The sequence below is a fragment of the Tasmannia lanceolata genome, unplaced genomic scaffold (genome assembly GCF_043159265.1).
Source record: "Tasmannia lanceolata isolate RefF3 unplaced genomic scaffold, GAP_Taslan_0.1 ptg000016l, whole genome shotgun sequence".
NCBI classification, from domain to species: Eukaryota; Viridiplantae; Streptophyta; class Magnoliopsida; order Canellales; family Winteraceae; genus Tasmannia; species Tasmannia lanceolata.
The window spans coordinates 5,222,138-5,291,122 of NW_027518693.1; the positions used below are offsets into that span (position 1 = coordinate 5,222,138).

General features: G+C 40.2%; 3 protein-coding genes and 1 pseudogene across 3 annotated transcripts; 1 reads left to right on the top strand and 3 right to left on the bottom strand.

The window, feature by feature from the left end:
- Positions 1–14,136: 14,136 nt before the first annotated feature.
- Positions 14,137–31,079, bottom strand: LOC143848833 (2-hydroxy-palmitic acid dioxygenase MPO1-like). Its single transcript, XM_077357895.1, has 4 exons — positions 30,626–31,079; positions 14,708–14,770; positions 14,529–14,600; positions 14,137–14,455 (listed from the first exon to the last, which is right to left on the bottom strand). The coding sequence occupies exons 1-4, from the start codon at positions 30,977–30,979 to the stop codon at positions 14,339–14,341; spliced, it is 606 nt and encodes a 201-aa protein (XP_077214010.1). The 5' UTR covers positions 30,980–31,079; the 3' UTR covers positions 14,137–14,338.
- A 3,589-nt stretch (positions 31,080–34,668) lies between these two features.
- On the top strand, positions 34,669–37,231 carry PNSL2 (PsbQ-like 2). Its single transcript, XM_077357968.1, has 2 exons — positions 34,669–35,218; positions 36,918–37,231. Exons 1-2 carry the CDS (start codon positions 34,742–34,744, stop codon positions 37,014–37,016), a joined length of 576 nt encoding a protein of 191 aa, XP_077214083.1. The 5' UTR covers positions 34,669–34,741; the 3' UTR covers positions 37,017–37,231.
- Positions 37,232–38,423: 1,192 nt separating this feature from the next.
- LOC143848922 (casparian strip membrane protein 3-like) lies at positions 38,424–40,197 on the bottom strand. The gene is made up of 3 exons (XM_077357969.1): positions 39,869–40,197; positions 39,013–39,136; positions 38,424–38,909 (listed from the first exon to the last, which is right to left on the bottom strand). Exons 1-3 carry the CDS (start codon positions 40,093–40,095, stop codon positions 38,694–38,696), a joined length of 567 nt encoding a protein of 188 aa, XP_077214084.1. The 5' UTR covers positions 40,096–40,197; the 3' UTR covers positions 38,424–38,693.
- Positions 40,198–58,359: 18,162 nt separating this feature from the next.
- LOC143848909 (casparian strip membrane protein 3 pseudogene) lies at positions 58,360–59,869 on the bottom strand (annotated as a pseudogene).
- Between the last annotated feature and the right edge of the window lie 9,116 nt (positions 59,870–68,985).

Below are 68,985 nucleotides of genomic sequence, written 5' to 3' on the forward strand. Positions count from 1 at the left end.
GGCCAGAAGAGCATTCGTTGCCGCGGAGGGATCCAGGTTGGGTACCTGAAGGGCCTCCCTGTTGAACCGGCCAACGAACGCTTTTAAGGCCTCACCGTCTTCCTGCCTCAGGGCCATTAGTGAAGCCGTCGTCTTTCGAGGCCTTCTGCTGCTCATGAAATGCCGGGCCAAGTCGTCCCCGAAGTCGTCGAAATTGTCAACGGACTTGGGCTTCAGCCGTGAGTACCAATCTCTCGCGGCTCCGGTTAATGTGGTGGGGAGTGCCCTGCAAAGGAACCCGTCCGACGCCCCGTGGAGAAGCATCGTGGTCCTGAAGGTCTGCAGATGATCCACGGGGTCGGTGGTCCCATCATACTGCGGGATCTGCGGCATCTTGAAGCCCAAGGGGACTGCCGCACCGAGTACCCGATCTGTGAAAGGGGGATTGCTACTAAAGATCCTTGAAGCAGGGCGGCCATGATCTCTAGCCAGCTCCTCGATTCTGTTATCGATCTTCTGGATTCTTAGCAACATCGGATCATCCCTCTGTTCGGCCAGACGGGCAGGTCTACTTCTTACGGCTGATGGGCTCCTTGCGGATCCGGACTGGCTGAGGGGACTCCTTCGCCGGTGCCGCGATCCCTCTCCGTGCATAGGGTCTCTCTTGCTGCCCCGCTTCTGCACGGAGGGAGATCGTGACCGGTGATGCTGTCGACGAGGCTCAGGACGCACGCTCCTGTCCCGCGAGTGGTTGTTTCTTCGAGTGGAGTGACGAGTTTGGTCGCGGGGTGGAGACGCGCGTTCTCTGCGGGAGCTTTCTCCCCTCTGAACAGGTCGAGAAACCTCGACGGGGTGTTGCTGGAGTGCGGGAGCCGCATTCCTGAACTGCGCAACTACAGCGGTCATTTCCTGAAAAAGGGCCCTCATCTCCCTCGGGGTCGGGGTGGGGTCTGAACGGTCCGAGTGGGGCGAAGTCCGCTCCACGGCCGCCCCGACCTCCACCTGTGAGGCCAGACGCTCACTTCGTCCTTCACGGGGGGCCGTAGCCCGGGTAGCCCGAGAAGTCGGAGGTGCTCGCTTGCCGGTCTGTCCTACCATTTTTATCTGGGTGAGATTTCGAACAGCTTTTTGTTGCGTGGTCCCACGGATGGCGCCAAATCTGTTAGGCCTAAAATCGGTAACAGGTTATGGTAGGACTGGGTGGTCCGGGCTAACGAGCCACGGCTGAATGGCTGGTTGAGTCCTGCGCTGCACAGAGTACAGACAAGAAAGAAAAGGGTCAGAGGACCAACCCGGAGTGATACTCCGGACGGGTGCTTCGACACTCAAGTCAGTATGAGCAGGAGTGTAGAGCAATGTCAGAGTAAAAAGCTTAGAGTTTTGGTTCTCAGATTTTCAGGACCCTCACCTTAGAACAAGTGAAGGCTATTTATAGTGATTCTGAGCCACCTGTCTAAGACAGGTGGTAGTGGTGAGACAGGTGGTGGCCTCTGTATGGACCAGGTCTCATGCCTAAGGAGGGCAGGTGGAGGTCCCTGATTGGTCCAGGTGCCACACCTAGGGGAGACAGGTGTTGGCCTTCCAACGGTCCTTGTGAGGGCCACGTGCCAGAAGCTAATTGGATGCTGAGTTCGGATCCCTCAGTGCTGAGTCCGGATTGCTGAGTCCGGATTGCTGAGTCCGGATTCCCTCAGTGCTGAGTCCGGACCCTATCACATGTATGCTTTAATATTCATTAAGTTGATCCAAATGGAGGTCGTTGGGCAAAATTTGTCAAGAACAGCTTGATCTCTTGAACCTTGTCTTTTTAGCATTTTTTTGTTTCCTTTTATTAGAAAAGGCTAAAAGGTCAGCAGTTGGTAGGCTCTTTCATAAAAGGGCATTGGTAAATTTGCCCCCATACTCTCTGCATTCGCCCCTCTTGTTTACCGGCATCTCTTCACAACCCCGTAAAAAGTCTCTCTCTCTCTCTCTCTCTCTGACACGGGGGGTTTGCTTTTTTCTTGTTGTTGGCTGGATCAGTTCACTTACTGTGAAATTACTATTTTACCTCTGCAAAGGGAATGCTACTCTCTTTATTTTGATTTGAATGTGTGCAAAAGGTACTCTGATCAGAGAGGGAAGATCTTACTACTGTGCATCCTGGTCCATCTATGGTGGGCCCCATAAAAATATAATGCCCCCTCCCCGAGGCTGGGTGATCAGGAACATCCTTTTAGGTGGGTCTCCTATTAGATCTCAAATGACCCAAAAATCAACGATCAGGACGTGTTGTTTAAAGCAGGACGTTCACTTTTAATGATAAAATGGATGTTAGGATTGTCTAATTTGCTTGATCTTTGGAAATCTATCATGGAGCCTCTCAGATGTTACTGCTTTTTATTCTAAATCAACCAAATGTGGGGCCTACTATGTAATAGCAAGATGCGCCTCATTGCCATCAGAACATGGATAAGCCCATTTTTCCACCCTTAGGGATTTCATTTCCGACAAAAAACACACGGATTTCGTTTCCCTGGAAAACTAGTGCAAAAAGAAGGGCAAGTAGTTTCCCTAGAAACATTTTCCAACGCAAGTGAACAGTCTAGGGAAACTTTTTCTTGCAAAGATTCCCTAGATTTCTTTTCCTAATGCCACGTCAGATTCCTGGAAACCATTTTCTTTTCCTTTCCCAGGAAAACAAGTGAACAGTAAAGGTGCGAAATGATTTTATATCTTGGCCCAAATGTAATAGGATGAAATGTCAATGCACAAAAATACCCTTTTTATTTTCCTTCATATGTATCTATTCATATTCAGTAGGGGTATTTTCATAACAATAAAAAACCCTATTCCAAACAAACACATTTCATTTCTCTGCTCGTCGTTTTAACAGCAATTCTTCTTTTTTTTCTTCCCTCTTCCCTCCCCTAATCTTAGTTTATGTGTACAACAAAGTAGGAATTACGTTAGTCCGTTGATAATCATATTTGAAATGGATTGTGACTCAGAGTCAGAAAAGTACGAGCCGAAAAGAACTTTGAAGAAGATAGCATAAATAAGGGATCCGAATCCGTTGATAATCATATTTGAAATGGATTGTGACTCAGAGTCAGAAAAGTACGAGCCGAAAAGAACTTTGAAGAAGATAGCATAAATAAGGGATCCGAACAGATCATGACAAATGTATAGATGGATCAATCCAAAATCAATCAAACAACACCACTGTTTCTTTTTCTTTTTTTCCTTTTTTGAGTGGCAAAGACTCCATTATTTCTACCCACTATATAACAATAAGGCCTCATTTGTTTTGAAGTTTGAGAACTGATTGAGAGTCCAAAACTGATTATTGGATTCAAAATTAAATTTTGACATCAATAATCAGTTTTGGAGTCACAATCGGTTCTCAAAATAAAAAAAACAAACAGTTTTGAGTCCAATAATCAGTTTTGGACTCGCAATCTGTTCTCAAAATTCAAAACAAATAGTGCTAAAATTTTAAGTCCAACATCTATTATTGGACTCAAAATTACATTTAATTTTGAGTCGTTTAGAACAGGGCATGGTTCTCAAATTCCAAAACAAACAGGGCCTACGTGTTGAGATTTTGGATAACTCCTGAGAAATGAAGTGTAATTTTGCCTTCATAATAGGTGTAAAGTGGTCACTAGCCAGCAATTTTCTGAACCGTCTTTTTATGTGTTTGTACACATTCATATGGGAGTGTCCCTGCCATAAGACTCATTTGAGACGCACGTGATCCTTGTTGGGTATAGAGAATAACCCTAATTATGTTCTAATATAAGCCCAATAAGATAATGGACCGGTGTAGTGGGCCTACATGGGCTATAGTCCATTAACCAGTCAATAACCCTAGTGTATCTCTATATATAGGGGCTGGAGGCAACAAACTTGGTATTCCAAACTAGATACCTAGGGTGTAATGCTTCAAGCAACCTTGCTCGACTCTAACAATCCCTTGACTAGTCTCCGTCCTTAACTGTCCTGTAGGATGCATTTCTATGTCAAGGGCCGGTGATACTAGTCGCCGACTAGATCAACCAACTTGATGACCTGCCTATGACACTTGCGCCTATGATCATGAAAATAAGTTTAACTGGAATTTAAGCTTGTACCAATGTGTTAACTTTCTTCCTTGTCTCTGGCATTTGAGGTTTTTTTCTCATATAAAATAACTACCTCTAACAAACCTGAAAGAAATTTTCTCAAAAAGAGAATTCAAAACCATATTTGCACTACCTTAATTATTTATTTTAATAGTAGCATTCGTTTCTTGATTTTTGAATGTAGATAGAAAGAATCAATTTTAATATGATTTTCCTACTAAACGATGAAACTAAAGTAATACCACTCACTGGCCAACAAATAACTTAATTAAAACTAATCACCCCATTCAATTAATTAAAACATCAAAAAATAAAACATAAAACAGTAACTTAACTAGAACTAGTAACCCCATTCATGATAAGTAAAACATAAAACCGGAAATTTCATCCAACCATTGAGAACAACTATTTCTCCTCGCAAGGAAGCTCCACAGGACTACACTCTACGACTTTTGATCGGGTGAAGGAACAGCTAAGTTTGGTGATCCGACCCACGAACACCCTCGTCCGCAGTTCAAACCAGTCAATCTCGAAAGGAAGCTGAATATTTAGAGGACCCGAAGAACGCTTAATGGAGCGTGCAGCTACCGCTTTTGATGGGTTGACAGAAGAATGTTTCATCCGAGCCAACAGGCTCCTCATTGACCTTCCGACATAGGCTGCCATCAGATTTTGCCTCCTCTCATGTATCCTGATCAACTTTACATGCTTCAAAACACCACCTTCTGACCGCTCAATCTCCCAAGAAGTCTCTAACGTCAACTCCTCCCAAAAAGGCGACTCCCCAAAATAATAATGAATGGATCCATTCCCATCGTCTACAATTTTTGTTGGGCTACGTTTCATCAGACCAGCTAACATCTTCATCCACCCCGTGTCTTTTGCATCCCGCAGATTCGATAGAAGAGGTGCTTTTTTTCGACAAGTATAAGCCATAAAAGAAAAACAAAGGAAATTGAGCTTCTATTTAGATGCAGAACGAGTATGAAGGTATAGAAGAAATTAAATAGACAATAGAACCTCTGGCCGTGGATCACAAAGGGAAAGCTTGTATTTTTATAGAGGTTGGGGGCAAGATGAAAGACTTCTCCTCCTTTCCATTTTCGTTTACATTCTTTCTCTATTATTAGAAGACCATTTTTTATATGGGACTGTTTCCATAATAGGAGGATTCGCCTTTTTTAAAAAAAGGCAAGTTATAAGGGCTTATACTATATAAAATCTTTTAAATACGCATCCCTTTTAAACAGGTTAGCTTTTAATAGTAATTTAATGTACCAATTAAATCCTATCATCATATCAAAACGCGTGCCTTTTCTTCAGATATTACAAAACAGAAACTTTATGTGCATTAAAAATAGCCTAGTGTTTTGAAAAATACCCTAGCCCTTTCATAAACGCATAGTTATCGGTTTGGTGTGTATTTTGATTGAGGGCTATTTTGATATTGGCACGCAGGCAACGTTTACAAATGGTGCTACCCTATTTCATAAGGGAAATGATTTCAGCGCCACAATGTTTTGATAAACATGCGCTCCACTTGTTTGTCGTGTAGCATTACGGTTTGAATGCTACACGACAAACAAGTGGAGCTCATGTTTATCAAAACATTGTGGCGCTGAAATCATTTCCCTTTCATAAAAGACACACTTTTGTGATTATTGAAAATACTTTTTAGCCATTTGTTAAAGGTATTGGTATCAAAAACTCAAAGGGCATATTATGTAATAATTACTCAATAGATCTCCATATATTTCATAGAACACGGAGTATTTGGATCCGATCTAGGACGTGGGCTGCAAAGCAAGGAATTTTGGAAACTTCCAAATTTCCCACAATATCACACGTTTTCCAATTTATGAAATGTTGATTTCCCCAAATCTCTTAATATGTCCATATCTTCACAAATATGTACTAAACGTTTACAAGTCAAAAGGTATTTTAGTCAATGTAGGATTTGATAATTGAGTCTTAGAAATTAATTTAAAGTAGGAAGTAGAGTTTTAATTGGGAAGGGATTGAAGGTAATAAAAGTACCTACGTGCAAGGGTTGTTGCACAGTTTTACACTTTTAATAAAATTTGAGAAACTTCTTCTTTCTTAGCCGGAGAAAGGTGGTTTATCTAGTTCTTTGTGGATTCAAAGAACGGCTCTTCGTTGATTCGACGAGCACCCTTCGTGGATTCGAAGGTTTATTTGATCGGAGGTCGACGGCAATCAACCCCCGACTTGTTCTTTGCGCTTTCGGCTACGCCAGGTGGTATCAGAGCCCTGCTACGTTCCATACATGGCTTCCCACGGAGAACGAGAAAATATCAAGAAACTGTGACGGTAGAGATGTTCAATTCTCTACAAGCTACCGTTAATCAAATAGCTGAGCAATTGTCACAGTTAAATCCTGTTGAGCGCGAGCAACCCCCATCAACGACGATGATTGGCGACGGCAAGCTCAAGCTGTACTACGAGTTAAAAAAAAAACTTTAACAAATTAAAGAAGTCTAAGTCATATCAACATAAATACTTAGACAATATCTCTGATGATTTCTGCAAGTGAGAATAGAAGATCTTAGCCTATGAACTCCTCAACCAACTTATGAAGCTAATCAATGAGTATGTTTTTTTTTCCATCTTTCACTAGACAAGGTTAAAAAATGAATTTAAACAGGAATCAACAAATTAATACCAGAGAAAGAAAAGAAAACACAAAACATGAAAAATGAAGGCAAGTAGTGATATTTAAGTTAAACAGAAAAAGATCAAAATATGGACATGAAAATGAAAAATATAGAAAAGAAGAAATAAAAATGGGAGCAAATTTGAAAAAAAAGAGAGAAGAAAAAACGTATTAAACATACAGTTCTAGTTAAATTGCATTGCTGAGATCGACTGGATCCAAAATAAGATATTGGAAAAACACTTATCTAAGATCTGAGATAAATAAGAAGAAGAAAGAAAAATAAATCTTACATACACGAAAGGTAAAATATGTTCTTGAAAACTCTGCTCCGAAAGGATTAACTCTGTTCCCTTAAATTCGCTCTTTTTTTCTTTGATGGGTAAGATGGGGTTAGGCAGGACCCCTACCAGATATCATTAAAAAAGAATGGATACAAGAGATGGAGCAAATAGGGAACAAACTCCCTTTCAAACAAAACACAAAGAACTAGGGCCTGCCAGAGGCATACAAGAAAAAGATGGAAATTTGAATCCAATACAGATCTATAAGGGGGACATCCTCAGAGTCGAGTATAGATAGTTCCAGAGAAGTCTTTTTGGGCCATCTTGAACAGCTCCTGTGGAATGGTCGCTACTGTGATGTCTTGCCCCTTTATGGGGCAGTCATGTTTAGAAAGGAAGTCTGCACACTTGTTAGCCTCCCTCCATGAGTGAGTGATACACCAGTTGGAAAAAAGAGCAAGATTTCTTTCAATCTGATATAGAGTATGAATTTTTCCCCAAGGACAGTTTGCGAGACCTTTGATGATGTTGACTGCTAGGAGAGAATCAGTTTCAATCCATAGATTGGTGATGTTTTTGTGATTTGCTAGCTTTATTCCAGCTGCTATGGCATTGATCTCTAACTCTTGGATGCTAGCTGGGGGACAATTTGCAGAGAAGGCTGCATTTATGCTCCCATTGGAGTCTCTGAGAAGACCTCCAATGGCTGCATTTTGACCGCTGAGGGATGCATCAGAATTGAGCTTTTGCCATCCTGTGTCTGGGGGCTTCCAGCAAAAAAATTTATGAATTCTGTCAATGACAAGAAGAGGAGGGTGAAGATTATTGCTTAGCGAGAGACCTGTGGGGGAGGGAAGATTATTCAGCCCCAAATTGAGGCATCTTAACCTTATGGTTTGCAAGATTTCAAAGAGAATGCTCTGTTTATGTCCTAATTTGGACTCATGGACCCTTTTATTTCGCTCGCGCCAGATGAAGTAGATGCTGGCATTGAATGCTGTACAGAGGGCAGTTGCAGATTGGTTGTCCCCCGCTGTTCTTTCCCTGATCCATTCTTCTTCAGATTTCATAGAATTCAGAGGTTTTCTTCTGTTGTTGAATCTCCATAACACCGATCGCCATATCCATGCTGAGTAGGCGCACTTGCAAAACAAATGATCTGCTTCTTCTCGTTCAATCATGCAAAGGAGGCACCTGGTTTCTCTTGTTGGCCTTTGTAGCTTAGATTGTCTCTTGTGCTGAGCTTATTTATGATGCTTGCCAAGTAACGGAGCTATGCTTTGGAGTGTGACCCTTGAACCATATGCTCTTGTACCATGGAACCTGGTTGTGTTTTTTGCGACTGATTTCCCATGCACTTTTAATAGTGAGGTGGCCATCGGAATTGGGTTTCCAAATACCACGGTTCCCTCCAGAGGGTATGAATAGCCATATCCAGGATGGACTTAATTCTGGGGAGTCTATTAGTTGTACTAGTGTCCCACTTACCATCGGAGAAAATCTCATTGATGTGAATGTTGGCGACCGTTCCTCTGAGAGATTTCCCTTCTGGATAGAGGCCTAGCAGAACTCCGTCTGGATGCCACGGTTGCGTCCAGAAATCAATCCCAACTCCATCTCCGATAATGTAACAGATGTGATCTTTCACCTTTTCTCTGGAGCTAAGAGCTATTCGAGCTCCCCAAGACATTACTCGAGGGGTTTTTAAGCTCCAGAAATTTCTCCCTTTAATGTACCTTGCGCAGAACCAACTGGACCAAAGAGTTTGCCTCCCACTGATGATGTTCCAAAGCTGTCTGAACTTACAGACCTCATCTATATCTTGGATTTTTCTGATCCTCAAACCCCCTGAGTACAGAGAGTATCCCAGTTTACTGGATGGCACAAAGCGCTCATATCCCAGTTTACTGGATGGCACAAAGCGCTCATCTCACCCCCTCAAAATTAAATGATTATGTAATTCAGAAGTATTGATCATTTTGTTTTCTTAGACTAAGTGCTTGTCGCTCTTATTTGTAGAGCCTTGGTTCCCCCTTCTCGCTTGTTCCGAGTTAGGGTTGGTTTGTGATCTTCTTGTTCTATCTTTTTCTTTATCTAATAAATCGGTAGGGTCCCCGTTAAACCCCAGCTTACCCATAAAAATAAAAAAAAAGGTTCTCCTAGTATCAGTACCTCCCCATATGAAATTTCTAAAAATCTGCTCAATTTTGTTTAGATTTTCAGCCTGAATATGAAATACTACAGACCAGTACAGATGAAATGAGTTCAGAGTCAGACTCCTTCTCTTGATAGACTAAATTAGCAAAATAACAATAAAATCCTTTCTGGGTTAGTTTTAAAATACAAGCAAGGAGAGCGTGGATATCAAAACATTGGAGTGCTGATATCATTTCCCTTTATTAAATTTTAAATAGAATAAATTTGCCTCTAATGGTTTTACAAAAAGCCACAAAATAAAATATTGTTTTTACATTTGTTTTTGAATGTTACGAAGGTACCCCCATGAACATGCATAGTGAACGAGAATACGAAGGTTGCGTTCGGATTGAAGGAATAAGGAAACAGAACTCACATTACAATCCGGTCCTATTCCTATTCCGGTGACAAAGGGAATCTTTATTCCTATTCTAATGTTTGGGTAAGCATTAAGAATGGGATTGTGGAGACCATGGATGGCTGGAATCTTCACCACCACCACAGACCCTCTACTTCAAGCAAAGCCATCTTGGATCCTATATGGCATCCGTAATTAGGTGCACATATAATAGGTGGGCTCCACTGTACTTGGCGTGTCTGTGCAGGCCTTCGAATAAGGTGGGGCCCAGCTATTATATCGCATAAAATAAGAGATATTATATGGTGTTCATGATCCTTGTTCTAAGATCTAAACCATTCATTTGTTTGGCCTCAATGTAAATAAGCTATGTCCCAAAAATCATCTCTAGTGGATGATCCTAGCCCTCCAATCTCTTGACGGACGACACCATTTATGATTCTCGAAAGAGTTAGGATGGAGATGATTTTGGGGACTAGGCCTATTGACATTGGGGCACAACAAAAAAATGGTTTGGATCTTAGAACAAAGTGTGGGCCCACATGATTTTTTCTTGAAATATACATCATACAATGTCCTTGCATAAGCTTACGTAAGTTTTTATATTACAATCGGCCTCCCTTGTTCAAAGATCCACACAAGGAAAATGATATATTCAACCTTTAATTTTCTTTTATGGGCCAGCCTTTTTTAGTGTAAAAAGAGAAGTCATGAACAAAATAGATGGGGTGGCCGAAGGAAGAAAAGGTGTCCAATATATCACTTCTCCTAAACCATTTAGCTGTTGGCACAACCAAGTCTTTATGTTAAAACAGTGAAGGGAGTGTGTAATGGTGGTGTGTGTGAGGGAGAGAGAAGTTTGAAGGCAATTTTGTCTTTTTCAAAATTTTAACGGATGAAAGTAATTGCTGTCTTTCCCCAACGTGATTTAACGTCAAAAAGCGTTAAAGTTGCCCCACTATTCCCGTTATATGGGGTGCGTTCTGCAGGGGGTCAAAATACCATCACCCCTTAGAAATATTACCCGTGTCGACCCAAATTCCATGAATTCATTTATTCAGCCGGGAGGGAAAAAAATGTATGATTGGGACCATTGATCTAATAAACCTATATCTAGAGATCATCAGATCCTAGTTTGGGATTGGTCGAGCTTGAAACCTATCTTCCTCCTTGTTGTGACGGTTCTCTGTCAGGTCGGGTTGAGCTTTTGCTAAAAAATGTATTAGAAACAAACCCGACTCGACCCAGTTTTAAGGTATAACGTCTACCCAGTTTAGAACTATGGAGGTGAAAGAGGGGAAAATGGGCGGGTATAAATTTGCCCACTTACCCGTCCAATTTCCCCTATTTCACCTCCACAGTACGAAGGGTTGGTATGATCCTATGGACCTGATTTTTTGGGCACCCCCTATCTATGTCAGGGCCTATCAAATGACCGGTTCGGATCACCCAAAAAATGTGTGCCCACCATGTTTTTAGCGGTCACCTCATATAAGCTTATATGAGGGGCCGCTCACAATCACTTTCCCCATATATATATATATATATATATATATATATATATATATATATGTGAGTTAAGTGAAGCTACACATACGTGTAGCTAACTTAGCTACACCGACGGCTTAAAATACAGTGGGCCCACATTATTTGGGTGATCCAAACCATTCATTTGATAGGACCTCACATTGATAGGGTGTGCCCAAAAAATCAGCTCCATTGGATGATCTCAACCCTTCAAACTGTGGAGGCAAAAATGGACAGATTTGTGAAGGTTTTTACACGTCCATTTTTGCCTCCACATATCGTAGGGTTGGGATGATCCTATGGAGCTGATTTTTGGGCACACCCTATCTATGTGAGGGCCCATCAAATGAATGGTTTGCATCACCCAAACAATGTGGGGCCCACTGTATTTTAAGCCGTCGGTGTAGCTAAGTTAGCTACACGTATGTGTAGCTACACTTTTCTCTCTCTCTCTCTCTCTCTCTCTCTATATATATATATATATATATATATATATATATATATATATATATATACACACATTGTTACGGTCCTAAGTGGGGGCCTGCCTAGGTATGAGACTGGGTGGGACACAGCCTGGTGTGGGACAGGTTTAAAGGGCCTTGCCTAACCCGTTCCATCAGCTCCGGAGCTTTTGGCGTATCGGTAAGGTACCTAACATTTGGTATCAGAGCAACTACCACGTCTCGTGTTCAAGTCACGGAAGGGGCGACTTGTGGAGATGACTACCTGAAAAGGGCTACCTAGTAAAAAAAAAAGCTAGAGTGAAAGCCGCTAAAGTGAATTTGCCATAGAGTGGGCCGTTGTGGAAGGGGCGACCTGTGGAAAGGGCTACTAGGAAACGAATCCAAGCAGGGCTTTCAAACGATATAAAATAAAATCAAACCTTTAATTTTGGCCCAATCTCATTTTTGACAGAGGAAAAAAGGGCGCTGATATTCCCCCCTAAACGGATAAAATCCCCCACCCCCTAACGGTTTCTGCGAGAGTGGTTCACTACTTTGCTTTAGGATAAAGTCACCTCTTTAACATTTTCTTTTTCCTTTAAAACCTAACGAAAAACGTTTGTGGGGGGTGGGGGGGAGGGATTTTTATCCATAAGAGGGAGGGAAAATATCATTTCCCAGGAAAAAAATGGATGACTCCTATCTCTTAGTAGACGAAATTAGTAAAAGAGGGCGAGATTTCTAAGCTCTAGCTCAGCTTGAGCTAGAGGTCTATAAATATACCATTTCCATGTTGTCTCAGTCATCCAACCCATTCATTCTATAGGACCTCAAATAAATAGGATGTTCCTAACAAACCATCTCCATACCATAATCCTAACCATTCAATCTATAGAAGAAAATCTTCTAGCCATCTATTCTAAACTTCCACAAATCATGACCCTAACCATAACCCATAACCCTTACCCTAACCCTAATCATAACCTATAAAATGAACATGTTGGATGAGTCAAACAACTATGGGAGTGGTGGTTTCTGAGCTATAGCTGTAGATGTAGATTTCTAATAGCAAGGAGTTTTGAATAGATGTGGATTTTTAAAATGATTAGGCATCCAACAGAAGTCTATCCTGTTGAGATTAAATTTGTGGATTGTAAAATGGAGAGATGAAAAGGCGAAATAGGCTGTGCAAAAATCTCGAAAAATTACCCCAAAACAAGGACAATTTATGCCCTATTTTGATTGCAAGAGAAATATTTTCTGACATTTTATTAATTAAATGCAAATTTTCCAAATAAAAGCTGAATTTTCTGAACTAAATGAAGATTTGACAAATAATTCATATATTTGAGAAACTTACAAAATTTCAAAAACTAAAAACTAAAATCACATCCTAATATAGAAAACCCAATCCCATGCCCTTAACCATCCACTCATGTTCGTCATGGCTAACCCCGTTATGAAGATAGTATGCTTGGCCGTTAGATAATATCTGCCAATTGTAGGTTCTATTGAGGCCATTATGGCAAAGTGGGACCCACTTCCAATGATATGTTAATCTTCCATCTGGTAGCCCTTGTGTTTGGATCTGTGGCCCACAAATTGGGCCAACAAAACGCTCAATATTTGATAATGCCCTATTTTCAGTAGTTAAATTTGGACCGCTGGCTTTATTGTGCTTGACTGTCCATGTTCAACAACATAATACGCACATTATTTACAATAGAATGATTTTGAGCAATCAAATAGACGGTTACGATCAGCCAAAAGTGGGACCGTGTATCATTGTATTCCCATGAGGTCGCTCTACAAAAACAGTTCAAAAGAGATAAAAGGAAATGAGCCCTCCTAGCAAAACTTATGACAGAGATTAAAGGATCTAATTCCTTCTACCTTAAGATAAGCGATGCCCCCTCTCTTGTTTGGACCGCCAAATTATTGAAAAATGGTCTTTTCCCCTTTCTTAAGACAGGTTTTCAGACAACATAGAGTCATAAGGAAGATGATAACGAAGGATTAGGTTTTGGATAAAACCCACTGACGACACTGGGTAAATCCCTTATCGGGCATAATTTATATCAATCTACACCATTTGGATTCCATAAATTTTGAGAGGTTGGTCATTGCGCGTAGGTGTCAAACTTTTCGTCTTGAAACTTGGCCTTGATAAAGAGAGGACTTAATACACGTTGCAATTTGTTTTGTCCGTAGGTGACGGATTGTAATGATGCGCCGGGACTCTAACCATATTGGGACTTGTAAGGTTTTCAAGACTAGGTTGGGTTACATCTGATTAATCGCTCAAGTTAATTAGATTTTATTACGCATTAAAGTTTTATGATACATGTTATTTTCACGGGTGTCTAGTTGCTGGAAACAACATCACAACCATTAGAAAACTTAATCTAGACCCAACAAACATGTATATATATCCAATTGCCCAATACAAACCATATAACCACCTTAATCTGAAGATGTTGGAGTGTTGGAAATTACATACTAAAGAACCAACTGTGCATCAGTTTAGTATAAAGGATAGAAAAAATCAGATGCAAAACAATCCAGATTAGAGTACTTGGAATCATATTTATCTATAGAAGTTACAGTTTAGAGTACTTGGAATCATATTTATCTATACAACTTCAGGTAAAACTTGTAACAGAATTCCACTAGGTGTTATAATTTATAAACAACAGGCCTAATCATATCAACCAAAACAAACTTTGGCCAAGAAGCAAGAAATGAAGCCACGCTCGAGCAATTGCGGATCAAGATATTTTCTTCAGCTTCTTATCTTGCCATTCCTTGCGATCAGTCTCTATCTTTGCTTTCACATTGGCATGGAAACCAGGGTACGGTTCATAATCAAAGAACTTGTGAAGAACCTGAAACAATGATAGTATGACACTTTTATCTCCACATCTGATCATTTGTCAAATTAACAGGATAAGTAATTACCTCGAGCAAAACAAAGAAAGGAGCCATTAAAAAGGCTTGCGAAATATTGTCAAGTAGAGCAGGTGCCCGCTTCTGTAGAGATTAATAAATGTATAAATGCCGGAATAGTGATGAATCCTTTTTCCAAATAACATGAACAGTTAGACTGTAGTTGTAACTTGTAAGCAGGTAACCATTACCTCAAACAATCCATGACCGATGAACTGTCCTGTCCAACAGATCAACTGAGCCGCCAATACTACCTGAAGATAATTTTTTTGCAGTGATCATCAGAGTCGACCTTAAACATGAAACAGAAGTTGACTCATGCCTTCAATTTTACATTGAGAGAACATGTTGTCATGGTGTATTATATATTTTAATTGAATATGGACGTTCCTCAGGATTCAGTTCTGATGTTTATCTTACCCAGTCAAGACTCAAGAGCAAGCTATAAAAACTTGAACTTGTTGAGAGCCCAAAACCAATTTGATTTGAAACTGGTAGAATACTTGATACAGTTTAAAATACCCATGCTTTAGCAAGATTTCAAGTTACTGGATTGGCTTTCCTTGGGTACTAAGAAGACCAAATTACACTCTTAAACTGAGTCTCAAATAGAGCAAGCTCAAGAAGTTCTTTGAGTTCTCAGCCAGGTTTGACATAGAATGTCCTCTGGTATATAAAGCAGACAATGTTAATTGTGTGAATATTCTTCGAGGTACAAATCAGACGCATAACCAGTTTCATTCCAATCTGATTATAAGGAGAGTTTCATGTGTAATTTGGAAAGTCTTGTGAGTAACATGAAATAGTATTGTCTCTGGAATATTATAACATAGAAATGAAAATCTAAATTAAGAAACACCACAGGTGTCAACCCATAAGACCAGCAATCTGGGGTGGGGGGGATGAGCTGAAATTTATTGAAAACAAAAACAGAGAGCTACAGACACACGCGCGCGAGCGCGCTGACACACAAAAGTGAAAAATCCCTGAGGAGAAGATGCTAGAACTATGGAAAAATACAATTAAGCCCAATCCAAACCCGAAAGCAGATTCTCAGACAGCAGACACAGAGAAAACAAAATAGAGGAATATATTGTGGAGCCTCGTTGCATCTTTATCCTGGATGGAACCAATTGTCGGAGGGACAACCAGGAATAGGACACTGCAAAGATGCCTTTGGTCATAAGGGGAATGCAGGAAATCTGTTTTTGACAGGGACTAAAAATATCCCATCCAGGAGAGCCGTGATTTTTTTTAACAGGGGCTAAAAATATACTAAAAAAATTATATTTCTGTGTCATTAGATTAACCAGAAACAGAGAATCACTCTCGATCCATAAGGGGAATGCAGGAAATCTGTCTTTGACATGCCCCAGGCCATTGAGGACACCTTGGAGTTCAGCAACCGAGTTGGATACCATCCCTATCTGGGCATAGAATCCCAATGCTCGCATCTGGGGTGCAAAGGATGCCCCCACAGCCTGCCAGTCCAGAGGAAGCTTTAGCAGCTTTCATCGATATTAAGTTTCAAACAATCGTTTAGAGGAGGAATCCACTGAACACTAAGGGGGCGTTTGGATACGCGGATTTTAGAATCCAGGTTTTTAGTTTGAAAACAGTGTAAAAGAGGGTTCATGATCAAGCAGCTGTATGATGTCCTGACAACGTTTCTTGGATTTTAAGTGAGAAATTCAGGTTTTAAAAATCTCTCCTGCATCCTGAGATTTCTAAAACCTGGAAATATGGGAGGATCTAGTGGTCTCTTGCTGTCGGAAAGAAGGGCGAGAAGTAAACAATGAGTCAAAAACATCGGCTGGTCCACTTCTTCTCTTGTCTCTTAGCTACAATTTTGAAGAAATCCCGGATTCTAAAATTCACGTATCCAAACAGCCCCGGATAGTTTTCAGAGCCTCCTGCAGCATAATTAAATTTTTAGACTTCAAAAAAAGAAGCAGAGCTTGTAACCTTTCATCCAATAGTCATGAAATTGATCGAGTTTTTTCAGTCTCCATCGGTTGATGACCTTCAAGATCATGTATCTGGATATCTCTCAATTAAATTTAGCCGCATAATGCTCCTTTCAGATACGCAAGAGTAAATCCAACAATAGAAAAAAGTGAAGGTTTTGGCAGTACCGTTCAAGGAAGACTTGAGAAACCAACCATTAAAATGTCCAGCAGGGAATTCGCATTAGGAAGGTGAATAGCAAACTGGTTCTGGAGATGAGTCTAAAAAACCTCAGTCAACAGGCAAGAAAAGAAAATGAAAATCGGATTTTTCTTCTTTACAGAAGAAGTAGAATCTGGAAGCAATCTTGAAGCCCTTCCTTGCAGTCTTTCCTCAGTTGGATTTCTAAAAAAACAAGGCTCTCCAACAGGGAAAAAAAACATATATTAGGAGGAATGAACTTATTCCAAATGAAAGAGTGCCACAAGACAGTAGGAGAGGGCTTTCCAACCGCATTCCATGCTTGACTGAGTGTTAGATTACTATCAAGGGAGTTAGCCAAGCCATGGAGTCAAGCATAATCTGACAAGGGAAATGATACAAGTCTTGGACAAAAATTCTCCGATATCCTCACTGAAATGAGAAGGAATCTTCCAGCTAGCATCAGATTTATCAATAATGAACTCACAGGTTTCAATAGAAGGAAAGGTGCGGTGGGGAAATTTTCTGCAATGGATGTATCTTACATCCCTTTGTCCGACCAGATATTTACAGAATCTCTGTTCTCAATGGTCCATTTTGAACCATCTCAACTCAACTCAACTCCATTTGGAACCATCCAACAAGAAAAATTTAACAAAAAAACATGGCTCTTCAGATGCTCGAACCGTCAGGAGGAGTTGCCTTCAAGAGAGTGAGTGAGGATACCAGTCATTAATAGAAGAGGAATAGAAACAACAGACAGTCATGGCTCCCCAACTCAACTTCAAGAAACACGCATTATTCAAGTCAACTAGACTCCTAATGCCCAAGTCCACCTACATCAATGGGACAGCAGGCAAACACTTCCAGGCGACGAGAGTCAGATGCCCCCTAATGATTAGGCAAAGAGGAATGCCTTGAAAATTGAGCTCAATCACTTTGATAATAGCTATATGAAGTTTGAAAATGAGAGCAATGTGTATGGGAAAGGTCAAGAGAACGTGCTTAATAATAAGGACGCTACTTCCATATGATAAAAGATTCCTACACCAGTCAGAGAATCTGTCTTTAATGGAAGTTCTTTGGTTGCCCGATGCACAGATGTAAACCCAGGTACCCAAGGGGGAAGGAGCTTTACGATTTTTCCTTGCAGGATCAATTTGGCCAAAGAACACGTTACGTTTGGTTCTGTTGTGTGCTTGGGTTGTGGCTTTTTGGTAATGATTGAGCAAATTGTTAACTGTGCTGACTCCTTACAGCTTAGCATGCAGGAAGAGCAGGAGTGAGAATAAAACAGGGCTCGATCTTCTTAGAGGATACCAAATGAACAATGCTTCTGCTGAGAGCTTATTCCACGAGAACAAACAGACTATGGGACATAGGGTCACCTTGTCGAATACAAATAGATGATCCGAACCAACTTGCTGGACTACCATTAATAAGTACTCAAAATTTTTCTGAAGAGATACAAATTTTGAGAGATACAAATTTTGCTGAAGAGATGAAAATATTAAAATGATTTACCACATTCAGATTGAATCCAAACTTGAGCAGAACCTCCATAAGCAAGTCCCAATTAAGATTGCCAAAGGCATTGGTGATGTCAATCTTCATACAAACAGCACATCCAAAGTACCTTCATATGATGAAAATGTTGCTGGAAATCAACCCCCTTTTAATAAAATCAAACTGGCTGGGGAGAATAAGGGTAGGATTTGGGGATACAGTTAACAGGGATTTTGGATATGATTTTACAGGACAGATAGCTGATGCTGATGGGTATAAAATCAGCAACGGATCTACATCTAGCAGATTTCGGGATATGGCTTGTGAAGGTTGACCTCTGTTAAAGTATAAAATATTAAATAACGCCACCTCCAACGGCTTAAGCTTTTGGAGTACTTGGTAGTTTCACACGGTATCAGATAAAATTGCTTGAGTTCAAAGCTTCTTGGTATTAAAAATCCAACATGTAATGGCCAACCCAAAAAATGGGGCCACATGTGCCATGTGTAGGCCAACCCCAAAAAAGAGAGGTCACATGTTAGGGTGAGTGTTAAAGTATAAAAGATTAAATAACGCCGTCTCCAACGGCTTAAGCTTTTGGAGTAATTGGTTGGTTCAAGATTTAAAGAGGCGCTTTGGATAGCATTGAGGAGATCATATTTTATAATGCTTTAACAGCTTTGATAGAAGGAGGCCGAGAAGCCATTTGTGCTAGGAGAGCTGTCAGGTTTGAACTTGAAGACAGCAGGCTTTAGCTCCTCCATATAAGGAATGGCAAAAATAGACTGGTTGTCCATATTTGAGACAAACCTAGGCATATGGTTGGTAAGCGCGTGTGCACGAACACACGCACACCCACCCACCCACCCAGAGAGAGAGAGAGAGAGAGAGAGAGAGAGAGAGAGAGAGAGAGAGAGAGAGAGAGAGAGAGAGAGAGAGAGAGAGAGAGAGAGAGAGGGAGGGAGAGGGAGAGGGGAGAGGGGGAGAGGGGGAGCGGGAGGGAGCGAGAGAGAGAGAGATTGGCACTCTGACCGGATACCATACTCTCACTGAATACCCTAATAAGAGGAGATAGCAGAAATCTGATAAGAAGCTCTCCCTCGATTAGCAGCCAGTTGAATGAACTTGATGTTCTTTTGCCCAGATTTGGACCAACAGATCTTAGCTAATTGATTCCAGTGAAGATCTTCATCCCTCAGCAGATTGTGAACCTTAATTCTAGTTTTGCTAATAGCATATTGAGCATGATCGATCAAGTTCTCCAACCAACTCAACTACGTTGCAGCATGTTTCACTTTGGCGGAGAGCAGACCAAAGGTATCTCAGTTCCAAACTTTGAGGGACCTTTTGAGATTTGATGAGTTCATTTTTTTTTTTGGATGTTAGATTTGATAAGTTAATCTGAAAGATGAATTGAGGTAGACCATATATCGGTTGATTCCAAACCCAATCAACCAGACTCAATAAGTCTGGGAAACGAGGAGTCTCACATCTTACCTTAAGCATAATGGATCGGTGATCCAAAGCAACTTCTGGGCAAATGGTGAAGGTTCGAGCTGGGGAATCGAAGCACCAACTCATCATTCAAGAGAACACGATCAAGTCGATCCCAAGTACGTTGGTTTCTTTTTTATTTATGTCCCGTGTGTAAGGATTGCCAGTTAAGACAATAATGTAGGCCTGGGTTAATTAGGAGAGTTGCTGAATTCCATAGATTATAGATGAGATTTTAGCAGGAGGCAGGACAAGGAAATAGCGTTCAGATCTGACCAGAGGAGATACTTGGAGGAGTAATTAGTATTCACATATTGCCTACTCAACTCAACAAAGCCTTTGTCCCAAACTAGTTGGGGTCGGCTAAATGAATCCTTTAGAAAAAAATTCATGAAGATTACATTAATTTTTTAATTAGTATTCGCATATTGCCATTCAAAAAAATTTAGTATTCACCGATGATTTGTGGACACGGACACAAGTGAGTGACGGGGCAAACTCCCAAAATTTAGAAACGGGGACACGGCTAAAATAGAAAGTACATATAGTCATGATTTGTGGACACAAATTCGTGTGCTAAGTTTCAACACGGATACAAGGTATCTGACATGGAAACCCCTAAATATCTAGAAATAGTGGCACAATCATACACGTACACACATATAAAGTTACTGACACTTCTAACAGTACACTTAAAAGTGTCTAAAGGAGTGTCGACACAGGTGGACACGAGTGTCGTGTCAGCAATAAATTCGAAGTGTTGGCCAAATCATAGTTATTCACATATAGTGCCATAATGAAAAAGCTTGCATTGCGATTGATTGGAGAGAAGCTAAAATTGATCATGTTTTTAACAAAGATAACCAGAATTATATTAATAAAAAGAAGATTATATGTGTATGTTAGAGGGCAAAAACTGCCCAGAATACAATGGATCATCTGAGATGAACTGGATTCTTTGGTAATTTTCCAATGGGATGAGTCATTGAGAAAAATCCAGATGGAGGCCAGGGAATGCATGGACTCAATAAATAGAAAAGTGTCCAGCTTAGAAATCCTATGAATGATGTGGATGAACTTGGGCTTGGACTTTTTCGAGATTCCCAGGAGGGTAGAAGAAAAGGAGCAGGAAGTGGATGCAGATGGTGAAATTGAAGAGGGACTAGTTGGGCTATCATTAGCAAGGGATGTAGAGAGAAATTGGCAGGAACGGAGAAAGAACTCAAAGAAGATGAGGGAAGAATAGAAGGACTAGATACATGGGATGATGGGTGGTTTTCAACTTGTGCTGTGAGAGGGGCGGCTACGAGTCATTAGTCAAGGAATTGTTCACACCATAGTTTCAAATTCCGCCGCGTCATTATGGACTCGCCCGAGTTGACTCCCTTTTGACTTCACCCAAGTTGACTCCCTTTTGCCTTCGACAGTCTACTCTGTGCCCTTTTCACAAGCAGTCCTTTCCACAAGTTGCCTCTTCTATGATTTGAACTCAAGACGTCGTGTTAACTCTAATACCAAATGTTAGGTACCTAACCAATACGGCAAAAGCACTAGGACTGATGGAACAAGTTAGGTTAGACCCTTAAATAACTTGGGATTGTAAATGAAGAAAAGAGAGATCGAATCATAAATTCAGTTTTTTTTTAGTTTCTTCTCAACTTTGATGAGCTTGATTTGAAGAAAGGTGTTGTGAAAGAAGTTGTTTAAAAGAGGTAAATACTACGAAATAGAAAGAAGATGATGGTGAGTGAGAGAGAGAGAGAGAGAGAGAGAGAGAGAGAGAGAGAGAGAGAGAGAGAGAGAGAGAGAGAGTGGGAAATGGGTTTGAGAATTTGAGAGCTAGGGTTTGATAGCAAGAGATGGAGTGGAAATGGGAGGAGGATTAGGGGTATGGAAATGAAAGAAAGAATAGGGGCGTGAAAATGAGGGGAGGAATATGGGTATTATTGCCCTCTTGGGGGTAATTTTGCCATTTACAAATTAGAGCAAGAACAGAATTGAAAAGTCAAATATTCAACGCATTTAATACATCATTTAAATTGCATTTTAACATTTTTCTCAAAATTTTTTTTTTCTGTAATCCATTTTTTTCAACTTGGTAGGGATTTTTTTTCTATAATCCAGTTACTAATTGTAGTAAATATGACTGGACAAGAGGTACCTAAGAGGGATATCTTTCGCTATCTTGGTTCAATTCTACATAAGGAAGGATAGATTGAAGAGGATGTTAACCATAGAATAAGAGCAGGTTGGTTGAAGTGGAAGCTTGCCTCAGGAGTTTTGTGCGACTGTAAAATCCCTACCAAGTTGAAGGGAAAGTTTTATAAGATACTTGTGAGGCCAGCCATGCTGCACGGCTCTGTATGTTGGGCTACCAAGAAGCAACATGTGCATAAGATGAGTGTAGCGGAGATGCGAATGCTTAGATGGATGTGCGGCCATACAAGGTTAGATAGAATTAAAAATGAAGACATTCGTAAAAACGTGGGGGTGGCACCAATTGAGGAGAAGATGAGACAGCACCGCTTAAGATATGGTTTGGACATATCCAACGTAGGCCTTTGGATGCTCCGGTGAGAAGAGGCGACTAGTGCCAAATTGATGGAGTAAAAAGAGGTAAGGTAGACCGAAAACAACTTGGGTAGAAACAGTGAGGAAAGACTTGATAGCTAGGAACTAACAGAGAACATGACCTTGGATAGGATAGAATGGAATAAAATGATCCACGTAGAAGAACCCAACTAGAGCAAGGATTAGTGCCGCGTAGATTCCTTTCACCTTCTTCATGAAATTTTTCTAAAGGATTCATTTTAGCCGACCCCAACTACTTTGGGACAAAGGCTTTGTTGAGTTGAGTTGAGTTGAATCCATTTTAAATGGCATATCAATGCCAACCCTCTGCGTACAACTTCATCATGTAGAGATGGTATTAATAAACAAGTGACGCGCCCAAATAGATGGGTCTATTTTTATTTTTTTTGGCAACACATAAAATACACAACAATGTGGAGTGATAGATGATGCCAAAACATAATGTAGAAAGAGCCAACCTCGCACTTGTTCATTATGTCTTTGACCTTAAAAACCCATAGTTCATTATAGGAACATGCATTCCTTTTCGACTTTACCACTAAAAGCATCAGTTATAGAAATGGAAAACTGTACAAAAGCCAACAACTGAACAATCGACAGAGAAAAATGTCATTATTGGCAATGATCAAACAAAGTGACGTAAGAACAAAACCTTAAAAGAGTCGCTTGAATTCAAGAGGCCAAAAACTACCTTCTTGCAGATAAGAAGCAACCCGCATCAGTAAAATGGTAAGTAGTTAAAAAGGAACCCAACAAATGAGCGCAAACACAATATTGTCGCACTTGGGACCCAGGTAGAACTCACACTTAAAAAGTTAGCCATTAAGGGAAGGGTGTCCAAGTCCTAATAAGCTCTTTCACATCCATTTACTTTTCCGACATGGGATCTTTTGCTTTCGTGTGGAACCCCCAATAATCTCCCTTTTCATGCAGAAGCAACGTGGGGAACCACGAGCACACCACCTAGAAGAGAAGACATGATAACTGAAATACCCCAAAACGTATGATCATATTTCTGTCCAATCCTTTATTGTAAGATTTTATAATTGAGAGGGGTATTTTAGCCAACTTTGGAGATTAGAGGCACCGGGGTACGTAAGGCCAACGGACAATAGGTAGCATGGTTTTAAATTTCGACCGAAATCCGAAAATTCGGATCGAAATTTCGGGTTTCGGTCGGGACCGACACCGGAATTTTATATACCCGAAACGGTATTTTATTTCGTCCAAAATTTCAGAATTGCGGTCGAAATTTCACCCAAAAACCTGTTGTTTTAAAAGGAATCGAGTCGTCCCTCTCTCCCGGAAATCGCGTCCAATCGTCGCCGGTCACTGTTCGCTGCAAAATTATCCCGGCCATGCGAACTTGGGATTGTTCATCACCGTGATCCCCGGGCCGTTTCATTGCCACATCTCTCCCATGTGGGTGATGCTTGCCGCCAAGCTTTTCGCAGATTGTTAACAAGGACTTTGAGTCGTGTTCCACAAGCAACCCAAAAAACAAAGGCAACACGTTAACTTGTTTTTAGTTTTAAAAAGGTACTGGATTTTCGGATTTCGCGAAATCGTGGTTTCCAGGATATATACCGAAGCTTTGTTCTTTCCAAAAACTTTACACTGGCATATACACCAAAGCTTTACGTGTTACCATTTTCAGTTATCGTACAAGAGAAGGAATCTCATGTATGTGGCTATCAAATCTTGTATACATGGCGATTCACAAAATCCAAAAAGTAGCAACAACATGTTAATTTGTTTTGAGTCAGAAACAAGTACTGGATTCTTGTATGTGGTTTCTGATTTCGACCGAAATTATCAAAATTTGGTATCGAATAAAATAATATTTTTATCGTTTCGCCGGATTTCGGCCGAAATTTCGATTTCTGTGGGGTCTGAAACCGAAATTTAAAACCATGGTTAGGAGTACACCACAAATGCAGGGGAGGTAGTGCCATGGAAGCGAGCTTGGATATACACAAAGAAAGGTGATGGCACCCCCCCCTTCCCCCACCCCCACCCCAAAACCAACCAACCAATGACTTGCAAAATTCCTTTTATTATTACTGCAGACCGAAAACAACTTGGGTAGAAACAGTGAGGAAAGACTTGATAGCTAGGAACATAACAGAGAACATGACCTTAGATAGGATAGAATGGAAGAAAATGATCCGCGTAGACGAACCCAGCTAGAGCCAGGATTAGAGCCGGGTAGATTCCTTTCACCTTCTTCATGAAATTTTTCTAAAGGATTCATTTAGCCGACCCCAACAAGTTTGGGACAAAGGCTTTGTTGAGTTGAGTTAAGTTGTATTGCTGACATGTGCAGAAATTTCAAGTGTAAATTCCAACTGATATGGCCACGGCCCCCCAATGACCAATGCAGGTAACATGTAAATTAGTCGAGATTAACCTAGGCATATGGTTGGTAAGCGCCTGCGCACGGACCCAACCACGCACCTACCCACCCAGAGAGAGAGAGAGAGAGAGAGAGAGAGAGAGAGAGAGAGAGAGAGAGAGAGAGAGAGAGAGAGAGAGAGAGGGGCACTCTGGTGTTTTGCCTCACAAAGTCAATAAAAACACCTTTGACTCTCCCGAGTTATGACCAAGTCAAACAAGTAATAAGCCGAGTCAACCGATTACTCGACCGCGGCGTGCAAAGTTGACTAGGATTTTCTTCAGCCGCATTTTGACCTGCATCCGCATTTTGAAACAATAGTTCACAGGAGCAGGGGCTGATAGTAAGGCTTGGATGGGAGAGATTGATAAGGGAGGCATGGGAAGAAGGAACTTTTTGAGAAGAAGAGGCTGGGACAAGCTCCTTGTCATTAGGGATTCCAAGATCTAGGCAAAGATCTTAGTAGACGACGGGCCGAACAAATGGATTCGGGGAAGGAAGGAGGATGGATGGAGATTAGTTGTGAGAGAATGAAGGAAGAGATGGGGGCAAATCATGGGCTGGGTAGCGGTCTAGTCTAGGACCTATATTAAGGTAGATTCGACAGTATGGAGAAAGATTGGCATATTGAATATCAATTTTACAAATACTTTCTCTAGTGATAAGCTGAACCGGAGGAGGGTGGGGGATTTTGAGGTCGGCTTCCACATAAACTCTGGCAAACTGAGACAGGAAACTGATGCAGTGACATTATCCTTTTATTTGTTTTGCCAATAAGGCTGGATATGGGGAGTAGGATGCCTTTTCTCCATAGACAGAAAACTAGATCTGGGAACCTAATTCATATGGAAATAATGGAGTCATGTTCAGATGGTTTGAAGGAGGGAAACAAGGAGTGTCAAGGACATTGATTCCATCCTCTGAGAAAACCTTGAATAGGAAATGGTCCGTAATCATTAGAGAAATAGTGACTTCATTTTTCAAAATTCACAGAGGAGAGGTTGTAGGTTAACCATTCCAAGGTAGGCCTATGGCAATACAAATTTCTGACTAGGGCAAACTGGAAATCGTTCGCAATTCTGTCAAGGACCTACTGATCAAGCTCAAAGGAGAGTATTTGATTCAGCAATATAGGGGTGGGGAATGCAACTGATTTGGAAGGAGGTGGATCTGGAGTTTTTGTACGTAGGGATTGCACAAAGGATTTGTTGTTGGCGTGGGGGGGGTGGGTGGTAATTTAAACGAGAGAGAGGAAGGAGGTATTTGGTAGGCAGATGGTTGGTTTTTGGACTTTCGCTATCAATGAGGCAGTTGGAGGAGGACTGATGAAAATGCAGCTGATGAGGGATTTGCTAAATGAGAAGGATTCTCCTGCGCTCTGTCTAACCAGATGAAAAGAACCACCCAGCTGGAAAATTCTCAAACCAGGCTTTCCCGCTCCATAAGCTCTGATATGCATTTGATTAAACGAAGTGTCTTTTCTCCAACACTTTCCCAATCAGTTCTCCACCTTATGGTGTCTAAAAAGGCTTCCCTTGTGCAGTCCAAGGTAGCATTGAGCTTTTGAGGAAGATTACAGTTCAAAGGTACTTGAAAGAGAATTCTCCACAAAAAAATTTTGTGACAATAATGAGGCAATTTAGGAACATAAAGAGAGTTTTATATTTCGTTGTGTCTTTTTTTCTTTTTTTGGGGGTTTTGGATTTTGGGGGTGGGGCCCACACTGAAATTTACTCATAAAATGGTAGAGTTCAGAATACAGGGATTGAGATGGCATCACAACTCAAACAAAGCTCAAATCAAGCACAAATAGATTTTGAGAAAACAAAACGAAACTGCTTAAGTAGTAGCTCATGCCCCAGACGAAGTTCAATCTTATTGATGCGCTACTCAGCTAATGAGTCTTCCACAAGAATATTCTTACTGTACAAGCACCACTAGTTCCACGAACATTGGAGATCCCTTGCACTTGATCAAAGCTAGCAAATACCAAAAGTCAAAATTTGTGGAAACGCCTAAATAATTCACTTTTGGATTGACTAATTATGAGCATCCATTTAATGTGGGACTCATCAAACTAGATCAATGACCCCGACCAACCCACATACATGACATGTGTACGCTATGGTGGGTCACGAGCAATAGTAGAAATCTTGCTCGTGCGAGTGAGCATTCCTTAAAATAGGAAATGAGTGAGCATCCCTTAAAATAGATCAAGGGGAAGTAAAAAAAGGCATGACGACATCACAAACATTCATCATGAACTCATGATACCAGCCATAATATCAAGCATCAGTTGGAAAGATGGTAAGCTAGAAGGCCGGCTCATTAGGGTTATAGATCATATTATTTAGAATTAGTAGAAAATCATTCACAATGCACCAACAATCATTCTATATGTTCATTCACACTGAAATTTACTCATAAAATGGTAGTTCAGAATACAGGGATTGAGATGGCATCACAACTCAAACAAATCTCAAATCAAGCACAAATAGATTTTGAGAAAACAAAACGAAACTGCTTAAGTAGTAGCTCATGCCCAAGACGAAATTCAATCTTATTGATGCGCTACTCAGCTAATGAGTCTTCCACAAGAATATTCTTACTGTACAAGCACCACTAGTTCCATGAACATTGGAGATCCCTTGCACTTGATCAAAGCTAGCAAATACCAAAAGTCAAAATTTGTGGAGACGCCTAAACAATTCAGTTTTGGATTGACTAATTATGAGCATCCATTTAATGTGGGACTCATCAAACTAGATCAATGACCCCGACCAACCCACATACATGACATGTGTACGCTATGGTGGGTCACGAGCAATAGTAGAAATCTTGCTCGTGCGAGTGAGCATTCCTTAAAATAGAAAATGAGTGAGCATCCCTTAAAATAGAAAAAGGGGAAGTAAAAAAGGCATGAAGACATCACAAACATTCATCATGAGTTCATGATACCAGCCATAATATCAAACATCAATTGGAAAGATGGTAAGCTAGAAGGCCAGCTCATTAGGGTTATAGATCATACTATTTAGAATTAGTAGAAAATCATTCACAATGCACCAACAATCATTCTATATGTTCATTCATAATTCCGAATGATAAGTTGACATTTACCATTACTTCGGATAACAAAGCTAGCTTTGGGTAACCCATCCCTAACCCCCCACCCACCCACGCAAAAAAAAGAAGAAGCTAGCCTACATATCAAACAAAATGATATAGCCACCCCTGGATACTCCAACGATTAAGATATTTAACAGTTCAACATTCAATAATGAAACTGTGTCTTCTTCTAAGTCTCTAGTAGGGTCCTCACTGATGTAAACCATACCATGTTTTCCTTCATCTGCAGCTGACCCTCAGTTAGTTCTACATATGTCTTTATCTAGATATATCTGAGATATCTTTGTTGTTATATATATGCGTGCGTGCGCGTGTGTGTGTGTAGAACTCACCCCTAAAAGCTAGCTGTTAGAAGGAGGGTGCCCATTCCCTTATAACCCATCCCCATCCATCTTACGTAACCGATGTGGGACTATTTTGCTTTTGCGTGGAACCCCAACATTCTCCCCCTCCACGCGGAAGCAACGTGGACCATCTCGCCCATCCACGCGAGATGGCAACGTGGGAACTGCGAGATCTTCTCCGAGGGAATTCCACCGTCCTCGGAGGCACACTGGGGTTTCCGAGATCTTCCCGGGAGTTATCACGCCCCAGCTCTGATACCATTGGTTAGGGAATTTAACCGGGTAGAACTCACCCCTAAAAGCTAGCTGTTAGAAGGAGGGAGCCCATTCCCTTATAACCCATCCCCATCCATCTTACTAAACCGATGTGGGACTATTTTGCTTTTGCGTGGAACCCCAACAATATATATACACATATATATAGATATAGATATAGATATAGATAGATAGATAGATAGCTATAGATAGATCGATATATAGAATAGTAGTTATATATGACTAGAGGGCGAGCCTTGGCGCAACAATAAGGTCGCTCCATTGTGACTTGGTGGTCACGGGTTCAGGTCACGGAAACAGCCTCTCTGCAAAGCAGGGGTAAGGCTGTGCGTACATCTAGCCCTCCCCAGACCCCGCAATGGCGGGATCCTCGTGCACTGGGCCGCCCCTTTTTTTTGTAGTTATATATGACTATTTATAATCAGACTCATAGGCCCATACATGCAATTGATTAACAACTACTAGTCAACAGTCAACTACTAATTACCTGTGGTAAGCCTAAGCTCTAGGGTTTGAGGTATAAGCCTCGCATACTGCAGCATATGCTCGAATTCAAACCTCAAGACGTTGGACCCTAAGCCTCACCTTGAGAATACCCTCAATGCATATGCTTATAAAAATCTGAGCTATGGAAATGACCATGCAGAATTAGGGCCCTAGTTGCACTTCGGAAATAACTCCTCTTGGCCATGGACGCTGTCTATAACTGAGAGATGGATTGATTAACTTCAAAGGCCTTGCTATCGTACGAGTTCTGATCCATGATGCAACCCGATCTTCATTAGTGCCACTTCATCACTGGATGCGTCCTATTTCCCTCTATATTGGAATGTCTACTTGTTTTATTTTGTAGTGACTTTTGTGGTCACAATGTTCTTTTTTCCCCAAAAAACTCTTTCTGATCAAGAAACAACAGGAAGTACATTCCAGAATTGATGATGAGGATGCTAGACTCTGAAATGATCTTTGGTGGGTATGAAAAACTAGTTCTTTATGAAATATCTTCTCCCACATCTATCCTTGAGAGAAAAGCCTGATTCTTCATGAATATCTAATCCAGTATCCATCCTTAACAAAATAAAACAATCCCTTACCCACTTTCCCCATTACTAATGAAAAGACAATTGCATGGAGAACCATAGGTGATCAATAAGTCTAATTAATCAAGAAACATGATTCTAATATTGCTTTAAGAAAAAGAGAAAAAAACTTAGCATGAAGTCTGATAAAGCTAACAATCATATCAAACAAGTACACATGAAACCATGGCAAGAAGAAAGGAACACTATTTCAGGCTGGAATTTTCTGGATTGCATCAAAAAGAAAAGGAGTGTCATACAGAAAAGAAATGTTATATCACAATTCTCATTTATCTACGCTCAAATTTTCTGAATAAAATGAAAAGGAGTGCCGTACAGAAAAAGAAACATCATCTCACAATTCTTATTTGCTAACTTGACCAACAACATATTTTAACATGATTAGGAGAGCAATGACATAAAAATGGCAACTCTGAAATATAAGCCACTTTTATTGAGTGCTATGAAAGAAGACTAATGCACATAACTGAAAAAGGCAACAAAAGTAATCTAAGTTAACATTGAATTGTCAATTATCAAAAAATAATTCAGAGACAATATAGTTTGATAATACCTCCAACTCCATCAAAACCACAATTTTGTATATGTAAGCAGAATATTTACATAAAAGAAGAAAAGAAAAGAATCGATCAAGGAAATAGCAAAAGCAGAGCAAAATGATCCAATGAAAAAAACAAGAAAAAAAAAAAAAAGTTACCATGAAATAGAGAAAGATGGATGCCTAGCATTATTTGTAAATTATCATACAATGAACTAGAGCCCTTAAATCCCATAATAATTCCACCTCCATTGAAACCACAACTAGTCACACTAGACAAATATCCATGCTAAAAGAAAATAAAAAGTTTATCATACAAATGGAGAGGCTATCTCGATTCAAGAATTAAAAAAGGGGGGGTTTTGCTGGGCACTAGTTAAGGGGCATTTAATTGATCTTAAGAACATGAATTTACACATGTTTTGAGATTTTTTTCATCAGAAATTGTATAAATTCATGTTCCCAAGAGCAATTAAATGCCCTCATTAGCAAAACCCTTTAAAACCCAAGTTAATTAGAAATAAATTTGAGTCAAATTCAATAATAAAACAATAAAAGACAAAGAAGAAGGGATTAAATTGACTCACCCTCCAAGCCAGAGAAAACCCTAGTTTATTTGCAAGAAAACTGCTACCGACCCAGCACAAAAAGCAGAGAAGAGCAGCTAAAGTACCCGCTTTCATATCCATGAAGACATAAAACATGGCGTACATCAAAGCGAAAAGAAACCCAAAATTCAAAACCAAGCTATCACTGACTTGGAATGGAATGAAGCTGATTTGGGGGAAATTGAAGAGAGATGGCGTGAAATAGAATAGGACAAGAGATGTGTAGAAAATCGGCCAAACGAAGAAAACATGGATTAAGATGTTAATTGGGTTGCTGTGATATGCCCCGTAGAAGGCAAAATGTTTCTCAAGATCAAACAATCCCTTCCCCATAACACAAAATGGACGGTAGAGAACACAAATTGGAGGCTAGAGAACGTCTAAAACAAACAATGAAATCAATACAAGGAGATAAGGTTCTATGTATTCCCTACCGTACCTGAGCTCTGTTTCTTTTTAAATTCGCGTTAATGTCGCGTCACACGTAAACGTTGCGTGGGCAGAGGCGATGAGTTATGAGTTATGACCCCAACGACTAAACCGGTTTTTAGTAGGGGTGCAACTCGGGTCGGGTTGGGTCGGGTTGAGGCCAACCCGACCCAACCCGAGGAACCCATTTTGCCAACCCGACCCGACCCAACCCGATTTCTAACCCGGCTGGACCCAACCCGACCCAACCCGATTTGCAATTGGGTCAACCCGACCCGACCCAACCCAACCCGATTTTCAATTTATGCACATGTTTTTTGTGGGCCCTACTGTTTTTTTTTTTTTGCTCACATTCCCACAGAGGCATCCACCATATAAAAACTCTGTAACTGAACTGAAGGATAAATTTATGTTGAAATTTAAGCACATTTCTAGCTTTAATGGGAAATGTGTTCAGTTGAAATCAGGTTTTAAGCATATATCGGAATTGGAAATCGGGTTTCGGGTCGGGTCGGGTTGCCCGACACCCCAACCCAACCCAACCCGATTTCCAATTCGGGTTGATATTTCCCAACCCAACCCAACCCGATTTTGAAAAAAACCCAACCCAACCCAACCCAAATTCGGGTTCAACCCGTCGGGTTCGGGTTCAACCCAACCCAAGTTGCACCCCTAGTTTTTAGGGGTATTTGCCAAAGAAGACTTCTGCCGAAAATTCGCCTACAACACACATGAGTGGGGCCCACCATTTTACACTAGGTTTTTTAGCATGGCTCGTCGTCATCTGAGGGGTGAGCATTTTTCGGTTAAAACCGAATTAACCGACCGAACCGAAATAGTTCGGTCATTTCGGTTCGGTCATCAGGTTAGTCGGTTCGGTTTCGGTTTTCACATTTTACAAAATCTGGTTTTCGGATTCGGTTTCGATTTTCCCAATAATTATTTTGGTTTTACCGAAAATCGAAGTTCTATAGTCCTATTCCTTCCTAGGAAAGGTAAAGAGAGTACAGGAGGTTGTGCCAGGTGGGTTCACATCATGAAGACCCAGTGGAAGTAATACACTACCTCGTTTTTAACTCAAACAGCCCCTCTAATGTATTTAATATTATTATTTCTTTACACTAAAGGGGTTGTACCAACTACCAAGTAGAAAAAGGGGCGAACATATAATTTCCAGCTTTTAATGCATAGTTGAAAAATCATTGATTGGCAGCCTCTGATAGTCAAAAGTGCTGCAAGGAGTTACATCACATTAATGACTGATTAACTGTCCATTACTTTTCAATTTATGGAAAAATGATATCTCCACCCCTTTTGTTAGCAAAAAAATGCGAAAATACTTAAAGGGAGTGGAAATATCACTTCCTTTGAGAATACCTAAACTTTTGTTCCAGGAGCTTTCATTAAAGTTTATTTTCTTTATTTACACTATACACAAACATCTGGTCTGTTCTTGGAATTTTCTTCTTTACATGAGGAGAAGATATGGCCGAAATAGCACAAGTATTTGTATCCAATCTTCTTGATGCAGTGTTTGGCAAAGAATCGGCATTACAAGACATTAAATCCATATGGGGTTTTGAGGAGGAGGTCTTTAGGGTTTGAACAGTATAAAAAGGGGGGAGGGGGGAGGAGGAACTAGAAGGGGATTTCTCATGCTCTCTCTCACTCGATTTAGTTAAGAAGAAAGAGAAGAAGAGGCTAGTCATCTCTCTCAGATCCTCCACCATCACTGTAAGTCTCTCTCTCTCTCTCTCTCTCTCTCTCTCTCTCTCTCTCTCTCTCTATTTGGTCTTTTGCTTAGGAAATTACTGTGTTGTGGTTAGGTTGTTCAATTCGGTTTTACCCGAACTAACCGAACAACCAAAAATTTTATTCGGTTTCGGTTCAGTTCGGTTTCAACTAAATTCGGTTTTGGTTTCGGTTCCAATTTTGGATAACCGAAATAATTTCTGTTTCACGATTTTGGTTTTTTCAGTTCGGCTATAACCGAATACGCACCCCATTCTCTAACCAAACCCATGCATATGGCGAGGCCCATTTTACACCCATGAGTCCACCCAAATCCATGCATAGGGTGGGTCATACTATTTTACACTATATGTTGATAGGTTGGGTCTCACCAACTGTACTCAAAACCATAAATCAGGTGGGGCCCAAAAAATTTCCTCATGTTTTGATAGGTTGGGTTTCAAAATCGGTCAGAGCGGGAATAGAGGTGCAACTCGGGTCGCGTTGGATCGGGTTGAGGCAACCCTAGGCCAACCCAAGATAGCATTCCCTCAACCCTAACCCAATCGCCTCGAGTTGAGGATAGTAAACTCTAACCTAACCCATCTAACCCCAGATCGGGTCGGGTTGGGTTCGGTTTCACCTAGGGCCAAATAGAATGTTAGAAGAAAAAAATGTAACCCAAAGAAAATCAAGATAAAATTAGAGGTTGTAGGTCGGGCACGGGTTGCCAAGACCTCAACCCTAACCCGGCCCGAACTTAAATAGGGATGGCTTTCCAATCCTACACGAGGAAATGCCAACCCAACCCAACGGCTGAGTCGGCAAGGCTGTTCATCAAGAATGTGCTGAATGGGGCATCCCCGAGAACGTCGTGAGCGACCGAGACCCAGATTCACGGGGCGGTTTTGGCCTTAGAGAAAAGATTGGTGTTCAAGCAACTTACTCATGGGGCATCGGCTAACTCTGTGCCAGCAGCCGCGGTAAGACAGAGGATGCAATCGTTGTCCGGAATGATTGGGCGTAAAGCGTCTGCCAAAATCGGGTTAAACCCGTCTGGTTTGGGTTGAGCCCGACCCAAGTTGCACCCCTAGTGGGAATGGCTAAAAATGGGATACTTTTAACATTTGTCAAATTAAATCAAGGTTTTTACCTGAGGTAAATTTTAGGAAAGTGATAAATCCGCCCCTTTTGATTATTTGGTACACCCAGGCAGCAGCAGTGTAAATAATGGCTGCAGAGGGGCTGATGTTCTTCATGTCATAAGGATTCAATGGGGCTGATTGCCACGTACACTTTTACCGGGTGTCCCAAGTAATCAAAAGGGCGGATACATCACTTCCCTAAAATTTTATCGTTTCCAAATATAAGGATATTTTAGTCATTTTATGAGGAAAATAATTCTACCGAGTAATTTTTGGTCACAAATTGATGGCAAGACAAAATTTACTCAAACTAAATTGTCAAACTAGACGACTGTATTTGTAAATTGTCAAATTAGGAGACGTCTGTTCGGCATGGGACCAGGACCATGAGGTTCGACTAATGAGGGTCCACCAGATTATCGGTCACGATATGACACAGATGTCCCATGCGGAACTCTACATTGATGGTTAAGATTCAATTTTAAAGGTGAATTAAAATTAATCTTGAGTCCCCACATAGGACATCAACATGGATGGTTAAAGATACAATTTTCAAGGTAAGGATGTGTGAAGAGTCACATTAGGGGCATTTCGGTCAATCATTAAAAAAAAACAAAACAAAAAAAAAAAAACAAATTTCCCTTCATTTTCCTTTCTCACAAACAAGATAATTGTGTGACACGCGGCAAAAAGATGGCTCCTCCTCATTGCAAAGGCCAACTTGATCACACAATCCTTTTGAACTAGTTTTTGTAGTTCCTATTCAACACCTCGCTCCCCCTTCCCCCCAATGGCTACCCTAGCTAAACAACTCCTCTTGCTCCATTCTCAAGTGACCACCCCACAAAAGGACCCCAAAACTCCCTTACAACCATCCTTCCGAGCCTCATCATCCGGCGATACTCCGGCGACTCGCCGGCAGTTAGTCATCTCCACAGTCATAGCGGCCTCTACAACTCTCGGACTCAATGCGGCCCCGATTGCCCTAGCCTATAGTTGGGGGACACATTCCTTTATTAAAGAACGCTTCTTCCAACCCGGGCTTTCGCCGGAAGAAGCCGTGGATAGAATCCGGCAGACGGCTGAGGGGCTCAAAGCCATGAGGCATATGTTGGATACCATGTCTTGGAGGTATGTCATCTTCTACATTCGCCTCAAGTCTTCTTACCTCTCCGCGGACTTGAAAAATGCGTTTGCGACATTGCCGGAAAGTCGCCGGAGTTCTTATGTGAAAACTGCTAACGAGTTGGTGGATAACATGGCTGAGGTGAGTCCTTTCTTTTGAGTATGGCCGCATGCACAAACATAAGTCAGTTTAAGATGGGCCTATGGTGAGGGCCCCATTGTAAATGGGCTTTGGGTTGGGCTCATTCTAAATTTGAAATGGAACTTAATATTTAGGGAAAAATACACTTAGACCCCCTGTGGTTTCTGACACATTCAACTTAACCCCTAATGTTTAAAAAGTTACAAGTAGACCTCTGTGGTTTCAATTTGTATAAGGTAGGCCCCCTCAATTGACGGTTCAGCCATAGATTGAAGGGTTAGGATGATCCGATGGAGCTGAATTTTTAGGCACACCCTATCTATGTCAGGGCCTATCAAATGAACGCTTTGGATCATCCAACCAATGTGGGCCCACTGTGTTTTTGGTAGTGTTTTGATTCGGGTATGGCCCCACATTGTTTGGATGATCCAAAGCGTTCATTTGATGGGCCCTGACATAGATATGGTGTGCCCAAAAAATCAGCTCCATCGAATCATCCTAACCCTTCAATCTATGGCTGAACCGTCAATTGAGGGGGCCTACCTTATACAAATTGAAACCACAGAGGTCTACTTGTAACTTTTTAAACATTAGGGGTTAAGTTGAATGTGTCAGAAACCACAGGGGGTCTAAGTGTATTTTTCCTTAATATTTACGAAAAGGAAAGAGGACTGGTAAACATACCCTCAAAACTAGGCATGACACTCATTTCAATTTTTCCTATATATATATATATATATATATATATATATATATATATATATAAAACAATAAAAAATAATCAAATAAGACAAAGTAATTAACAAGGTGGAAAATGCATAAATTTATGGGTGTCAATACCAATTTGTTTTAGAAAATACAAGAATTTGTTAAAATGTATGTATAGAACTTGAATAGAGATAAGCCACTTATTAATGATATTTCCAAATATGCAGTCATAAAAACATGCTAATTTTTATTTGAATTTGATAGAAAGAATAAAAAATAATAAAGAAAGAAGAATGAAAATTCCATCCAGCTAGAATACTTGAACTATTTTACACATTTTTCTAGATTTTCAAATAAGTCGCTGAGAGAGATGGTTTTGAAGAGCTTACAAAAATGGGCCCATAGACTTTGTTGCTTGCCATAGGCAGGTGATATGGAAAATATTGGCACTAATTAGATTTTCTTCATTAATCAAGGGCAGTGATAAATCGACCCCATATATCTTAAATCAACCCCATATAGGGCAGTGCTTATATCACTGCCCTCAATTACTCATTGAAACGATATATCACTGCCCTTAATTAATCATTGAAAAATACTAAACAGACGATGACCATTAGGCTCCGTAGCGTATGTTTATTGGGCCCGCTTTGTGGAATGTGCATATGTGATTGGACCCTGGTCACCCGTTAACCCAATTAGGATAAATGCCAAAACCTTGATCATATGATCCTAGGCCATTGATCTATTAAGTCTCATCTAGGGTTCCGCAAAAAAATCTGAACCGCTGATTGTTATAGTCCTTTATCCTATGCATGGGATGTTTGTTTGGCATGGGACCAAACCCATGTGGGTCGCCTCATGATCTTCTACAACATCAATTGTCCTGATTGAACGGCCCAACAATTGATCTTTGGCATTGATCTAACAGTAATTATCTTCCTAATCATTCTCTTAATTATTATATAATTCTTTTTTTTTCTTTCTTTAGTTGGATTATTATGTTCGTACCCCGAAGGTATACGAATCATACGTATTCTACGAGAAGACGTTGAAGTCACTGGACGACCTAGTTGCACTACTAGCCTAGACGAACCGATCCCAGGTGTGTTCTCACGTGCCATATATGATAAAAAGAGTTCAACATCTTCTGTTATTTCCATGTAAAATTCTCAATGAAAGAAAATCTGAATTTTGTGGGATTAACCCAAGATTATTTGTACTTGTTTATTGTTACAACAAATGCGAATAGGATAAATTGCATGATGGGTTTTATGCATTAGAACTATCTTGGGTTGGCTTGTATTCTATGATAAGTTGTTCTTGATTAGCTCTATGCCATATTATTTTTTATCCCCGAAAAAAGATTTATCTTAAATACACTAAGAGTAAGTGTAGCTTCAGCCTTTTGTTTGGAATTACAGCTATTTCATTTATAAAAGATAAAGTGCTTTAATTTGTGTCACAAACAAGAGATAACCTGTGAATATGTTTTATCCTGAACAATCTATCCTACAACCAAACAGCCGCTTACTTTTTTTCCTTTTAGTTGCACTTCATAGATGATTTCCTATGGCCCTGTTCACTTGTTTTCTAGCTGCAGGAAAAGAAAAGAAAGAAAAAGAATCTGACGTGGAAAATTGGAAAAGAAAGGAAAAGAAACTGTGAGAAAATTCCGTTGTTCACTTAGCCGAGAAAGGAAAAGAAAGTATGCAGGCAAAGTGGTTTTCTCAGGAAAGTGATTTTTTCATCCTTTTGGTGAGAAAATTTAGAAGAAAAGTGCAAGAAAGGAGGTTTTCCACGCCATTATTTATATTTTCCACTTGTGTAATTCCGCTTTCCCGAGAAAACAAGTGAACGGCGGAAAATGTCAAATCATGTCTAATCACGGGAAAATTTGACTTACTTTCTTCTCCTTTCCTTTCTCAAGAAGGCAAGTGAACAGAGCCATGAGATTCAATTCTGTGAGAGTAGTCTCACACCGTTCATCTAGTGGGCCCCACCTAAGAGATTCTACTTAGGGGTGTAATGGACCTACACTGTCGGATGTATCCAAAGGCTTAGAATGAAAATTGAATAGGGCACAACAGCTGCAGCTGGATCCGACCATCTCCATTGGATCCTTATTTAAAGTCCGGAAATTATTTTGGATCGTAAAGCAAGACGTAGCGACAATATCCGATGGGCTGTCCTAGGTCCGAATGGAGGGCCAGCATCAATGCTCTAAAATCGGTACACCCTAGAACGCTCTGATGGATTATCCGATTTGAAACCAAAATTTAAAGTAAGAAATTTAGAAAAAAAAAAAAAAAAAAAGTTCTCAATCCAAACAGATCATGACAGAGACATAGGTGGATCCGAACCGAGGTGGATCCATTGAAATCCCTGATTAAACTGCAAAATATTTCCTCAATAGACAATCCTCACGGTATAATCAATAGAATGCAAATGGACGGTGGATAAGCAATATAGAAACAGACCGAATTCAAGTGTCAAGATCACTGACGTTACACACTATGCCCAATCATGAGTCTCACAAGGGTCTTAGGAAAAGTCCATCTCGCTGAATCATTCATCGGGTTGATTTCTTTATTACATCACCCATTGTTGAAAATGAAACCCACGATCAAGAGTAGGGCTTAAACACCAATATTAAAATTAAGTAGGGAAATATTTAAAGATAGAAGGATTGCATAAGATTCTAGGCACAAGCGCGCGCGCACACACACTCACACACATACACGCATGATTAAAAACCGACACAGGATCAACGCCTGGAGATAGCCATGGCGGATAGCAAGATAAGCAGTATAAACACGACGGCCCCACCAAAAGATCCAATCAAAGCGCCTGAGACCCGTTCGCAGAAGGAGTTGAATTGCTGGCAAATGGCGAACCAATTCGCTCGAGCATTGCCCTTGTGTGCTAAGTATACAATCGCCGCCGCCGCAGAAGCTCCCGCCGTCAAGAGCGCCATCATGGCCTTTGAAAAAGTTAAACATTCTTCAACAAAGTATGCTTTGTATAAAATTGAAACGAGCATGCCTTAAGACATGCATAATTAAGGTTAATCTTAGTTAAGTTACCGTGTCGAAAACAATCAAGAGTATTCTACTGCTCTTTGCTCCGCTCCTGACAATGTGCAAGATGGATAGCGGAAGTGAAAGGACAATATACCCGCTTACAATTGAGTTCGCTATCACAAAGAAGCTAAGAGAGAGAGATAAATGTAGAGAAGTTAAGATAACATAAGCAAGAAGCAAATAAACAAAGACTTTTAAGACCATGTTTGGCAACCATTAAAAAATTATTCCATGGAATATTGGTGGGCCCTGACTGTGTGAGAGGGGCCCACAGAAGGAGAGAGAGAGAAATGAACTGGCTGGGTAAAGATAGCATCTCATCTCATCTCATGCCTATCTTCTCAAGTCTCTCCATCTCAAAAAATGCATTTTAATTGTTTGCTGTTTAATATTCCATTTAAAACTTTTATAGTAAACAACAACTCCATTATTTTTTAGAAAAACGTTTTAAATGCGTTTTAAACATATTAAAAGCATTTTGGCTAACTTTCCAACTTTACCCCCACTATATTTTGTAAATTACAAAATTTTAAACACATTTTTTTAAGGGGAGTCGATTTATCACTCCCCTTTTTTTTGTTTCCAAGGCCACATTTTTTGAACCAATACCGTATTAAACTCGGATTTTTCTGCCGAATCATGTTTTGCTAACTATGCTCACAACTGGCCCTACAAATATTCCATGGAATAGTTTTTCACGGTAGCCAAGCATGGGCTAAGGGCATGAATTGGCAACCATGAAAATTAACTTCATGGAATATTCATGGGCCCAATTGTGAGATATGGACAGTGGAGGGAGACGGATAGACTGTGCCCAATTGTAAAACAATTCATCAAAAAACATGAAAATCTAACTTACGTGAATGATGGGAGATCATCGTATTTCGCCTTGAATCGGATGAACTGAGTGAAGAAAGGTAACGTTTCATCGGTCGTCCCCATGGCTATTGCACCCCCTAGTGTGCCCATGAGTGCAACCAACCTCAAGATGAAATCCAGGATAGAAATCCCTCTGTTCATCCCTCCTCTTGCTGCAGTTAAAACCTTGGAAGCCTCTCCAGTTTCAATTGGTCCACTTCCCTTCATTTTCTTGAAAAGAATTTTCTGAAAGCTCTTTCACAAAGATGATTCTAGGGCTTCTTAGATGCCTTAGACAACTGGTTGAGATAAATGGGAGAGGGGAGGGAATGCATTTATACATGCAAGGAGAGAAAGAAACATGATTATACAACCATGTGTTGCATATTAGGTTTGAAAACCATTAGTGGGATAGGACCCACTTCTCTCAAACCACTTAAAAAACATGATCGATGTTGTGATATTATCTCACTGACTAAAGATTTTTTGGGTTTTTTAAGTCATACCTGCTCTTACTTGCCCATATATGAAAATAAGTTCTAACTAATTTTGGGTTTGAGCTTCTTCCCACTCCAACAAACCATGCCTATTTTGGAAATGGGTTCCTGTACTCCAAACAACTCTTACAAAACATGCCTCCCTATGCGACCTTGGTCAGCCTAAAAAAATGTTATTTTCTACTTGGGCACTTGTTTATGAATCTCTCATCCCTCATTATTTCACCAAGTAGAAACTTATCTCAATCTTAGGTTCAAGGTAAGCAAATCTTAGGGACAAACAAAGGTTGAGTGGGTGTGTATGGTATCAGCAATCTCAATAGCATGAACAAGAAATATTGGGTTAGGAAAACTTCACCTTTAACCTTGGATCCAGAAGAAAAGTCCGTTGTCTCTTGAAACTTCAATTCATCTCATTTGATAGGCTTACACCCATAGAATTAATAAGGGCTAATCAATTTCTTACCTCAGGTCAAAGATAGATACATAAACCCATCAATGAGGAGGAATGGTTATGTGAGATGTAATGCTTTTGCAATGCTCACTAGATTGATGAAGTGAAATCAATGTCTTGGAAACAACCAAAAACACAGACAAAAGGAGATTGACTTATCCCTAATACGGCTTAGAAACTTAGGATTGATGGTTTTGGTTTAAAGTATCCCACGGTCTAGGAGAGTTTTTATATGATGCCCGACCGTCAAAGTAGACGGTCGAGCATCATATAAATTCTCGGTCTAGGATTAGGGTAAAGTAATACTGTCCCATCATCTAGTATTAGTCATAATTATTTTAGATCTATTATCTCATTATCTAGAGTTAGACATAATTATTTTACATCAATAGACAATCTCTCTCTCTCTCTCTCTCTCTCTCTCTCTCTCTCTCTCTCTCAAAGATAAAAAGAGACACTTCCCAGGAGGTCACCCATCCTAGTACTACTCTCGCCAAAAAACGCTATACGTTGTGATGGGGTCTCTCTCTATGTGTGCATGTTTGTGTCTATCTCGACACTCCATTTTGTTGTTAGTGGCCCATTTTTATTTGCAGAATAAAATTTACAAAACTACGGGCAAGTGGCAACTCCATGCCCCAGTGTCCCAAAACCATTACTGGAGCCACATCATCACTTAAGTTAGAGTTCTGGAGGGCCCACGTGCATAAATTCCAACGTTGGAAGTATGATCCATGAAAAATTAACAATTTTTTGATAATTTACTGGCCCACAACACTCCAGTATCATTCAAAGGCATCATGAAGCAGTCTGATTAGCCTCTAGAATTTGCTTCTAGTCCTAGATCGATTATAAATAACTACCAATGCCTTCAATTCTCGGGGAATTACATGTCATTCAAAAAATCTGACCACACAAGTGCATTCAAAATTATGAAATTGCCTTAGTAAAGCTCCAAATCCATCGTATACATTTTTGTATTTTTAAAGGATTCTCATGTTCATGCAGGCCTTGTGCAAAAGATACGATGCAACCTCCATTTTCATCATTTGATTACATAGTGGCGACTCTGCTGGGGTGGTCTCGACTATAAAGCCATGTTGGAAGGCCATGAAAGTTTTTTCCAAAGAAAATTAGTTTATCAAGTAGTTGGAGAGAGGCAAACAGGGTGAGAGGGGGAGAATTTAGAGGCCATGAGTGAGAAGAGGGTGAGAAGCCGCTGAAAAACAGGGAAAAGAAAATTTCTACTCAAAATAGAGTATTTGTTTTCCTTATTCTTCAGCTACTTTACTCCATCTCCTCACTCATGCCCTTTCGATTCTCTCTCTCTCTCCCTCTCTACTCCTCTCTCAACACTTGGTAAGCTAATTGTTGGGGGTAAGATTAGGTCCCCCAGATGCCAACACGTGGCGGAAAGCCCACAACACCTGAACTAGTCGGACGCAGCCCCTAACCAAGTGCCGCTAGTCACTACTCCAGCCCGTGGAGTCCGAAACCAAAAGAACCTAGCCAAGAGGGGCCGTCAACGCTGAGGTTCACAGCCAAGTGCCGACACATGGCCTTCCCAATACCTCGGCTGAGAGCATAGCCCTCGGATGGCCGGTAACCAACTACTCACAGCCTACTGCCGCCGAGCGGTAGGACCAAAGCGTAGAGCCCGCCGAGCTCCCGTGGCTGTCGGCCGAGCCAGAGCATCCGACAATTGTAACACGACATCACTCACAACTCGCTGACTCATTATTCTTGGAGACCGTATAACGTCCCCTCGCCTACCTGCTACCATTGAATCCTCCCAAAGCCGCACGCAATCCTATCAACACCAACTCCAGGCCTGTTGCCAGCTTGGGCTCTTCGGAGCCCCCATTTCCTGCCAGCCACTAGATTGGCTCCTGCGAGGATAGTACACTGCCCATGTCACATCACCTCATCGACTTGCCATCATCGTACCATGCTAGTGCCGGCTCCCGTACCTGCGATCAGAGAGCGCCAAGTCGTTGTCACATTACACACCCGCGAGACACTGAACCTCTGCTTATAAAAGGGAACCCTCCACTCCATTCTAGAGGTAATACGACGCCACTACTCTTTGCCCAGGTGCGCACGATATGCTCTGACCACCGAGCCACCTCTCTCCCCTAGTTCTTCGGCTCTCATTCTATTGCCTCTTACCTGACTCGAGCGTTGGAGGGTTTCTTCGAAATTCCCACTCCGGGTATCCCTACCTTTTTGTCTATGAGCACAGGTCATAGGGCGAGATCATCATCACTCTTCCACTGGCGCCAGACCGAAGGTGGGGACTAGCACATCAGAGCCATTCTTATGCCCAGCCAGATTTGAGCAGCAACACTGATATTCCTTGAAAAAAAAAATCATGGTCACCAAACATGGCCCAACAGTCCACAAAAATCAACAACTAGCTAAAGGTGCTTCATTGTTATTGAAAAAAATAGTTACGTTAAGGTTTAAGATCTCCTAACATTGGTTCTCATGCTTTATGAGTGGTGTTTATGTAAATATTTTTAATGCGACATTAGCCTCGATTGCTATTATATTCTATAAGATTTGGCAGTCCAACTCAATAATCACATGCTGGATATTCATTGCCTCGCAAGAATGAATTCCAATGCTCTAAGTTTTGGCTTGCCTTTTAGAGTATATACCATAGAAATGCGCCAAATCAAGGATAACAGAAGCACTAGAATCACAAAAAAACCACCTTCTCCGGCAATACCTAGGTTTCCCTCGGTAGTACCATCAACATTAAGTTTAATAAAGTCAAACTTCAGCTTTATCCAACGAATCCAAACAACATGTTTGGGTGGAGAATTCCTACTTCTTAGGCTGAATTCCAAGTTGCTCAATTGCCACATTCTAAATCAAATTGTCAACTCTTAATGGATTAGACATAGGCGATGTGATTTTGATCGAGTGGAAAGAAATTCCTCTAGAATAATTTCTTGGGTCAAAGGGATATGTGACGAGCCATGGAGACTGACCAATCTCATGTATAAGATTAAATAGTTGCGTCTGCATGGTGTATTCTCACTTTCTCTCATTCCTAGAATTGCCAAATTGGAGCATCCCCCGAAGTGCACTTGTAATGTTGGTATTTTAATACAGAAGTGGACTCTTTTGTTATTTTAATACAAAAGTGAAATATGTTCGTATTTCAAAAGGTTTGTTTTATTTACCATTTTGCCACATAGTTTTAAAAAGTGAGTTGTCACTTCCCTCCCAAAGGTTTTAGTCCCGGATTGAAAAGTAGAGAAAACGTTCATTCTTATACATAGCATCTCACTTCTCTTTCTCTGTGAATGAGAAGACGAAAACGAGGGACCGGAGAGGACTTTGGTTATATAACACACTTGTGCTATATCCATGTGTGTTACTGTTATTATCTTCTTTTTTTTCTAAATTTTTTGGGGGCAATCGGAGTGTTCCCTTAGGTGGTTCAAATCATTTCAATCATGCAGTTCGTTAGAATTGACACCATTGTATTTTAGAAGTGATTGTGATCCGATCTGCTGCACCGGAATCAATTTTTGTAAAGGCACAAATTCACCTTAAAGAGAGCGACCTAGTCCGTTCCTTATCTCGCCGCATTGAAGAAAACTTTTTACTAACATTGTTTACATTCTGTTCTTCAATAGAACAATTATTTCATGATGGAAAGGAATAAAAGGATTAGTGACAACTCAGCTAGGCACAAGCAAACAGTTCTCAGAACAATTCTCGTACAAACAAGAGAAAGGATTCTGCACCTTCGGCTTGATGACCCGCTGGATGAGAGAGCTAGTCAAATTGGGCACAATCTCAACATCCCCCTCTTTCATCATGCCCCAAGCTCGAACCAGTGCAGATGGATCCCACCAGATGATGGTGTTGATAAAATAAGCACTGACGCCCCACAAAGTGTAGACAATGATGCTCTTGGAGGTACTATATGGGATAAGACTGGCCGACCAGTGTGCATGTTCTCCATAAATGCTGATCCTGAAGACATCCAAGATATTGAGATTGAGGCAATACACCAAGGCCTCATCCTTGCTCGTAATCAGCAAATCAGAAGCTTGTTGATTGAATCCGATTCATTAAATGCAGTCAATATAATTGCTGGCACTTACAAGTGCCCTTGGTGAAAGATCCCACATTGGAAAAAATGAAAGAGCTTCTCTCTAGCTTTGATTCTTGGAGAATTACCCATATATGGCAAGAAGCGAATATGGCAGCTGACTCTGAATATTTTAGGCATCAACTCTGCCCAATCAAAGATAGGTCTCTACTGATTTTCATAATCCGTTCTGAATATTTTAAGACGTAAAACTCAGCACTCAAAGCAGACTAACTAAAAGAATGACGAAACAGTAAAAGATGCACAGTTTCTTACTTAAGCTGATCACACCCAAGCCGAACTTGCCTGATTTATGCAAAAATACCATTTCATTAGTTGGAAGGAATCTCATAATCAAAGAGCTATCATATTACTTGACTTACTCTCTCAATAACAAAGGGAACTTAGTGATTGGATCAAGGACTCACCCGAATTGAAAGCACTTCAATCCCAGGATAGAGATCTCGAAAGTGAGAAAAGGAAACATTAAAAGAGAATTTGTGTTCTATTAAAGAAGTGAGGAATGATAGATTGAAGAGCGCCCTTGCAAAAACTAGTTACAGGGGCGCCCTCATTGGTCCACAGCAAGAAAGTGCATTTATATGTGTACAAAAAAATATGGAGATTACGTTGACAACTATAACCATAAATGCACTTTGCTTATAAGGACCGATAGGGATGCCCTTGTAATTGGTTTTTGCAAGGGTGCCTTCAGACTATCATTCCTCATATATAATGTATAATGGGAAAAAGAAAACATGGGGTGTCATGCTCATCCCCCAACACTATTTAAATACTTATGCTTGATATTAAAATTTCCAACCTATTTATCTGTACTTATTATATATTGTTGGGGTTCCACGCAAAAGCAATAGTCCCACATCGGACATGTGAAATGGATGTGGATTGGTTATAAGGGAATGGGGACCCTTCCTCTAACAGCTAGCTTTTAGGGGTGAGTTCTACCCGGTTAGATTCCCTACATATATAAATGGGCAAACTAATTGATTAGCCTCCCGAGGCTATTTAAAACCTGACAAATGAAATCTTCTCTTTAGCTATTAAGATATATGTACTACATACAATGTAAATACTCGGGCGAGGTTATTTAAGACCTTATGAATGTAAAGCTTATTTAACTATTAAATACTTTATAAATGTAAATTTCATTGTAGCTATCCAATATTATGCAAGTAAATTTCTTGATAAGTATTAAATACCTTGTAGCTCAGACGTACTCTACTTCTACCGCACAAAAAATTAATCATAAAACTTAGTATCTTTCTTTATGAATAAGGCAACATATCAGCACAACAGTGTTTTGATAATGGGAGACACACCTTGTTTTACATTTCTCAGATTGCCTGTTAAGAGGTTATTGGGAGAATTGTAGCAGCCATTGACAGCTGGTTAAAAGAAAGTAAACAAGGACGAGTTCTTCTCTTTATCAAAACATGATCGTGCGCTATGTTTCTTTTGACATGAAATCATAAAATACAAATTTTGGTCCATTTTAAGCATTTTATTTTACACCCATTTTACATTGAAAGAAAATAAGCTAAATAAAAGGAAGGTGGTGGGTGATAATTTACACCCACTTTACTCGACCCTAATGTCCTCAATCGGGTGATTGTGGAAGGTGACTCCCTCAATGTCCTAAAATGGTTAAGCGGAAGGATCTCCAACCCTCGGAGATTTTGCACGGTGGGTTGATGAGATATTGGATCGAGTAGAGGAATCCTCCATCTCTTTCCATCTCGTCAGAAGATCACCGAATAGTGAAGCCAGTCGGCTAACTAGAAATGGAGTAGCTAGGGCATCTTTGGAGAGTTTTTTTTATTTTCTTCCCCGGTGACAATTTTATCCCGGTTGGGTTTTCTTTCTCCTACTAACTGTTTATTGGTTGTATCATCTTGATCAGCTCAATCACCGGGGTGTCTCCCGGTTTTCATTATTAATTCAATTCTTTACCGTTAAGAAAAAATAGATTCATATGAAAACCCTTACATCAATCCTTTGAGCTTTTTAACGGTCACCAAATAAGGGGGGTTGCAAACTTTAAAATATCAGCTCTCAAATTTGATATAATGAAAAAAACAGTTGCAATGCTTCTAGAAGTTAGGCCGGTGAACTATATGAATGATAGAAAAAGGGCGGCTAAAAATAAAAACTTCTAGAATGCCAAAGGATTGAATGGCATCTTCGCATTCCTCGAGAAAGATTATGACAGGTGAGAAAGTTGAGAAAGTTGGTTGAACCATGACACCCTACACAGAGAAAGGGAGAACAAGTTGAATTGCAAGAATTTTTCGGAAAAGTTGGGAAAAGAAAAATATTTCTAAAATTTCTTACACATTCTACACACAATAACTTAAACCAACACTATTTAATTTTTAATTTTTATTTAAAGAGACCTTCAATTTATGATAATATCCCTCTAAATTAATCATAATCATATTGTTTCTCTCTAAATTGTAGAATGAAAAAAAATTAGAGAAATTTTTTCCATCAAAAAAGTATTTCTCGCAAGCCAAACAGGGCCATGGGGGGTTTAAATATAGTAATGTAGCTTTCACTGAAACTTCCAAATTCATTGAAAACTAAAAACAATGAATAATTTTCTCTGAAATAGGTTTTATATTGCTAGCTATGTGATATTCTCTATTCAAATAAGAAAGATATCTAATGAAAACGTAGATGAAATTGAGATATCATTCAAAAAGAAAGATATAAAATATCCAGAGAGTTTCTTTTTGTGTCCTATGTCTGGATGATCTGATCCACCATGATCGGGATTTCTATTGTCGTCTTTCTCCGAGGAAGAAGCCAAACATTATCAACTTGAATTCAGGATAACTATTCGGAATCATAACGGAACACAATATTTGTCATCTCATGTTTGCTTCTCGTGGAAAAAGACCGATTGAAGTAGAGGGTTCTTCAAACAACAAGGAATTTGCCTTATTTGAGAACTTAGAGAGACAAAACATAGATGGTGCAAGGGAGAGTGAAAATGGAGAGATGACAAAGTCCAAAAGCTAGTTGTAAAGCAAAAAAGACAACAAAAACATTGTTGAAATATCATTATTAATTTCCAATTATAAAGCATAAATAGAGAGTGGAGTGACTATTTTTTGTGGGATTTGCTAGGCAATTTCACGAAAAGCTATTTCGCGGCTCACTTTTGCAGGAGAGAACGCACACATCAAATGAATAAGACAAAATCTGCTAAAAAAATAAGTTGATACTATTGCCCTGACTTAACCCCGAGAAGTCCAACTCCGGTCCTTTCTGACGTGTTTTCTTTAAGCGTAGGTTATCTTCAGGAGCTACCTAAGCGTGGGACCATCTCCAAGTGCCAGTTAAGATTTTAGCCGCAAGAGCCCCACTTTATATTTTGAACTTCTTCGCCTAGTTTGTTGACAGCTTTTTGTAAACTGTACAAGGAAAAGAGAAATGTAAAGTGAGGAGTCCCAATATCAAAACTAGGGTGCGACATCTTCATATAAGATGACTCTTAGGGAAGTGATATATCTGCCCCTTTTGATTACCGGGGACACTAGGAGCCAGTGTATCAATGACAAAAGTGGGGCTGGATGTACTTGACGTCAGAAGAATTCAATGGGCCTGATTGCCATTTACACGCGCTTAGTCTCCTTAGCAATCAAAAGAGGCGGATATATCACTTCCCGAATGTTGTTTTTTTTTTTTTTGAAATGGCAAGTATTATACAAGAATCAGAAGGGACACCCGAAAGGGAATTCCCGAAGTTACAGAACAAAAAATAAAAAACTAATTACACAATGAAAAGGACATCAAATAGGAAATTGATCAGACCAATTCATTGAGTTGCATATCATCCCTCTTCTAGCCAACACATCCACCTTCTCGTTAGCAGACCTTCTAACATGGATCAACTGAATATCTAATTCCGCTAATATATCTTCCATTTCGTCAAAAAGATCCAAAAACCTTCCATTTTCGCCAATATCACTTCCCGAATGTTATACACAAATAGTATCCCCAAGGTTATATTTTGATAGTGGAACAAGTCACTTTGTTTTACACTTCTATGATCGCCTACTGAGAGCTTTTTGGGAATTGTAATAGCCTTTCAATGTTGGTTAAGAAAGTGTAAAACAAAACGTCGTCCCATTATCAAAATATGACCATGCCATATGACTCCACATGTTCTAAAGAATAAATTATTTACAAAAGTTTGTGTATGTACATGAGGTATGCTTTAGTAGGCTAGACCTCATTGTAATACCAATGAGATAAGCCCATCCATTAGTAGTACAGAGAAGAAATCAACTATAGACACCAATACAATTAGATCAGCTCTTCATAGAATAACTTGGGATTTGCGATCCTAGGCAAGATCAGTTCATATCATAGGATCTTCTATTAGATGAGAAGAATTGTTACACAAAATGTATTCTAAGTAATTGACCAGTGGGTTGAGTCCTTGCTTCGGATCCCCTGTGGCCCAAAAAATGAAGTCAATCATCTAATTGGAACATCGAATACTATGTAATTTTTTGTTGAAATGAACTGTCAATAACTAAATATAGCCAAAGGTCCACATCAAAGGAACAAAATAAACATTATTCCATGTTTGGGTTTGTATAGTCGGAGCGAACCGACCAAGTGACAGCCCATCTCTATGATCGGCGCCTAAAATATCACCCCAGAAAGACATTCCTAGTCATCAGATCAAAAGTTTGCTTATGGACAAATATGCTAAAGAATCAAAACCGATGGCCCATAAAAAGAGTTCATCGGGTTCAGGGGATGGTTAGGATAATCCAATGGCTGCAATTTTCCCACTGTGGTTCTGTGGACCCCGATCTGAGAGATGATGAGGGAACGAGTCCCTACATCCTCTCGATCTCCACATGAATGAGAGCTCTACCAAGGAACTCTCGAAACAGATGCCACATTCATAGCAAAGCACGAGTATCGATATAAACTAGATACCTCTTGATCCAAGGATAAATCCCCAAACCAGGACGTACCTAAAATAACTCAGAGTCGCCATCCATGGATAGGCCATGGAACCCCAAAATCAAATCCTCTGTGCAATGGATAACCATAAATATATATGGGCTCGTGCCTGGTTACGAATGAAGAAGGTCTGAAGAGCACCCCCAATTCGTCCGAGTGCAAGCACTTGGTCTCTTATGCCATTTTCATTAACTCCAAAGAATTTTGGGCGAAATCATGTGAAATGGGAACGAAATATCCCCGAGAAGACGTCTACCTAATCATACATGACTCGGGGATGAAATAATAAGCATATACAAAACAAGATAAAAGATGTGTCACCTAAGCACAGTTAGATTATGAGTGACATACCTAATGGGTGTCTAAGTTCTGATGGACAAGCACATGCATACTACAGCTAAAGGTATAAATTCTGTGCAGGAAAGTCAGAAAACATAGCAAAACACACAACATAACAAAACAACAAATCCTAGGACTCTAAACGATTTAACCCGAGTCATTGGATGGTCTGATGTTTATCCAAAGAAGCCTACGTATCCCCGCCTCCACAAGAATCAGAGTCACGTAGTTCTTCGCACCTATTCTAAACTATGATGCCTAAGACATCTGGACCTCTATCATAGACTCGATCTAAAATACCAGACTAGTTATTAAAGCTTCTTGAGCGATTATTTAGATTCCAGTGAATTGTGGATTTCAGGACATCCTATATGTCCTAACTAAATACAAGTTAGCCCTAAGCTAATGCAGGTAGTTCCTACAACCTATGTGTAACTAGGCTGTGCTTCCTAAGAAAAACAAAGGGCGGACCAACGCATCCTAGACCTAGTCATCAGTCGGTGATGTGAATCACCAACTAACCTGACGGAGGCACTCCTATAACTCTAGGACAAACCCCTAACTCTAAAACAAGCACAAACAAGCACACAACAAATCAAAGGCTAAACCTGAACTCTAAAACTCTTTATCCAGGACAAAGTCCTAACTCTAGAGGAAGATCTTTTTTGAAAACAAGGTTTTAAAGTCGTTTGAATGATTTTTGAAAGATTTACAAAGTTTATTTACAAAGTTTGGTTGGACTTGGGATAAGGATCCCAAGCTGCACTACGTACCTCGTGAAAGAGGAACGTAGTTCGAAATCGAACTCTCCTAATTACTATTTCTAAAACACTCAACACTTTAGGTTTTTTTTTAAGGTTTTCAAATATTTTTTATGTTTTAAATTTCTAATGTTTTTGAGTTTTAAATGTTTCAATGATTTTGAGATTTTAAAGCTTTTCCAATGTTTTTGGATTTTTAAAGGTTTTCACCCTTTTGGTTAAAGACCTAAGGGAAAACACAAAGCAACACCCTAGGGCCAAATCCTATGGTCAATAGGGGAAACCCCTAAACCAGATAAGCTAATTATCAAGGATAAAGAAATGATCTAAGATCCCAAAAGGCAAAGCTCTAATGAGACCGTGCTAGTCCTTAAAGAATAAAAGCGATAACAACACTAAGGAGAAACTCCTAACTAAAAAAAACCAAAGAAAAGGGGGTAAATGAGTCGAAGACTCTCTAACAACTCTATCAAAAGAGAAGGAGGAATGAGTCAAAGACTCCCTAATAATATCCTTAAAAGGACAAATGAGTCAAAGACTCTCTATTAATACCACAAAAGATAAATGAGTCAGAGACTCTAATAATACCACTAAAACACAAATGAGTCAAAGACTCTCTAATAGCACTACCTAAATGACGAGCTAATGGGACTAAGCAAATCTCCTGGATGCAAAGGTGGGCTCCAAGTTGTCTCATCATTGCCTTTGTGTAGACACCCCATTTTGACCGTGCCCTAAACCCTTCCAGTTTTGCAAAAATCCCCATCAAATCAATGAGTTAGGGTCCCAAACTTAACCCTAGGCTAGCTTTGGGTCCCAGCTAGGTCCCCGCAAAATTTCGTCGAAATCCGATCGCGTTTGCCTAGCAAACGAGCTAAGACGGTGCTGTAGTGTAAATGCGCAGAAGGGGGGTGATTTATCCTGGGTGGGGCCGAACCTGGACCGAATGGGACAAAGGTTACGGGCGCGCCTTATCATTTTTGTGCGCCCATCAAATGGGGGTGCGGGGATATCAACAGGTTATTTTAACCTATATAAAAAAAAAATCAAAAACGAAAGGGAGAGAGCTCATTGGTAAAAGACAAAAAAAAAGATAGAGAGAGAGAGCTTCTCCTCCGGCAACGGTGCCGGAGCTCCGATCGGATCGGCCACCACCTCATCTTTGCCTCCATCCTATTTCTGCAACCCAACTCCTCCGACCACATCCCACCGGAGCCGCCCATATTTTCCCTCATCACCACCTCCGATCGAGCTTTCACCCAATCACAACCACCAACAGCCACCACCTCCATTGATTCCGGCAAGCTTGCCGGAATCCGATCACCACCGTCGAACCATCTCCACCTTCTCCTTCATTTTCCCCTTTTCTCCTCTGCAAAACCCAAACCACCACTATTCGGCCATTTCCAGCCCTACCACCATCTCCTCCACCCCACTTCCAACTTCTTCTTCTTCATTTTATTTTATTTTATTTTTTTATTTTATTTTTAAAAAAAAGAAAAAAAAAGAAAGAAGGAGAGATCTGCAGAGAGAAAAGAGAGAGAGAGAAGGATCTTCTTCTCCGACAGAAATTTCGTCGGAGTCCGATCATCACCACCTCCGACCGGCTGTGCCGGAATCCGGCCCCAACTCCGGCCACCCTTACGCTCAGGTATTTTCATTTTTTATGTTTATTTATTTATTTATTTTTAATTTTTTTTTTGTCGTTTCATCATTGCATGTTTGACTGTTCGTTGATTATTAATATTAAATTATCGAGAATAGTAACAGCTGTTTGAATAGTAATAGGATTAAATTTTTATTTTCGTGAATAGTAAAGGTTGCGTGAACAGTACCAGGTCGATTAATATTATTAAATCATTATTTTCGTCGATTAATATTATTAAATTATTAATTTTGTCGGTGATTAATTATTGTTTTTTGACCGTAATGATTATTTTATTTAAATTATTATTTTTGTCGGTTATTAATATTATTAAATTATTAATTTTTTTTGACCGCGATGATTACTATTAATTAAGTATTATTATTTTTCTTTCGGTGGAATATTTAATTGTTATTTCGTTTCCAATTACCGATGTGGGACCCGTTTGTGTGGGGCCCGCCGATGTGGGACCCGTTTGTGTGGGGCCCGCCGATGTGGGGCCCGCTGATGTGGGGCCCGCTGATGTGGGGCCCGCCGATGTGGGACCCGTTTGTGTGGGGCCCGCCGATGTATGAATAGTACTTGGTAGGTCCTACTGTGAATAGTACTTTTGAATAGTACTTTTGAATAGTACTTTTGAATAGTACTTTTGAATAGTACTTTTGAATAGTAGCTTTGAATAGTAGCTTTGAATAGTAGCTTTGAATAGTAGCTTTGAATAGTAGCTTTGAATAGTAGCTTTGAATAGTAGTCGTGAATAGTAGTCGTGAATAGTAGTTGTGAATAGTAATTATAACAGTCTTCAGCACTGGAGTCAGTCCTTCAGTCAGTCCAGGAGTTTTTCCTATCATCATAGGGGTTAGGATTCTGTCCATCCTCTCATCAAGTCTTGATCTTTACCCGCTCCTGCAAGGTATAGGATGCTGTCCAACCCTTGCCGAGTTATTTTCCTGTTCGTTCCCCCGCAAAGCATAGGATGCTATCCAACCTTTGCGGGATTCCAGAAGTCTCCCTACCCTTATGATGATAGGATTTTATTCTCTGGTGTCAAAAAACAACAAAAACATTTCAAAAATACTTGAAAACAACAAAAACATTCCAAAAACACTTGAAAATTCAAAAACATCTCAAAAACAATTCAAAATCCAAAAACATTTTAAAAATCAAAATCTCAAAAAATCTTGAGTTATGTGCAGAGTAGTTAGGAATTCTGTTCCGAACTACGTTGGCTTGATCCCTTTCAACAGGGTACGTAGTGCAGCTTGGGATCCACATCCCAGGTCCAGCCAAACCTTTAAAAATAAACATTTCAAATATTCCAAAAAAATACAAAAAAACTTCAAAACCTTTTCAAAAAAGATCTTCCCCTAGAGTTAGGAGTCTGTCCTAGATATTTAGGGTGTTTTAGAGTTAGGAGTCGGTCCTGATTTGTATTGATATGGTGTGTCCTGTCGTGTGAGTGTCCCTAGAGTTAGGAGGCCTCAAGTCGATCGGTTAGACATTTAGTCGAACCGATGGCTAGACTAGGAAGCATATAGTCAACCCATGGTTTTCCTTAGAATGCACAGCCTAGATACACATAGGATATAGGGCTCACCTGCATTAGCTTAAGGCTAATCAACTTGCATTAGTTAGGGCATATAGAGTCCTAAAAATTACAATCCACTTGAATTTAAGCAATCGCACAAAAAGCTTTAAACATCAGTCGAGTCTAGTGGATCGAGTCTAGGATAGCGGTCCTAGAGTTTTAGGCATCGTAGTTTAGAATAGGGCACCGAACTACGTTGGCTCTGATTCTTCCCGAGGCCGGGATACGTAGTGCAGCTAGGATGGATGGCCATCCTGGTCCGAGTCAAGTATTGCATTAGAGTCTAGGGCTTGTCGTGTCGGGTCATGTGTCGAGTCGTGTTGTGTTGTGTGTTTTGCTGTGTTTTCTTATTTTTATGTACAGATCCTATACCTTTAGCTGTAGCATGCATGTGTTTGCCCACCAGAACTTAGACACCAATCAGGCATGTCACTCATAACCTAGATATTTTAGGTGACACTTCTTTCACTTCTTTTATGTGTGTTTCTTATTCATCTCCGAGACGTGCATGATTAGCTAGACGTTATCTCGGGGATATTCGTTCCCATTTCGCATGATTTTCTCCCAAAACTCTTCAAAATTAATAATAAATGGCATAAGAGACCAGGTGCTAGCACTTGGGCGAATTGGGGGCGCCTAATCCCTTCCCCATTCGTCATCAGGCACGAACCCTATTTTATATCTCTGGTTATCTGTTGCAACAGAGCACAGCATGGGATCCAGGGCCCACTTCCTTGGATGGCGACTCTTTCTTTGCTTAAGGTGCGTCTCGAATTCGGGCTAGTCCCCGAATCGAGAGGTATCTCACTTTACATCGCCGCTCATGCTGTGAGGGGCACTCTTTCGAGAGTTCCTTGGTGGGGCTCTCCTTCACGTGGACGATCAAGAGACTCGCGCGGGGGCCCGTCCCCTCACGCCCGTCCCGGATCTGGGTCCACAGGCTGGCGACTCTGCTGGGGATTTCTTGAAATATTGCCTAACTCTGTAAAAATGCCATTGTTACTAATTTTGAGGAAATTTGGGCCAAAATCGAGTTAAATGGGAACTTTATCGTTAGAAATCCAGGGGCACCAAGTAGGCGCGTAAATAAAACAAGGGATTCACACATCGCACATCATACATTGTCATATTCTTTATTTCTTTCATCATTTTCATTATTGGCCTCAGGGAATAGATATGACGCGTACCAGATGGGAACCGTTGTATCTATTTCCGAGCTATGCGCCGGAGCTGCAGCCGTAGACACTGGGTGTGCTGGTGTTCTACAGCAGCCGATGAGCAATGAACATACTTTGTATAATGCTGGGTGTGCTGGCGTTATACATCAAGGGTATGGTCATAGGCATAGTACCCTGCAGAAATGCCCGGGCCCTACTTTTATTTCATTATATTATGTATATATATTAGTTTCTCCCTTTAGAACCAAAATTAGGGAACCCTTGCTAGGACACTATATATATGTACTCATATAGGACGAACATGTGCGACCAGCATATGTAAGCCTAGGATAGAAGTCAGCCTACCCATGTAGTGTAGAAGGGTAAGTCACACCGTGGTTACCCGCCGCGTTATCTAGTACACTCACAGACACTTCTGGGTCAAGATTTTCTTGGCTGCGCTAGATTAGACTAGGGTTGGTGCCCCTGGTTAGGATGTATATATATATATATATGTATATATTTATTATTAGATTAGGGCTTGCTTCTTAGTTAGGTTTCCTTCTAATCTAATCAATTTTTCCCCATCTATCCATTCTGTGGATTATCATCAGATTCTTGGCTCTTTTAGTCATGATCTGTCTTCCGTGAGCTTGATCATTTGATTGATCCTGATCAGACCGTGTTCCACATGTCGATTGTGAGTCTATCTTGCCATTATCATTATCGGAGTGTGTGTTCTTGCTGAGAGCCCTGCTTTATCTTGATCATGACGGCATACTCTTCATGTTTAGTTGCTGAGACCCTCCTAGTATAGCCGTCATGCTGCTGATTCTTTTCAGAACCCTTGAACGTAATCATTATCCTTTTGGGTTCATTGACAAACTATGTGCTTACCTTACCACATCTCCTACTATAGCCGTTATGCTGTCGAATTTTCTCCAAATACCTTGAGTGTGATCATCATCCTTTTTGGCTTGTTGACAAACCATGTACTTGCCGTACCACATCTTTATGTACAGTTGTTATGCTGTCGGATTTTACCCAACGGAAGGATGTATTGGTGCTACCTTTTGTCTCAACTTGCGCATTGCATTGCCACGTGATTAATTCTCATTGAGCTTAGTGTTTGTGGTGTCCATGAAAGGAGTCTTAGTCACTCGTCTGCCATCAACCCCAAAAGAGCTTTCATTTCTAAACTCGCTTGGTCTAGCCAGTCTGCTGTACCTTTTTCCTCTCACATTGCCCAGATGGGCGAGTACACTGAAAATCTCATCTTGACAGAAATGAGAGACGATGATGACATTCAAGACCTGATAGACAGGGATCCCCTCATTCTTCTTGAACTCAAGTGCTTCCAAGAACCCTACACCTAACCGTGTTGCACCTCCTACACCCACCATGGGAACCATTTCACCCATTCAACCCTTCATATATCTTACCACCTTTACCTGTACCACCTTTGGGCTGGAAAATGATTGGGAAGAGAAAAGAAAAATATCATACCAGAGAAAGCCTTGCCATTGTCAGGTGCCAAAGAACAATTTGAGCTGGGTCAACAGAAACCGAAGAGGCCCTCCCTTCTGAGATTCTAACTCTAGGATTACTCTTTCCGATCATTATCGCCATTAATGAAGGCACGTTGTCCTTGAACTTTCAGCGCCAATCCGTTGCCTCCGATAAAGTGTCTCATCTTTGAAATTTGTTTTGAAGTGTGTATACCAACCCTCCTGTCAAAGTTGGTAAGTCTAACCATGTCAGTATCAATTCTAAGTATGTTGTGTTTACCGGTCTCTCTCATTGTGAGCCAATGTCCAATCTTTTGCTGAATTTGATGGAGAGCCTATCGTGGCGCATCAAAAATCATTGTATGTACTTCAAACATTCAATGAAAAGAACATTTGATTCCAGTGTCGTCAATATTCTTGTATATGCTCACTCTTGGATCTAATGTTAATAAACAAATTAAGACACCCTCCTCGAATGAGGATGCCGATGAAATTCTCCTCGAGATTTGAAAGATAATCAAACGAGAGGAAGAGCGTCGAGCAAAGCCACTTGAAGATGAAATTGATACCGTGGATAGTGGTATCGAAATCCGAAACTCGGGAAATAAGGATTGGCAAAATCTCCCGAAGAGTGCAAAGAGTCGATAAACCTATTTAGAGGGTTCAAGGAAGTGTTGCTTGGTCCTATGAGGATAAATCAGAAGCGTGCCTTGGCACTGTTCAACGTGAGTCACCCTCAGCTTCAGACATCAGGTCGAAAGAAAAAAAAATTCAAATGAAGAATACCAGACATCAAATGCAATGAATGAAAAATTGAGAGAAGACTTTCAGACAACAAAGTCATGAGCATAGAACATGAACCCCAAGAAGAATGCTTGGGCTATAAATTGTGATGGAATTTCCAGTTAAAACATTCCAGGTGTAGGGGCATTCCCCACATCCAAGCAAAAAAATTAAAATCAGAATGAACAAAGAAAAATAAGATAGAATCCAGAGAAGAAAGGAGAAGGGAGCATGCCCCACGTCAACTCCTCAAGAACGTCAGAATCGCAGGAAGCAGAGTCGATAAATGGATTGAAAATTTCAAAATCATCTTCAGCATTCATAAAAGACCCAGAGCCGTAGAATCCCGAATATCAGTGCGAGATCCCAAAGAAAAAGTGGGAATTCAATCAGTCTAGCTTGCACAGTGCAGATGAAGTCTTGCCAGGAAATGCCGCCGGACTCCTCAAAAAAAAAGAGAAAGAAAAAAAAAGTTCAAAGCCATTGAACCTTAGCCATTCAAAAAGCTTGTATGCCAAAACACCAGAAGGCCATCCTTGGACGCCTGAGCCTTAAATGCCAAAATCCCAAGTTTTTTTTTTTTAAAAAAAAAAAAATCCTTTTGCAAACACCTTTGAGCCTCAACAAAATCAAACATTCTTTTCAAACACCCACAAACCTGGAGATAGCCATGGCGGATAGCAAGATAAGCAGTATAAACACGACGGCCCCACCAAAAGATCCAATCAAAGCGCCTGAGACCCGTTCGCAGAAGGAGTTGAATTGCTGGCAAATGGCGAACCAATTCGCTCGAGCATTGCCCTTGTGTGCTAAGTATACAATCGCCGCCGCCGCAGAAGCTCCCGCCGTCAAGAGCGCCATCATGGCCTTTGAAAAAGTTAAACATTCTTCAACAAAGTATGCTTTGTATAAAATTGAAACGAGCATGCCTTAAGACATGCATAATTAAGGTTAATCTTAGTTAAGTTACCGTGTCGAAAACAATCAAGAGTATTCTACTGCTCTTTGCTCCGCTCCTGACAATGTGCAAGATGGATAGCGGAAGTGAAAGGACAATATACCCGCTTACAATTGAGTTCGCTATCACAAAGAAGCTAAGAGAGAGAGATAAATGTAGAGAAGTTAAGATAACATAAGCAAGAAGCAAATAAACAAAGACTTTTAAGACCATGTTTGGCAACCATTAAAAAATTATTCCATGGAATATTGGTGGGCCCTGACTGTGTGAGGGGGGCCCACAGAAGGAGAGAGAGAGAGAAATGAACTGGCTGGGTAAAGATAGCATCTCATCTCATGCCTATCTTCTCAAGTCTCTCCATCTCAAAAAATGCATTTTAATTGTTTTCTGTTTAATATTCCATTTAAAACTTTTATAGTAAAAAACAACTCCATTATTTTTTAGAAAAACGTTTTAAATGCGTTTTAAACATATTAAAAGCATTTTGGCTAACTTTCCAACTTTACCCCCACTATATTTTGTAAATTACAAAATTTTAAACACATTTTTTTAAGGGGAGTCGATTTATCACTCCCCTTTTTTTTGTTTCCAAGGCCACATTTTTTGAACCAATACCGTATTAAACTCGGATTTTTCTGCCGAATCATGTTTTGCTAACTATGCTCACAACTGGCCCTACAAATATTCCATGGAATAGTTTTTCACGGTAGCCAAGCATGGGCTAAGGGCATGAATTGGCAACCATGAAAATTAACTTCATGGAATATTCATGGGCCCAATTGTGAGATATGGACAGTGGAGGGAGACGGATAGACTGTGCCCAATTGTAAAACAATTCATCAAAAAACATGAAAATCTAACTTACGTGAATGATGGGAGATCATCGTATTTCGCCTTGAATCGGATGAACTGAGTGAAGAAAGGTAACGTTTCATCGGTCGTCCCCATGGCTATTGCACCCCCTAGTGTGCCCATGAGTGCAACCAACCTCAAGATGAAATCCAGGATAGAAATCCCTCTGTTCATCCCTCCTCTTGCTGCAGTTAAAACCTTGGAAGCCTCTCCAGTTTCAATTGGTCCACTTCCCTTCATTTTCTTGAAAAGAATTTTCTGAAAGCTCTTTCACAAAGATGATTCTAGGGCTTCTTAGATGCCTTAGACAACTGGTTGAGATAAATGGGAGAGGGGAGGGAATGCATTTATACATGCAAGGAGAGAAAGAAACATGATTATACAACCATGTGTTGCATATTAGGTTTGAAAACCATTAGTGGGATAGGACCCACTTCTCTCAAACCACTTAAAAAACATGATCGATGTTGTGATATTATCTCACTGACTAAAGATTTTTTGGGTTTTTTAAGTCATACCTGCTCTTACTTGCCCATATATGAAAATAAGTTCTAACTAATTTTGGGTTTGAGCTTCTTCCCACTCCAACAAACCATGCCTATTTTGGAAATGGGTTCCTGTACTCCAAACAACTCTTACAAAACATGCCTCCCTATGCGACCTTGGTCAGCCTAAAAAAATGTTATTTTCTACTTGGGCACTTGTTTATGAATCTCTCATCCCTCATTATTTCACCAAGTAGAAACTTATCTCAATCTTAGGTTCAAGGTAAGCAAATCTTAGGGACAAACAAAGGTTGAGTGGGTGTGTATGGTATCAGCAATCTCAATAGCATGAACAAGAAATATTGGGTTAGGAAAACTTCACCTTTAACCTTGGATCCAGAAGAAAAGTCCGTTGTCTCTTGAAACTTCAATTCATCTCATTTGATAGGCTTACACCCATAGAATTAATAAGGGCTAATCAATTTCTTACCTCAGGTCAAAGATAGATACATAAACCCATCAATGAGGAGGAATGGTTATGTGAGATGTAATGCTTTTGCAATGCTCACTAGATTGATGAAGTGAAATCAATGTCTTGGAAACAACCAAAAACACAAAGACAAAAGGAGATTGACTTATCCCTAATACGGCTTAAAAACTTAGGATTGATGGTTTTGGTTTAAAGTATCCCACGGTCTAGGAGAGTTTTTATATGATGCCCGACCGTCAAAGTAGACGGTCGAGCATCATATAAATTCTCGGTCTAGGATTAGGGTAAAGTAATACTGTCCCATCATCTAGTATTAGTCATAATTATTTTAGATCTATTATCCCATTATCTAGAGTTAGCCATAATTATTTTACATCAATAGACAATCTCTCTCTCTCTCTCTCTCTCTCTCTCTCTCTCTCTCTCTCTCAGATAAAAAGAGACACTTCCCAGGAGGTCACCCATCCTAGTACTACTCTCGCCAAAAAACGCTATACTTCAGTGTTGTGATGGGTCTCTCTCTATGTGTGCATGTTTGTGTCTATCTCGACACTCCATTTTGTTGTTAGTGGCCCATTTTTATTTGCAGAATAAAATTTACAAAACTACGGGCAAGTGGCAACTCCATGCCCCAGTGTCCCAAAACCATTACTGGAGCCACATCATCACTTAAGTTAGAGTTTTGGAGGGCCCACGTGCATAAATTCCAACGTTGGAAGTATGATCCATGAAAAATTAACAATTTTTTGATAATTTAGTGCCCCACAACACTCCAGTATCATTCAAAGGCATCATGAAGCAGTCTGATTAGCCTCTAGAATTTGCTTCTAGTCCTAGATCGATTATAAATAACTACCAATGCCTTCAATTCTCGGGGAATTACATGTCATTCAAAAAATCTGACCACACAAGTGCATTCAAAATTATGAAATTGCCTTAGTAAAGCTCCAAATCCATCGTATACATTTTTGTATTTTTAAAGGATTCTCATGTTCATGCAGGCCTTGTGCAAAAGATACGATGCAACCTCCATTTTCATCATTTGATTACATAGTGGCGACTCTGCTGGGGTGGTCTCGACTATAAAGCCATGTTGGAAGGCCATGAAAGTTTTTTCCAAAGAAAATTAGTTTATCAAGTAGTTGGAGAGAGGCAAACAGGGTGAGAGGGGGAGAATTTAGAGGCCATGAGTGAGAAGAGGGTGAGAAGCCGCTGAAAAACAGGGAAAAGAAAATTTCTACTCAAAATAGAGTATTTGTTTTCCTTATTCTTCAGCTACTTTACTCCATCTCCTCACTCATGCCCTTTCGATTCTCTCTCTCTCTCCCTCTCTACTCCTCTCTCAACACTTGGTAAGCTAATTGTTGGGGGTAAGATTAGGTCCCCCAGATGCCAACACGTGGCGGAAAGCCCACAACACCTGAACTAGTCGGACGCAGCCCCTAACCAAGTGCCGCTAGTCACTACTCCAGCCCGTGGAGTCCGAAACCAAAAGAACCTAGCCAAGAGGGGCCGTCAACGCTGAGGTTCACAGCCAAGTGCCGACACATGGCCTTCCCAATACCTCGGCTGAGAGCATAGCCCTCGGATGGCCGGTAACCAACTACTCACAGCCTACTGCCGCCGAGCGGTAGGACCAAAGCGTAGAGCCCGCCGAGCTCCCGTGGCTGTCGGCCGAGCCAGAGCATCCGACAATTGTAACACGACATCACTCACAACTCGCTGACTCATTATTCTTGGAGACCGTATAACGTCCCCTCGCCTACCTGCTACCATTGAATCCTCCCAAAGCCGCACGCAATCCTATCAACACCAACTCCAGGCCTGTTGCCAGCTTGGGCTCTTCGGAGCCCCCATTTCCTGCCAGCCACTAGATTGGCTCCTGCGAGGATAGTACACTGCCCATGTCACATCACCTCATCGACTTGCCATCATCGTACCATGCTAGTGCCGGCTCCCGTACCTGCGATCAGAGAGCGCCAAGTCGTTGTCACATTACACACCCGCGAGACACTGAACCTCTGCTTATAAAAGGGAACCCTCCACTCCATTCTAGAGGTAATACGACGCCACTACTCTTTGCCCAGGTGCGCACGATATGCTCTGACCACCGAGCCACCTCTCTCCCCTAGTTCTTCGGCTCTCATTCTATTGCCTCTTACCTGACTCGAGCGTTGGAGGGTTTCTTCGAAATTCCCACTCCGGGTATCCCTACCTTTTTGTCTATGAGCACAGGTCATAGGGCGAGATCATCATCACTCTTCCACTGGCGCCAGACCGAAGGTGGGGACTAGCACATCAGAGCCATTCTTATGCCCAGCCAGATTTGAGCAGCAACACTGATATTCCTTGAAAAAAAAAATCATGGTCACCAAACATGGCCCAACAGTCCACAAAAATCAACAACTAGCTAAAGGTGCTTCATTGTTATTGAAAAAAATAGTTACGTTAAGGTTTAAGATCTCCTAACATTGGTTCTCATGCTTTATGAGTGGTGTTTATGTAAATATTTTTAATGCGACATTAGCCTCGATTGCTATTATATTCTATAAGATTTGGCAGTCCAACTCAATAATCACATGCTGGATATTCATTGCCTCGCAAGAATGAATTCCAATGCTCTAAGTTTTGGCTTGCCTTTTAGAGTATATACCATAGAAATGCGCCAAATCAAGGATAACAGAAGCACTAGAATCACAAAAAAACCACCTTCTCCGGCAATACCTAGGTTTCCCTCGGTAGTACCATCAACATTAAGTTTAATAAAGTCAAACTTCAGCTTTATCCAACGAATCCAAACAACATGTTTGGGTGGAGAATTCCTACTTCTTAGGCTGAATTCCAAGTTGCTCAATTGCCACATTCTAAATCAAATTGTCAACTCTTAATGGATTAGACATAGGCGATGTGATTTTGATCGAGTGGAAAGAAATTCCTCTAGAATAATTTCTTGGGTCAAAGGGATATGTGACGAGCCATGGAGACTGACCAATCTCATGTATAAGATTAAATAGTTGCGTCTGCATGGTGTATTCTCACTTTCTCTCATTCCTAGAATTGCCAAATTGGAGCATCCCCCGAAGTGCACTTGTAATGTTGGTATTTTAATACAGAAGTGGACTCTTTTGTTATTTTAATACAAAAGTGAAATATGTTCGTATTTCAAAAGGTTTGTTTTATTTACCATTTTGCCACATAGTTTTAAAAAGTGAGTTGTCACTTCCCTCCCAAAGGTTTTAGTCCCGGATTGAAAAGTAGAGAAAACGTTCATTCTTATACATAGCATCTCACTTCTCTTTCTCTGTGAATGAGAAGACGAAAACGAGGGACCGGAGAGGACTTTGGTTATATAACACACTTGTGCTATATCCATGTGTGTTACTGTTATTATCTTCTTTTTTTTCTAAATTTTTTGGGGGCAATCGGAGTGTTCCCTTAGGTGGTTCAAATCATTTCAATCATGCAGTTCGTTAGAATTGACACCATTGTATTTTAGAAGTGATTGTGATCCGATCTGCTGCACCGGAATCAATTTTTGTAAAGGCACAAATTCACCTTAAAGAGAGCGACCTAGTCCGTTCCTTATCTCGCCGCATTGAAGAAAACTTTTTACTAACATTGTTTACATTCTGTTCTTCAATAGAACAATTATTTCATGATGGAAAGGAATAAAAGGATTAGTGACAACTCAGCTAGGCACAAGCAAACAGTTCTCAGAACAATTCTCGTACAAACAAGAGAAAGGATTCTGCACCTTCGGCTTGATGACCCGCTGGATGAGAGAGCTAGTCAAATTGGGCACAATCTCAACATCCCCCTCTTTCATCATGCCCCAAGCTCGAACCAGTGCAGATGGATCCCACCAGATGATGGTGTTGATAAAATAAGCACTGACGCCCCACAAAGTGTAGACAATGATGCTCTTGGAGGTACTATATGGGATAAGACTGGCCGACCAGTGTGCATGTTCTCCATAAATGCTGATCCTGAAGACATCCAAGATATTGAGATTGAGGCAATACACCAAGGCCTCATCCTTGCTCGTAATCAGCAAATCAGAAGCTTGTTGATTGAATCCGATTCATTAAATGCAGTCAATATAATTGCTGGCACTTACAAGTGCCCTTGGTGAAAGATCCCACATTGGAAAAAATGAAAGAGCTTCTCTCTAGCTTTGATTCTTGGAGAATTACCCATATATGGCAAGAAGCGAATATGGCAGCTGACTCTGAATATTTTAGGCATCAACTCTGCCCAATCAAAGATAGGTCTCTACTGATTTTCATAATCCGTTCTGAATATTTTAAGACGTAAAACTCAGCACTCAAAGCAGACTAACTAAAAGAATGACGAAACAGTAAAAGATGCACAGTTTCTTACTTAAGCTGATCACACCCAAGCCGAACTTGCCTGATTTATGCAAAAATACCATTTCATTAGTTGGAAGGAATCTCATAATCAAAGAGCTATCATATTACTTGACTTACTCTCTCAATAACAAAGGGAACTTAGTGATTGGATCAAGGACTCACCCGAATTGAAAGCACTTCAATCCCAGGATAGAGATCTCGAAAGTGAGAAAAGGAAACATTAAAAGAGAATTTGTGTTCTATTAAAGAAGTGAGGAATGATAGATTGAAGAGCGCCCTTGCAAAAACTAGTTACAGGGGCGCCCTCATTGGTCCACAGCAAGAAAGTGCATTTATATGTGTACAAAAAAATATGGAGATTACGTTGACAACTATAACCATAAATGCACTTTGCTTATAAGGACCGATAGGGATGCCCTTGTAATTGGTTTTTGCAAGGGTGCCTTCAGACTATCATTCCTCATATATAATGTATAATGGGAAAAAGAAAACATGGGGTGTCATGCTCATCCCCCAACACTATTTAAATACTTATGCTTGATATTAAAATTTCCAACCTATTTATCTGTACTTATTATATATTGTTGGGGTTCCACGCAAAAGCAATAGTCCCACATCGGACATGTGAAATGGATGTGGATTGGTTATAAGGGAATGGGGACCCTTCCTCTAACAGCTAGCTTTTAGGGGTGAGTTCTACCCGGTTAGATTCCCTACATATATAAATGGGCAAACTAATTGATTAGCCTCCCGAGGCTATTTAAAACCTGACAAATGAAATCTTCTCTTTAGCTATTAAGATATATGTACTACATACAATGTAAATACTCGGGCGAGGTTATTTAAGACCTTATGAATGTAAAGCTTATTTAACTATTAAATACTTTATAAATGTAAATTTCATTGTAGCTATCCAATATTATGCAAGTAAATTTCTTGATAAGTATTAAATACCTTGTAGCTCAGACGTACTCTACTTCTACCGCACAAAAAATTAATCATAAAACTTAGTATCTTTCTTTATGAATAAGGCAACATATCAGCACAACAGTGTTTTGATAATGGGAGACACACCTTGTTTTACATTTCTCAGATTGCCTGTTAAGAGGTTATTGGGAGAATTGTAGCAGCCATTGACAGCTGGTTAAAAGAAAGTAAACAAGGACGAGTTCTTCTCTTTATCAAAACATGATCGTGCGCTATGTTTCTTTTGACATGAAATCATAAAATACAAATTTTGGTCCATTTTAAGCATTTTATTTTACACCCATTTTACATTGAAAGAAAATAAGCTAAATAAAAGGAAGGTGGTGGGTGATAATTTACACCCACTTTACTCGACCCTAATGTCCTCAATCGGGTGATTGTGGAAGGTGACTCCCTCAATGTCCTAAAATGGTTAAGCGGAAGGATCTCCAACCCTCGGAGATTTTGCACGGTGGGTTGATGAGATATTGGATCGAGTAGAGGAATCCTCCATCTCTTTCCATCTCGTCAGAAGATCACCGAATAGTGAAGCCAGTCGGCTAACTAGAAATGGAGTAGCTAGGGCATCTTTGGAGAGTTTTTTTTATTTTCTTCCCCGGTGACAATTTTATCCCGGTTGGGTTTTCTTTCTCCTACTAACTGTTTATTGGTTGTATCATCTTGATCAGCTCAATCACCGGGGTGTCTCCCGGTTTTCATTATTAATTCAATTCTTTACCGTTAAGAAAAAATAGATTCATATGAAAACCCTTACATCAATCCTTTGAGCTTTTTAACGGTCACCAAATAAGGGGGGTTGCAAACTTTAAAATATCAGCTCTCAAATTTGATATAATGAAAAAAACAGTTGCAATGCTTCTAGAAGTTAGGCCGGTGAACTATATGAATGATAGAAAAAGGGCGGCTAAAAATAAAAACTTCTAGAATGCCAAAGGATTGAATGGCATCTTCGCATTCCTCGAGAAAGATTATGACAGGTGAGAAAGTTGAGAAAGTTGGTTGAACCATGACACCCTACACAGAGAAAGGGAGAACAAGTTGAATTGCAAGAATTTTTCGGAAAAGTTGGGAAAAGAAAAATATTTCTAAAATTTCTTACACATTCTACACACAATAACTTAAACCAACACTATTTAATTTTTAATTTTTATTTAAAGAGACCTTCAATTTATGATAATATCCCTCTAAATTAATCATAATCATATTGTTTCTCTCTAAATTGTAGAATGAAAAAAAATTAGAGAAATTTTTTCCATCAAAAAAGTATTTCTCGCAAGCCAAACAGGGCCATGGGGGGTTTAAATATAGTAATGTAGCTTTCACTGAAACTTCCAAATTCATTGAAAACTAAAAACAATGAATAATTTTCTCTGAAATAGGTTTTATATTGCTAGCTATGTGATATTCTCTATTCAAATAAGAAAGATATCTAATGAAAACGTAGATGAAATTGAGATATCATTCAAAAAGAAAGATATAAAATATCCAGAGAGTTTCTTTTTGTGTCCTATGTCTGGATGATCTGATCCACCATGATCGGGATTTCTATTGTCGTCTTTCTCCGAGGAAGAAGCCAAACATTATCAACTTGAATTCAGGATAACTATTCGGAATCATAACGGAACACAATATTTGTCATCTCATGTTTGCTTCTCGTGGAAAAAGACCGATTGAAGTAGAGGGTTCTTCAAACAACAAGGAATTTGCCTTATTTGAGAACTTAGAGAGACAAAACATAGATGGTGCAAGGGAGAGTGAAAATGGAGAGATGACAAAGTCCAAAAGCTAGTTGTAAAGCAAAAAAGACAACAAAAACATTGTTGAAATATCATTATTAATTTCCAATTATAAAGCATAAATAGAGAGTGGAGTGACTATTTTTTGTGGGATTTGCTAGGCAATTTCACGAAAAGCTATTTCGCGGCTCACTTTTGCAGGAGAGAACGCACACATCAAATGAATAAGACAAAATCTGCTAAAAAAATAAGTTGATACTATTGCCCTGACTTAACCCCGAGAAGTCCAACTCCGGTCCTTTCTGACGTGTTTTCTTTAAGCGTAGGTTATCTTCAGGAGCTACCTAAGCGTGGGACCATCTCCAAGTGCCAGTTAAGATTTTAGCCGCAAGAGCCCCACTTTATATTTTGAACTTCTTCGCCTAGTTTGTTGACAGCTTTTTGTAAACTGTACAAGGAAAAGAGAAATGTAAAGTGAGGAGTCCCAATATCAAAACTAGGGTGCGACATCTTCATATAAGATGACTCTTAGGGAAGTGATATATCTGCCCCTTTTGATTACCGGGGACACTAGGAGCCAGTGTATCAATGACAAAAGTGGGGCTGGATGTACTTGACGTCAGAAGAATTCAATGGGCCTGATTGCCATTTACACGCGCTTAGTCTCCTTAGCAATCAAAAGAGGCGGATATATCACTTCCCGAATGTTGTTTTTTTTTTTTTTGAAATGGCAAGTATTATACAAGAATCAGAAGGGACACCCGAAAGGGAATTCCCGAAGTTACAGAACAAAAAATAAAAAACTAATTACACAATGAAAAGGACATCAAATAGGAAATTGATCAGACCAATTCATTGAGTTGCATATCATCCCTCTTCTAGCCAACACATCCACCTTCTCGTTAGCAGACCTTCTAACATGGATCAACTGAATATCTAATTCCGCTAATATATCTTCCATTTCGTCAAAAAGATCCAAAAACCTTCCATTTTCGCCAATATCACTTCCCGAATGTTATACACAAATAGTATCCCCAAGGTTATATTTTGATAGTGGAACAAGTCACTTTGTTTTACACTTCTATGATCGCCTACTGAGAGCTTTTTGGGAATTGTAATAGCCTTTCAATGTTGGTTAAGAAAGTGTAAAACAAAACGTCGTCCCATTATCAAAATATGACCATGCCATATGACTCCACATGTTCTAAAGAATAAATTATTTACAAAAGTTTGTGTATGTACATGAGGTATGCTTTAGTAGGCTAGACCTCATTGTAATACCAATGAGATAAGCCCATCCATTAGTAGTACAGAGAAGAAATCAACTATAGACACCAATACAATTAGATCAGCTCTTCATAGAATAACTTGGGATTTGCGATCCTAGGCA

What these genes read in the sequence shown, in the direction of transcription:
- LOC143848833 (XM_077357895.1), bottom strand. Translation starts at nt 30,979, where the DNA reads ATGGGGAAGGGATTGTTTGATCTTGAGAAACATTTTGCCTTCTACGGG. An exon ending in TCGGTCATGGATTGTTTGAG is followed by an intron (nt 14,601 to 14,707) that starts GTAATGGTTACC and finishes TAATCTCTACAG; the next exon opens with AAGCGGGCACCTGCTCTACT. An exon ending in CTTTCTTTGTTTTGCTCGAG is followed by an intron (nt 14,456 to 14,528) that starts GTAATTACTTAT and finishes TCATTGTTTCAG; the next exon opens with GTTCTTCACAAGTTCTTTGA.
- PNSL2 (XM_077357968.1), top strand. Translation starts at nt 34,742, where the DNA reads ATGGCTACCCTAGCTAAACAACTCCTCTTGCTCCATTCTCAAGTGACC. An exon ending in TGGTGGATAACATGGCTGAG is followed by an intron (nt 35,219 to 36,917) that starts GTGAGTCCTTTC and finishes TTCTTTCTTTAG; the next exon opens with TTGGATTATTATGTTCGTAC.
- LOC143848922 (XM_077357969.1), bottom strand. Translation starts at nt 40,095, where the DNA reads ATGAAGGGAAGTGGACCAATTGAAACTGGAGAGGCTTCCAAGGTTTTA. An exon ending in GATGATCTCCCATCATTCAC is followed by an intron (nt 39,137 to 39,868) that starts GTAAGTTAGATT and finishes TCTCTCTCTTAG; the next exon opens with CTTCTTTGTGATAGCGAACT. An exon ending in TCTTGATTGTTTTCGACACG is followed by an intron (nt 38,910 to 39,012) that starts GTAACTTAACTA and finishes ACTTTTTCAAAG; the next exon opens with GCCATGATGGCGCTCTTGAC.